This window comes from Scomber japonicus, chromosome 13 (assembly GCF_027409825.1).
Source record: "Scomber japonicus isolate fScoJap1 chromosome 13, fScoJap1.pri, whole genome shotgun sequence".
NCBI classification, from domain to species: Eukaryota; Metazoa; Chordata; class Actinopteri; order Scombriformes; family Scombridae; genus Scomber; species Scomber japonicus.
Window position 1 is genome coordinate 15,738,760 of NC_070590.1, and position 60,948 is coordinate 15,799,707.

At 40.6% G+C, this 60,948-nt stretch overlaps 2 protein-coding genes across 2 annotated transcripts in view; both read right to left on the reverse strand.

Moving 5' to 3' along the window:
- The window catches only part of LOC128371646 (voltage-gated potassium channel subunit beta-3-like), a 13,256-nt gene extending 2,179 nt beyond the window's left edge, over positions 1 to 11,077 (reverse strand). Inside the window, exons 1-7 of the mRNA XM_053332011.1 lie at positions 10,806 to 11,077; positions 2,435 to 2,478; positions 2,303 to 2,340; positions 1,947 to 2,026; positions 1,647 to 1,691; positions 981 to 1,025; positions 836 to 879 (exon numbers count right to left, since the gene is read on the reverse strand). Coding sequence (XP_053187986.1) covers positions 836 to 879; positions 981 to 1,025; positions 1,647 to 1,691; positions 1,947 to 2,026; positions 2,303 to 2,340; positions 2,435 to 2,478; positions 10,806 to 11,077 — 568 coding nt within the window. The remainder of the gene's footprint in view (positions 1 to 835; positions 880 to 980; positions 1,026 to 1,646; positions 1,692 to 1,946; positions 2,027 to 2,302; positions 2,341 to 2,434; positions 2,479 to 10,805) is intronic.
- A 15,971-nt stretch (positions 11,078 to 27,048) lies between these two features.
- On the reverse strand, positions 27,049 to 60,471 carry ephb4a (eph receptor B4a). The gene is made up of 17 exons (XM_053332006.1): positions 59,543 to 60,471; positions 41,989 to 42,059; positions 39,398 to 39,679; positions 38,288 to 38,678; positions 35,137 to 35,289; positions 33,230 to 33,565; positions 33,020 to 33,144; positions 32,169 to 32,334; positions 31,721 to 31,820; positions 30,444 to 30,508; positions 30,173 to 30,286; positions 29,522 to 29,769; positions 29,194 to 29,409; positions 28,623 to 28,772; positions 28,198 to 28,391; positions 27,592 to 27,750; positions 27,049 to 27,290 (listed from the first exon to the last, which is right to left on the reverse strand). The coding sequence occupies exons 1-17, from the start codon at positions 59,619 to 59,621 to the stop codon at positions 27,182 to 27,184; spliced, it is 2,958 nt and encodes a 985-aa protein (XP_053187981.1). The 5' UTR covers positions 59,622 to 60,471; the 3' UTR covers positions 27,049 to 27,181.
- Between the last annotated feature and the right edge of the window lie 477 nt (positions 60,472 to 60,948).

Genomic DNA, 60,948 nt, shown 5'->3' on the forward strand with positions numbered 1-60,948 from the left:
ATGTCAATGTTGGTCAAACAGCACATTCAGCTCCTTGTTAAATGGTCACCCTGAGGCCATGCCACTTATAAACAAACAAAGTAGACGAGCATACAAGGCCAAGAGCCTCTTAGCTTTCTTTAGGGTCAGATTTGGGAAAGCAAGCTGCTTAAGTGGCTGGAAAAACATTAGCCCTGAGATCAAATTTGCACTGAACATCTTGCGGACATCCATTGAAACATTCATTTTCATCCTGTATTTCCATTTTCATCCTCATCTTCGAATAAAATCTCATCTCTACCAGAAAATAGTGTCACAGCCATAAACTACTGCGGAGGAGTATGCTTGAGCTTTCTTTAGCCGTTACGAAACATAGCAATTTATTTGATTTTAAGGAACATTGATGTGTTAAATGTGACACAGAACACAGAGTTTTTTTAACTGAGCGAGGCACACAGCACTCAGACTCCAAGATTAAGTCATCAAATGATTCATCACAACTAACAGCCTGTTTAGAGTTTGAACTAATGCACTCAGAGAAACATTTCATACACAGCACAAGAACCCCAAAATCCAATATAATATAGATTTATTAGATTAGATTTATATTTCCTACAGTTCATTTGACCTGTTTTCTATAGACCAGAATCATTTTTTCTCTAAACACACACTCTCAGTGACTGTTAATATCAATTTAGTAATAAACCTCAACTCTGAAATAATCCCTTTCTTGATTTTAACCCAGTGTTTCACTTTCTGATTTAACCTGTAGGATTACATGCATTTAGACAAGAAGCATCTTAAATCATCTTATTGTTGGTTATGATTCTTTACAAATGAATTCCTGGTACTCTACCTTCAATAATGTGCTTTCTGGAGAGTCCTCTCTCTGTCTCTGCTCTGTAAAGTAATGAAAATACACATTATTGCTATGCTTTGGACAGGGAAACAAAGACTTCAAAGGAAAAGGCTGAGCACATAGTCTTTTATGATTTACTTACTGGCCTCCCCAATAGATCTTTGTTGTAATTACAAAACTTGAACGCCTGGCAAGAAAAAAACGAGTGTTAGGAGCACAGTCTTATTAGAGAATCAGTTTATAGTATATAGAGTTTTTTAAATTTCTAATTTCTACATGTAATACTTAACACAATGCTTTTTTCTTGGATTATGTTATGTATATTTTCTCTGTTTTTCATCATCCTTGCTTATAATCAGTGGTACACATTAAAATATATGTGGACCAGTATTGTATTTCTTTAAAGATCCACACATTTTATTGTATTTACACATATACCAAAAGACAGAAAACACTGTCTCAATTTAAAGTTTGACTTTATGAACTGACATTTCCCCAGATTAAAAATATCCAGACAAATTCCCACACCAATGTGTATTTTGCAGGGGTGCAAGTCAGCTATCAAGCTTATAAACTGGGAGTATTTTCACAAGGTTGCATTTTTGTCCTTTTATAGTCTTTCAGAGACTAAAGCTCTACACTTGTTTTGAAATAAGAATTCCCCTTGAGATAATTTAATGGTGCGCCTGTTCCAACAATAATAAAAACGTGGAAATGCAGCACTTTCAAAAAAGATATTCCTGATATAACAGAGTTAGAGAGTTTTTCATATGCATGTGAGTCAGTTTGGATAAATGAGTAATATCACCTCCATCCTTTCTTCTTTATAATGTTCCCTAGAGTGATTTCCGCTCTGTGGAGAAGCACATGATTAATTGTGATAGGTCGATGCTAACTTCACATCAGTGCACAGCAATATTAAATCATGCAGTAAATCAACAAACACGTCATATGTTAAAAACACCTGAAAACAGGCAGAAGAATTAGTTGTTCATGCAGCTCAACAGTATGTTTTATCAGAGGAGTTGAAGCAGAGATTTTGATTTAAAAAAGGAATGAAGAAAAAGTCAAAGTTATATTTGGTGCTTGGAGTGAAGTGAAGTCTGACCTTCCAGAGGCATACACCTCCGCCGTGTCAAACAGGTTCACTCCTGCCTCATAAGCTATGGTCATCAGGTTCTCAGCCATCTGGGGGAGCACAAAAATTGAGATTGACACAATGGACAGATTCCAATTACTCAGAGGTCATTTGTGAAGGACTCTATGCAGGGAGGATTATACAGTGTAGATACAGACAACATCTCACCAAGCCAGTACAGTTTCAAGGCAACAGGTCTGAAGGATTTTATAAAAAGAACTAAAAACACTGAGATTTGTGCCCACAGTACCATCGTTTTCCACAAAAGCGTAAAGGTGCTCAGGAGTTCACTTTTCACACAAACTGAAAGATGACAGAGCTCTCACCTCATCAGGGATCTGTGATCCAAAAGTCACCCAGGTGCCTGAACGAGAGGAGAGACAGAGGTGTTTGGTTGTTTTTTTTGAGGGGTTGAAAATGAATGAGATGAATCTTTTCCTGCCTTCAAACTTACTCACCTAACCCGAGGCAGGATACACGTAGGCCTGACTTCCCGAGGTTCCTGTGAATAAAGACAGAAAAAATGAACTGTGGAAAAAGACTACATGACATTTATATACATACATACAAATAAAATATATATACATACATTTTTGTATTTTTATTTATTTATATATGTGTATATATATCCATAGATATGGATATAGATATAACTATGCACTGTGTCTTAAAAGATGGTTATATGTTTTGTATGTAAAATTTGCCTATATACATATGCTTATATAGAGAGAGATATATATACGTATACATATACATATATATGCAGATTTTGCATACAAAACATATAACCAGCTTTTAAGATTTGGTGCATAGTTATATATTATACTACCCAACAGCTTATGATGATAAAATTGCTCCATCCATGCAGCAGCACAAATTGTCTAATAACACAATATATAAATATAAATATAAATATAGTATCTAACTCTACTCAACTTGAATACATTTTCCAGTTAAAATCGTACTTAGTTTTGAAGTATTTTTACATTGTGGTAGTTCAGTTAGTTTAGATAGTTTGGTTTGGTTTTATTGTGTCATAAAACAATAAACACACTAATAAACAAAAACATAAAACACAGACTCAATCTTGGATGAACTGAAAATGGACATGACAGACAAAAATTTAAATGAATTACAATAAAAGAAATAGTCTGTAACTCAAATGGATGCATGAGACAGGACACTAAATGTTAATATAACCTATTACCACAGTGTTCCTGGATCTGCTTCCACCACCGCTGCGACTTAGTGGAAGTCTTTTTCTGCCTGTGGTTAAATGACTGCCTGCGTCTAATTAATTCTGAACAATTGACCTTTTATCCTTCATATGTTAACAGTTCACTGTATTACACTGGGTCAGTGAAATAGCTGGAGGCAACAGAGCTCAGCACGGATAGAGTCCGAGCGAAAAAGCTCAGGTCTGCACAGTAAATAGCCCAAAATCAAAATGTTCCATAAGCTACAGAGGAGTCCATTACCCAACATGCCACATCTGATTATCCAGACAGCTGAATTTTGAAGGGCAAGCTGTGAGAAGCAGAAAGCTGCATTTTTGACCATAGGGGCATGTACAGCTGAAAACGATGTGGGCTTCATGCTCACTCTCCTCCTCCATGCATGCTCTCCTCCATTCTAATTAGCCGGGGAGCCAGCTGGAGAGGCAGCAGAACTGCAGTGCAACTAGCTCGTCTTTTCATCTCCAGCGCCTCTCCCCTCTCTGCCTGTCTGCCCGCCTGCATCTGCCACAAATAACCAAATGCAGAAAGACAGACTGTCAGAGCATTTACACTCAGCCCAATGAGTCCTGCTTTTATTTTCTCTGGTCTATTTTTAATGCCTGACCCAAAGCTATTTTTAGATTCCTGCATATGTAAGCATTTGAGTCCCGCTGTGTGTGGGTTTGCTGTGTGTGTGTTGGGGGGGGGGGGGGTGTCAGTGTTCATGTAGGTGCTGCATGTGGGTGTGAAACGCATTGTTTGTGTCATTACTTTCAACTCTGTCAAAATAGCACACAGGTGGAGGGCTGCGTGTACTATAAAGAGGGAAAAAGGTGTTAGTGCGGTTTGATGCAGTTGATTCCTCGTATGGTAATCTGGCTCTCAACCACCGTTTGAAAACCAATGACAGCCCTGCCTGCTCTGAGACAATCACACACTGACAGTCACTTTGAACACTGAGAGGAAATATAAATGAGGCACATGGGAGAAAACACACTTCAGACACTTTTTCTGGAAGCTGTTTTTCCAAATAAGTTATTTAAATGTTTTTTCATTTGTTTTGTTGTGTTGTTTTGTGACATCCATCAAATTATGCCCCTTTACCCTACATTCAGTTAAAGGAAGTGAACGAAAAATCTTTGTCTAACCATATTTGACAAGGTTGTACTGATAACACCATCCTAAAAATATTACTAGCTAGTTCATACAGCTGTACTCAGATTCATATTTGTAACAAAGTGTTTGAAATTCATAAAAAATAGCAGCATTTAAGTCTCAGTGTCACCTGGCAGACCTGCACGCTGAGTGCATTTAAATTACATGGTTGACATTTCTATCTGTCTCAAAGTGCAAGTGGGATGATAAAATAAGCAGTGTGGCTTTTTTTTTATCATCTACATTTTCTTAACTTTTAGGGAACTTTAGGAAAAAATATTGACATCTTTATCATTATGTATGATAAACCTGCTATTTGAATGAACATCAATGTTTTATCATACGTTCAAGAAGCCTATCCAACTGTATTTAATTACTCAACAGACCACCTTGTTTCCATAGTTTTATTTTCAAATCATACAGTGGTGAAGAAGCAAGTGTGTTTGTATGACAAATGCAAAAATGCCACCACAAAACATGAGTCAACATTAGGAGACTGTCAAGCATTTAGTATCAACCACAACCGCAAGACAAACGCTTCTGTTTCTGTTTCAGCATGCTTATACCCATGATGCTTTTAGAGAATGGGAAAATAAGTGCACACAAAGCTGACAGACTAACATCTACGCTTAACATGTTTAAGTGCATCATGACAAGAGCAAATGAGAAAACCGACACACATTAGTGGGAGAATTTCATGACTGTCATGCCACATGCAGTAAAAATACAGAAAACAATACAATGTTGTTTCTGGGCAATGGAGGATGTCATTGTTTCTCTGTGTGACAACTGGCCGCCCCCTCCCTGCTCTCAACTCCACCGCTCTCTGCAGTGCTGCAGTCTGCTAAATTACTATCAGTGAGTCTGGAGAGACACATGCTTGCTCTTTCCTCTCACTATCTGCTTCATGACAGTCTCTCCCACTCTCTCTCTCTCTCTCTCGCTCTCTCTCACTCTCTCTCTCTCTCTTTCTCTCTCTCTCTCTCTCTCTCTCTCTCTCTCTCACTCTCTCTCTTCCTCACACACGCGCGTATGCATGTACGCAGACATGGCTCGGCCTATATTACGTCTGACGTGGATTTGGTTATGTGAAAACAGATGAGAGCTACACTGTGCACGCATCAGAAGCTGGTCGATGCTTTCACGTGAATATTCATGCTTGATGGGAATTACACTGGAACGCAGGCACAGATCTACATATGGTCACACATGAATGCACTGTGAGCCAGGGCACACAGAAACACAGATGCTTCTCTGTAGCCCTTTATAAGCAGGCCTTTCCTGTGTTTTCTTGTCTGTTCATTTCTCTCACCATAAATCACCTACTCCAAACAACGTGATTATAGGGACTGGGTTGTTCCATACATTATTAATGGTGGAGAGAAAGGAGGCGCTCAGGTGCTCCGTCATAGTGTAGTCAGCATTTTAACCTGTGCTGACATTTACAGTTCGTTCTCACCCAAGACAGAAGGAAGACACCATGTACAGATGGTTAGCTGCAAATGATGGATTTTTTTCCTCCTGCAGTTGTCATAAAACGCCACACACATGCTGAGCAGGCTCTTCTCCAGAGGGAAGCATACCTAGATATTAATAACACTCACGTCAATATGTGTGTGCGTGTGCTTATACATGCATTTTCTGAGCACGTACTGTGGGAATATGGTGGACTTTCTGCTCTCTTTTAATAACGCTGTATGCACAGATTCTGGGTTTTAAAGGTACAGTTCACCGAAAACATAAAGAACATACAGTATTTTCTCACTTACTTCTAGTTGTATTCAGCCATGCACAGATTTCTGCCACAGTACAATTGAGGTGAATTACTTTTTATTGGTGCCCACAGCATTGACAATTATATATTAACTGCTAACACTTTATTAGTGGTCATGACTCTCCTATTAGCTGAAATTGAATGTAATGAAGTGGCACGGCCGAGAGATCACACCAGCTGATATTTAAATTGTGAAACACTTTATAGTTCTGTCAGTTGTTCCAAACTATGCAAAGTTTGATGGATTGCCATAAGAATATATGTAGCACTGCCTGTCCTTGGTAATGCAGTGTAGATGAGATGAAACAATACTAAAATGTCTCTGTAGTTTGAATTTTGACTCGTACCGATGTGTTCAAAAGGAGTTTAATAATGAGATTCAGTGTTTGAAAAGGTCACTGTGCTGTTCTGCCGACCTCTTTTATGTCTGTTGAGTGAGGGATGAAGCTGAATATCAGAATAATATGTCAGTTTCCCCGTCCGCTGCATCATAAAAACAGAGTTTGACAGTTCAGTGAATTTAAAATGATGAAATGCAGTTGCTAAGATGTTTTTGAGGATAAAAGGAATAGGTTTGAATATTTTGTCATCTTATTGCAACTAACTCAAATCATTCAGTGAAACAATACAACCTCTGACATTGGTTTATTTTACAGCTGCGAAAATCATTTTAATTTAAACATATATCTAATACCAGAGTAGACAAATTAAGAGCTGTTATAAATTTAAAATAAGTGTAAAATGTGAAACCTTTATGACTTTTTGAGCCTTTTTCAGGACCTTTTCACACTGCCTTTCATTAGGCTGCTATTTGCTCTTATGTAATGACATGCAATGACTTTGTCTCTGCTGGGGAGACAATATCAGACATTGACCAGGCAGCTTATTCAAAGGACGTGACATTGTTTTTTCTGGTTCTGATTATGATGCTCACAGTTTCAAACAAGCCAAGATTGCTGCTCCATAGTTTGGATAAATCTTGGTTACGAGCCACAAGTGAAGGTAAAGTGTGATGTTTCAACTGAAAAATCAACAAAAATCCAGCGAGAGGAGAGTTTAAGGTCAAGGTTGTAGCAGCGTGCTGTCCTGTTCTCCTCCCTGCTTCCAAAACCACTTGAGCCCAGTAATTATTATCAATCATGATAGCAATGCAGCCAAAGTACTTAATTATCACCTAATTATCATTCATCATTACTCAACAGGACTTTATATTTACGATCAAGTTTTATAAAAAAAAAAACAACTCTGCTTTTTAATAGTTTTATTTTGGAGGCGACTCTAAACCCACATGACTTAAATAAGTATTGAAGACTGAAGCTGTGAGGTCACTGTGCCCGCAGATTGTACAAAAGGTTAAGATTACAACTTGACTGTAAAAAGGGGCTTACTGTGAGAGCAATAAGACTGGCTCAGTGTCTCATGGTTCTAAATGACCACAATATATCTATACAGCTTGACAGGGTTGTTCATCAGCACCAAACGACTCAATCATTACTTCATCAGCTGCTGAGAGTTCAGGCTTTCAAATCCCCGCGTTCAAGTGTTCTCTGTTATAGAATAAAAACTCTCAGCATCAATTAATGTCACCACACTTCAAATGCAAATAAGCCTTGTTCTCCAGCCACACATGAATATTCAGTATTATTATGACAGTATTTTACATTATGGTATATCTGTTGCCTGTGATTTCTATTTTTTATCTGCTCTAACTGCTTCATTTACTCATCTTTTGAAAACGTAACTTCAGGTTAGACATCAATGTGAGCACAGCAAGTCCTAAATGTTTAGTGGTAGAGATTTAGATATTATATTATTATTTAAGAACATCATTACAACTCATGGTCCAACTGGTTCCTGAGCTTTCAGTCATCATCAAAGCCAATAAGTGGACCTTAGGTTCTGTAGACATCACTGGTGTCCAAACCTGTGAAAAATCATTGCAGCTCAGTTTTACAGTGTTACGTTTGTAAGCTTTGTTCAGTCAATCTAAGACCATTGAACTGTTCAAGGAATAGTTTTTGTCTTTTGAGAAATACAATCATCTTTCTTAAAGTCAGATGAGATGATTGATACCACACTCATGTGTACGGTAAATATGAAAAATAGTGGATACTTTAAATTCACAGTACAGGCAAGAAATTGTACAAGCGTGTTTATCAAAATGTCAGACTATTCCTTTAACCATTTGTGGATACTTTAAATTCACAGTACACAACCAAACTGTTACAAAAGTTCAGTTAGTCTCCCTGCAGAGTGTCATTTATGTGTCGTCATCCCTGAACTCCATCCTGTCTCACCTGCTGTCCTTTACACTGTCGTAACGCTCAATTATTACAATTAGTGTTTGACACTAAAATGTTTCACTCTCTTCACTGTGTCATACTGTACAATGTTTTATGTAAAAGGGCTTTCCCACTCACATGAAACTTCAAAATGAAAGTAGCAGTCATGCTCCTTTCCTCACTTGTGCATTAAGACTGTTGCATCCTGCTACCTACCACTGGCATGGTTACCATAGAAACGGTCAATTTACTGAGTGACAGTCACCTCCTCAACTGTCACTCCTCACAGTTACCTCTACAAGTCTCAAAAGACTTTAACATTTATAAAATATCTTAAAATATCCAACAGTCATATAAACACTGTTTTTGTTCATTTGGGTGTAAGCTTATCTAGGTTTGAGATTTGATGATGAAGTACATGCAAGTCAATAACATCAGAAATGTATGTGGTGTAATGATACAACATGTTAAAGATTGAAATTATGTTAAAATGTTGAATTATTAACAATTATTCTTGAAAAGATGAAGTTGTTTTTTAAGAAAGATAAATATCTGTTAATATAGCCACAATATCCCTGACATTAAATGATTTAAACTCTCATTCTATGTTAATGTATTAAAGTTTAATGCACTTTTTTAACCATTATCTTTCCAATACCTTTGTCATAATCTTAAAACCTACACACATGCATGCCCAAACACCTTTTCAACTTTACAAACAATTGAAAGAGAATATTTTAACAACAATTAGTCAGAAATTGCACAACTTAGATCAAAGAAAGAGAGTTGGGACAGGGGATGTCGGCAGGGGCTCATGGGAGTGATAACTGACAGCAGGTGCCATCGTCATTGAACTGCTCGTGAGTGATGGATACTCAGGTTAATGAGATAGCATGGGGGATTAGAAAACATGCGCAAATAGTGGTAACATTAGTTGCCATCTGGAAAAAGCAATACAGATCTCATCTGTATCACTTGTACTTTGGCTCTGTAGTGGTCTCAACACACCAACTAATTCCAACTATATGCAGTGAGTTTTAAGAGCAAATTATTCCTTTTTCCTCCTGACCTCAGTCTGGTTATGACAACTGTGTAAAATGGAGAATGTGCGATCACTGTGTTGCCACAAACAGACACTGCGGTCGGGTGGTGTGGCTTCGAACGGACTGTGTTGCAGAAGGGACTGATAAGCAACAGCAATGCTGGCTGATTGGGAAGTAAGACAGACAAAAACTAAAGGCAATGCCTGGGGTGTTGCCACTGGCAACTGGAGCTGGCCATATGCTGTATAGACTTATTGTGCTGCTGCACTCCTTATTTGTGACACTTTTCCAGAGACGACAGAGCAGCTACAATAATCCAATCCAAGAAGTACATATATGCAATCATTCTCTGGGAAAGGAAACGAGAAAACAGCCTCATTCCCTTTTTAAACATCCTCTTAAATGAAAACTAAATTGACTCAAGAGAATGGCAGCAATTCAATCAACCTGATTAACAGGAAAACAGGTCATTAAAACGCTCCTCCTAGTTATTGAATTTTACAGTCTAAATGAAGGAAACACATATGATATGTGGCATTCTCTGATAGATAATGAATGGTATAATGTTAAGTGTTTTAAATACACATTTATTTTCACTTCTCAGTGAGTGGAATTTGTCCTTGCCAAGCTGAAGCTCTAATCCATCAAGGTGAACTGAAACTGATTTGGTGACAAATAATATAAATAAGAGAAAGGAAAAAAACACACAAATGACATTTTTTCTTGTTGTTGGGCCGTTCTGTTCTGTTTCCTACATCATGACTCAGACCTGGTATGTGCATCAGTGGTTGTCAGCATACTGTCCTGCAACACTATTTTATGGAAATGAAATGCATTTCAAAACCTTCTGGGGTGTATTTAGAAGAGCTGTTATTGGAGACAGGCTTTTCATTCATCTGTGTTGAAGAGCAAAAGGCTCCATAAAATATCAAAGCTTATGGCAAATGCTCCTATATGCATACTGTCTGTTATACTGTGATAACATTATGGCCGTCTGGTATGGATTAAATAAGCGTTTTCACATGCATGTGCGTAAGCGTTTTTAAAGGGTAAATGTCATGTTTTTTTTATAATGTCAAAGCTCTCACTGAGGCGCTTTTCATCTTTGCTAATGGACATGTAGGCAGCCTGCACGATATATGGCAGGCTGTATGTTGGTGACAGTTCAAGCTCACTTTAAATTCACCTCACATCTCGACAAAGAGATTGACAGAAATAGAACTAAAGAAGACTTTATGATGATAGGAGGCTTGATAGTCTAGCACCTGTAAAATAATCTGGAGGTCCATAATCAAAACTCACACCCTCCGCCCCTGAAGCTCCAGCTCCTCCTCTCCTCACCTAGGGCCCATACTCACCTGTACTTCATAGTGGTGTGGCGCCCAATGGCCTCCTTCATGTGGGCATGGCCATGTGGAACCTGACGGGACCCGGACCCTTCCCTGGTCTTGACCGAGTTGCCATTGCTCCCTTGTCCACTACCTCCTCCACCTCCTCCTCCACTACCACCACCTCCACTCCCTGCTCCTCCACTGCTTCCTCCAGGAGGTGGAGCGGTGCGAAGGCCACAGAGCCTGTCTTCACTGCGACTCTTGAGGTTGTGCTCAGTGCAGGCGAAAGACACCTGCATCCTGACCCTGGATGTGTCCGCTGTCTCTTATTTTGGATGAATGGGTAAAACCTTCTTTTTTCCCCCTAGGAGCTTACACAACCAATAACGTCTGAAAATGTGTTGGTGCTGCTTTTTAAACTGTTGTGCTGCTGTGTTAAAGCAGTGACGCCCATACAAAAGGGCTCAGACAGGGCAGGTCAGAGATTTTTGGCTGAGAGTTGGAGGGAGCAGGCAAGAGTCCAGCCTCTAACATGACACACACTGAGTGACCGTCTGCTCCGTCTCCTGTCTGGTGGTGCAAACCTGGCAAAATGCTCTTTGAGTGTTCACACTCACAAGATGCATCAGGGCTGCCCTCCAAAAATCATCAGGAAGCTTGTAAACTCACAGCAGTCCTCAGACAGATTTGGGGATGGGATCCTCAGTGATGTAGATTCCTCTCTTGAGAGTGTCAGCCGCTCGGCCTTTCCCCCTCATACATACATGCACAGGCTCGTATGGCTTATGTTGGGTGGTGAAGCACTTGCCAGCTTGCTGTCTTCTCTTCAGCTGATGATAGTTGTGTCTGTCTTGAGCCGAGGAGCTCCAGAGTGTGCCGCAGCAATGACACAATCACAGCTACAGGCATCCTCTCACCTCGCGTCGAAATAAGGCATTTTCCCCCGTTTTGTCGCAAGGTGGGTCAGAGAAGGAAAAAAAACTGTGTTGATTGCTCGATTTTACATTTCCGAGTCCGCGCAGGGTAAACACACTTGATATGATGCGAATTCACACAGTCAAACCCCACCGATGCATCATCGCTCAGCAGCCTCACGCAGCATCAATTTGATGCAAGAGGAAAAAGATAAAGAGAGAGATGGAGAGGGGAGAAAAAGAAAATATCGAGAGCAAATATCGAGCCGGTTTTTATTACCTTCACTGTGTGGAGTCGTGCACATACCGGCAGCAGCAGCAATATCTATGCAGGTCTCTTATTATTCGACAAAAAAACGCCGGCATACTGGCCCCAAAATCAGCTGCAGCAGACATTTCAAACAGGCGATGCCACCTCTCTGCTCTCATCCAGCATCATTTTACCTGTCACTTCAAAATCCGACTTTTTTCTTTTCTTTTTTCTTCTCCTGCTTCTCCTTCTTCCCTTTTTTTCCCAGAGGCTCCAAAAATTGTTCACGACTTGCACAAGCAGTGTGGGGGTTTGCAAGATACTCTCTCTCCCTCTCTCTCTCTCTCTCTCCCTCTTTCTCTCTCCCTCTCGCTCTCGCTCTCTCTCTCGGGTGTGATCTCTACATTTTTCATTACACTGTGTACACATTTCATCACATCGTCACATTATGTCAGTGAAGCTTACACACAATATTGAGCGAAGAGAAAATGACAAAAAAAAACAACACACACAAACGATATTACATTATTATTATATGCACACACATTTTCACTTCACAGCAGATGCAAGCTCCTCATTTTTCAAGATGTGGCTCTCCATTCTCCATTTCTATTCACAGGCATCTCAGTCTTTCTACCACACCCATGTTTGCATATGCATAACAGGCCTTTTTCAGCCTTATGTGCTGTGTATGGATATAACTATCCACCAAAATTATGCAGAAACACTGTGTCATCATCATGTCTGAGTCAAATCACATCATAGCATGACTTATCATATCTCATCACGTCATATTCAAATACAACTGTTGTGTCATTTGGTGGCCAGGCAATGATAATAGTTCTTTTGAGTCTGTGTTTACAATCTAAACTATGCTGCCATATCCTTAGAGAAGACTGTCAATCCACAAAGCTCTCAATCAGGGCTATGTAATGTCTGCTTCACCCAGCAGGACAATCTGCACAGCAGTCAGCTGCCAGCAGAGTGTAACTCTGAGTATACGCTGGCAATCAGCTCTTTTTACAGAGCCATTCAGTAAGAGCTGAAACGAAGACAGTTTCCAGCCGTATAGGCAGAAAGAAAATGTGAATGCCACCGACTGTGACATTTTAAAATATAAGGGGGTTTAATGATTTCCTACACAGACAAGCAGGGTGGGTGAAAAAGGGATCCCTCAATGTGTCAAGTCAAGTGTGCACCTCACATCAACAGCCATTTTTCCAAGAATCATCTCATTTTGTATTCTAGACCTGGAAAATACACTTTTAGCTGAATCTTAATCTACATATGGAGGCTTCACCATCACTCCAAATGCTGTTAGTCATCATCAGTTTAAACAGCAACAGCACTAACAGTGACTCAGCCTGCTCAACAGTTCAGAAACTATTGCACTAATTGATGGTGGCGCTTCCCTTCACTGTCACAGAGCACCAGCTGCTCCATCTTGAAGTTCTATGACAACACGCAACAGAAATGATTGCATTTTTGAACACGTTTTTGCAAATATAGCTGTATAAAGTTGAGGATATCGATGACCACTTCTTTTATGCTTGACTGTGGAAGTGCATTATACAACATATTGTATAATGAGAATGTCCTTGAAAGGATATAAGCATCAGTACCAAAGCTCATTATAAGACATGTCTCTCAGTGATCCTCTATAAACCATCAAGCCTCCATCCTAAATAAAATGCTCAAGCTGATTTACAAAATGTTGTCATGTTGTAGATCCATTCATTTATCATAGGTGAATTCCTGTCTGCTTTCTACTTGATAACAAACTAATGTCATGTCTTTATTTAAAAACAGTTTGCATTAACACAAATGTGTTCCATGCATAAATGTTGCCGAGTGAGATAATCCGCACAGATGGAGCAAAGAATCACCTCTCCCACAGTGGCACACTGCTGTTGGCAGGCTTCCTCTGCTAGCTGTGGCGATGCTAACAGCTGGTTTTGGCTTCCTTGGACTAAAGCAAGAATAAAGAATGCTGAGAGTTGTTTGTGGTGTGCCTCTGCATGAAATGTGCATGTAGTTTAGTAAAGCTAAGGGCATTTATGATCCAACAAGAATGATCCAACAAGAGGATGGTTACTGAATGCTTTTCCTAGAATTGCTTTGACTCAATTCATCACCATCTGACAAACTGTAATATGTTTAAATACTTCTGAGCAATATTTCATCAAAAGACAAGATTATACATTCTTGCCTTCATAATCAGTTTGTCAAAAATTCAAGTTTCTGTGTCACTTTCCCAAATTTGCTCTGCACTCAGGATGTGGAAATGGTTGCCTCCTGCAAAACCAGCACAATAGAGACAACGCTGAGGTAGATGCTGTGTTGACTACAAATAATCACTTTTAATCATGAAAGAGTCTGATGCTTTATTATGCAAATTAACCAAGGCCAGATTATCACACATAGAGGCTTCATAAACTATTAAAAAGAGTGAGTTCCAGTGTGCTGTCAGAGGTGGAAGAATCAACTCAGCTGAATAATTGTCAAATGTAGAGAATCATCAGATCTAGATTTGAGAGTAAATGAGACATATTTTTCTGAAACTGCAGGTGTCACATATTCATATATATATGATGTTCTTTAAGCAAAAGATTTTCTTGTGCTCTGGTTGTGAGTCATTATGCCACAGGGCTGACTTGTCCTTCCATCAAGGTGACACTGCCACCTAGAGGCAACATTACTGGAGCCTTAGTGACTGTGTGACTTTGGGGTACAGTGCAGCAAGTAAAATGCCATGCCGTATCATGAGAACTCTGTTATCTGTACTGCAACGTGAATTACACTCACAAATAAGCCACTACTTATCTAACATGCACATAACAAAACAGGCAACAAGACGCTGCAGGCCTCTATCTTCTATGATGATGCTGGTATGTCTTAATGTTAGATGTAAAACAAGAAACAGAGAATTTGAGTGAAAAAAAACCTCCCACAGCAGCCCTTTCATCCCAAAATAGCTCATCTGAACTCTTTCAACTGAGAGGCGTAAGCAGTGTGACAACCAACTGTCCCCTGCTGTCACATCATGCATCATTAACCCTTGACCCTGTCAAGCGGTGTGTTGGAGGTTGAAATTAGTTGATGTAGTGGTCCCATGTAAGCCACTATATCTGGCATTAACATTACTGATGCTGAACCCCCAGATGTTTCTGCAGTCCAGCCGCATTTATTCATCACCGCTCTGCTTCGAAATCTCATCAAACGCTTGATATTTGTTTCTAGGTCACTGGTAAGAAAAAAAACTGCAAATATATTTTTTTTCTGCCTGTGAATGATGTCTCCACTCACTGCCTCCAATTGCAGCCCTCCTAAAACACTCTACTGCATTCATGCATTAGTAATATATGTGAAAAGTATTAATCACAATATTTAAATGGATCATCCACAGATGGCTGAGTTTTCAGAATGATCTGCCAGTTTCTCTCTGATATGTTAAGTTGGTCCTGTGTCTATTCAGAGGCAGCTAAAAATAAAACTCCTTGTAAAATGTAATTTGAGCTCAATATGCATGTTGAGACATTGTAAGTTGAAAGAATGAGTACAAATGTAAGTGAATGGATTAATTTGAAGGTGTGATGCCACTATTTAGTTGCTGCTGACGGCTGCTTTTACTCTCAAAAATCAAGTTGCTTCACGATTTCATATCATATATTTGCTGTACTTGCAGTTTATATAACATTGGAGAGCAAACCTCTCCACACATCTCTGCCTTCTTCCCACTCACCTGTACATCATTGCAGAGCGCTCAGCATCACAGTCGGCCAGGGAGAGGCCACATTCTCTCAGGTAGAGTTCTAGTCGGCGGCGCTCCACCAGCCTGTGTGCCGCCTCCAGGATCTGAGAAGCCAGGGCCTCTGACTCAGTCCTCTGGTCTGGGGTCTTGCTGCTCCGGGCTCCAGATTTGGCCACGATACTCCCAGAGGAGGATGATGCCTTGGGCTTCTTACTGAAGCCATAGAGGTCTTCCACAGAGTATTTCCCCCCTTTCCCCCCTCCACTTCCACCACGGCTTGCAAACATTGTTACCCGGAGTCAAATGCTGCAGCAGATGAAAATCCGTTTTCCCTTCAGCTCAGTTTTACCTGCTACATCTACTTTAGGCAAAAGCAGCTTCTGATTTAGAAACAAAACAACAAGGCAGAGCTATTTTGATAGAGATTCATGAAGATTTGAAACATCCGGCCCGAGGATGTCAGGCATCAAACTGCTGGAAAGAAGAACTTGAAGCACTTGTAAAATATCAAAAAGTCCTGAATGCTCCTTTGTGGAGTCTGAAACCAAAATAAAACAAAGCCAGTCCTAATATGTCAGAAGCAACACTCAGTCACAAACAATGACTCCTGCTGATGTGTGGTGCTTCTTTGAGTCAAAATGTAGAGGGAAAGCAATCAGCATTTTTTTTCTCTTTTTATCTCTTAAAGGAGGGAAAGTGAGGGATTTGTGTTGAAGCCCCAGCAGCTTACATTTGTTCAGATTAAGAGAGCGCCCGGATGCAGCATCTCTACTCCCATGGCTGCCTTATAATCTGAAACAGTGGAGGCTGTGAGAGTTCAGCTCTTTGACCTTTACTTCAGGCACAGAGTGGTGGCAAATCTCTCAACAAACATGGACAATTGATCAGTTAATCTGCAGGAGCAATAACTAACACTCACTGCCTTCCAGCTCCTGTTGGCTCGCACAAAGAGAGGGTGGCATCCTCCCAAAGCCTGGTGCAGGCTTCAGGCCAGTGGTGAGTATTATTATTGTCTGGGTCTTGGTTAATGTGCAAGCCAAACCCCCAGTGCCTGATTTTCACACAAACCATAAAGAAGCACAGAAAGTGTGAACCTCTTCTCACTTGGGCTCAAGTGCAGCCACTGAGGACATCCTCTGAGTGCTTATCCTTCTACTAGACTAACATGAAAGAATATGAAAGAAAATTAAAATACAAATAGAGTGACACAAATAATATGGAAACAGTAGGGGTTGCAGTTTAAAACCTGATGATGCTGATGGAGAGGATTACTTATCTTCTCAGCACTATATGCAAAGAAATCCACCTTGTAATCCCTTAGATGCATATGTAGATGTTAAATCCCAGTTTAAATATCAATACCGGAGAGAAAAATGTATTTGTATCTTACCTAAATATAATAAATACCATCCACTTATCCATCAGATTATTCACTCTCACCTGCTATGACACAACTGCAAAATATTGGTCTGATTTCTCAAAGGTAGATGTCATTATCATTTCAGAAGAGAAAATCTGATGAGCCACTGTTATTATGAAGTTAGTGAAAATGCTTCCTTGAATATATGAGATGCTGACCAGTAGGTTAAAGGTGGCATGCATATGATTTAAAGGAACTATCAATGACTTCATGCATGAATGAAAGGGCATCTGCACACTAAAGTCAAGCTCATTGACCGTCTGAGGATCCATTCATGCATCTGCAGGCTCGCTTTTTTCCCAAAATGCAGCTTTCTGTCTTTGCAGCAGTGGCTTTCAGAAACAGAGATCATCTGGGATTAAGCTGCTATAATCGCCCTTTCGATTGACCACAGCCACGCAGGCAGCCGGGGGTCAGTCTTGATCTTCTCCATGTAAATTATAACCCTCAGTGTTCCCAGGCCAGAGAGAGTGGACAGCAGCCACCGCCGATTCTAGGTAGTGGGATTATTGTGATGCATGGATGGAGTAAACACTCAAATAAGAAGTACTGTAGTTTGGATTTGTGTGAGTGATCTTGATCTCTGCATTGTGTAACTATCTGATATCAGGGTTAGAACAGAGGAGTTTGTTTTTAGACATCTGTTGTATAACTGTGCAAATATCTTAGTTTTGGTCTGTGTGACAAAATAGTAACTCAGAGATATAGAGCATAAAAAACTATGATGCAGTCAAGCTATTTTTTCCACAGTGCACAAACTGTACAGAGATGATAGGGGCCCGAGCTCAATTGTTTAGTGAGAAGTGGGTGTACTGCAGATGGAGGCATTTCTCCTCACATGAGTTGCAGAAAAACACAAATTTTAATCAGGAATCATGTGACTGCTTTTCAGGATCCTTGCCAGGCTCCAGCGTCGCTCACCCACTAGCAACTTAATGTTGTGATGAAGGTTGTCAGATTCGTTTTACTGTGAGTGTGGGAGTGAAGGGGCAGGGACAGTCTTTAAAAGTCACTAAAAACACACGATAGCCTGAATGCCCATCTGTTTCCCGCTCTCACTGGTAGAAAGATGGAAACAAAATCGAAAATGTTACTCGGGGCATTGTGGAGTTATTTGCTTTTTTTCTCTAAAATGTTTTTTTTATTACAAAGGATAAATGTTTATTGCTTCTCTGTAATCATTGTTTTGTGTGTTTAAAGTCTCTGTAACCGAACATTTTTTTCTTCTTGTTACTACAGTTGAATGTTTGAGCTTCACTGTGTAAAATGATGCTCAGAGTTTCATACTTGAAGACTGTTTTCACATTGTTCTGCTGAATGTCGAAAGTTTCTCTGTGCTCGCTGAAAATCAGATTAATATGATGGCAGCCAATCCTGGTCAAGTATTTAATTGACACAAGTGTGATGTAGAAAACTGAAACACAAAAATTTAACTTAACAGTCAAGTAGGAGACACCTTGTGTCATACAGTTCAACTTCTTAAATAAAGAATATTTATTCATTTATTTATTTATTTATTTATATTTAGTTCTGAGGGAGGTAAGCATTTTAAAGTGGTAATTATATTATTATTGTTTTGTGAAGAAAAAACAGACACACATTGTTGTTTCAAGTAGTATGTTAAAATATGAATTTGTTACACCCTTATCTAAATACACACAGGATCATTTTATGTATAAAACAGAATAATGAAAATTATTGATCATAATATTATGAAGATGATGATGCATTGAACCTCTTCTCCAAAGAGCAAACATTCAAGAATAATATTCACATGTACAACTGCAGATTATATTTATACATACACATGAGCGTCAAACAGCTTTCATTATGACAAGTACAACAATTAGTTGATTAATCGATTAGTTTATCATCAGAAAATGTTTCTGCAACCATTATGATAATCAGCTAATTGTTTCTGTAATTTTTCAAACAAAATATCACATATTTGATCTTGCAGCTTCTTAAATCTTAAGATTAGTTGTCTTTACTTTTTCGCACATTACATTTAGCTACATACATATCGTACATTAAAGACATCCCTGAGAAGTCTGAATGCCATTTTTTTCAAATAAAAATGTAACATTTTGCAGACTTAATATGCATATGAATCTATAATAATTGTTAGTTGTAGCCATAATAAAGATGTGTCTGTGCTTGTGAACAAGAGATAATCGCCACATGCTTGTTAAATGTCGAGCATGTAAAAAACAGCTGAGTGTGTTTGACAGAAGGATATTTGTGGATGGATTCATCTTTGCTGCAGCATGACAGAGCCCTATATCCTCTCAGACCTCCACCTGAGGTCGACCAAGCGAAACATGACTCTGCTTTTCCCCCAGGGTGCCATAACTCATATCACCACCAGAGGGAGACAGAGCAGCGCAGCTCATACATACAGCATCTCCAGATGTTCAGTAGAAGTTACCGGGAGGGGATCTTAAAAAGGGTACATTTCATGACACGGTTACGACACATTTGTGATTACACAAAGATTATCAGCAATAAGTGACCATTAGACTATAGATGATTGATTATGGATTATAACATCTTTTATAAACATTATTAGAGATGCAACGTGAGCGGGGTTAATTGTTTATTTGACGTGACTTGAAAATACTGCAGTTGAGAAGTTCATGAACACACACACACACACACACACACACACACACACACACACACACAGACACAGACACACACCCAGACACACACACACACACACACACACAAACACCTGACCTCCTGATCATTCGCACATGATGATCTCTGCTCTCTATGCGTCTCCGTCCGATTTCGTCAATCCAGACATCTGGAGGTAATGTCGCAGGCTCTCCACCGTGCAGTATCTTTGTAGAGCACTACTGTGCACACACTGACACCGAGGCAAATAGAAAATAATCGTGCACTAAAACGCATTTGTGCAGACGTGACATTGCAGGGTTAATGGCGTTTTCTGGTGGTGTGAAGTTGGACTGATGTCTCAGATCAAAAATTCGACTCCACACAGACACTCAGCCTTCATGCATTTCTGTTTGGGGTGTATTTCGTATTTCAACCTTAACCTAACTTTATTTTTGTTAAACACCGGTAACCCTGGACTCATGAGTCGATATTATCATGAAGGGAAGCAATTATTATTTCATCTCAGTATTATAAAAAACAGAGATTAGACTTTCTGCACACTAGAGGGAGCTCATAACACAGTATATAATATCCAGCTTCTTTTTTGTTTGTTCTTTTTTCCTGCAAATTCTTTTATTCTATTATTCTATTCTGGGTATGTTGTGTATTTGAATTAGAGTGGTGGTCATTTCTGTTGCTGAGGAGGGTGCCCACTTACTTTATTTCTGTAATCTGATTACATTCAATACATGCACACATTCACTCTCTCTCTTTCATGCACGCACACTATATACTTCTTGTTATATTGCGTCCAGATGCTGGTAAATTATAACCATATGCTCCTTCCTCAAATTTCTAAGTGGACTCTGCACATAGTGAACAAAGATGCAGAGACATCGAGAGAAACCTCCACACACACACACACACACCCTGCAGACTGTCACAATGTGAGCCCAAAACACACAGTTTGTTCATGGGGTCAGTGATAAACGTGAGTGGTCATGTTTTTACAGTATAATCAACACTTGTGATGGACTGTCGTTTATCCAAAGCAGGCTGAAACAGTGGGTGTAGGTATGGGGGCCACAGGGGAACAGAAGGGGGGTGTGCTTAATCTGTTGGCCTGCTGTGCAGGGAGCTGCATTCATGCAACCCAAAAACTGACTGAATGAGGTTCAGACTACATGTAAGAAAAAAATCTGTTCTCAGAGCAGGAGCTTGTGTGTGTGTGTGTGTGTGTGTGTGTGTGTGTGTGTGTGTGTGTGTGTGTGTGTGTGTGTGTGTGTGTGTGACTGTTTAATCGAATGTCCAGTGTTTATTCATTCCTTTTCTTGGTAAATGTGGATGAAAATAGTTCATTTAGGTGATTTGCTGCTGCACTGTCATTTAAATGTAGAAAAAGAAAAGGCGAAATCCAGTTAGAGTAAACAACTTAGACCACAGTACGAATATGAGGCCCAGACTTTGCTGTAATCATGAAAAACAGAAAAAGCAGACAGAGCTGAGGTCTTTACTGCTGCAAAGAAAACTGAGTTTAGATATTTCAAACTGATGCTGTACTCCAAACTGTGACTGATGCTACTAAAACCAAACAATATGTGGAACTGAGTATACAAATTCAGTGCTTCTTAGTTTTTAAAGCGGTAACATTCAAGAGATTCACATTTTTCTGCTAATGGTTAAGATTTACAGTTTTTGGGCTCAGAGGTGAGGAGACTGATTTAGGACATCAAGGTCAAGCATGTGTGAGAGGTTAAGCACAACGCTGAGAAGTAAACTCATCAATCTGAACTCAAGGAGGTGAGTTTAAACAGAATATCAATCACACTGATCAGAAACATCTTTAACATGAGTTTTCACACACACACATAACCCTCTCTTCACACAGAGACTCACTGCTTCTGCTTCTTCAGACTTTTAGAGCAATTTGATAGTTTCCTCTACTTTTAATTCCCCAGTAGCGTAGTGGTCCTTGAAGCAGAGCATGTGGATTGAGTTTCAGAATATGGGGCGATTCGCATGGAGAGGATAAGAAGCAGGGAAGGTCACACTTCTTTCATTTCCTCACAGAAGGCAACGAGCACATCTTAGCGCAGTGGAAAACAAAAGGGCGCCACAGGGGAGACGGATGGCTGCTGTGTGTGCACTGAAAGCTGAGACAGAGCAGGAACCTGAAAACACCTTTCGGGGGCGGGGGGCACTCGCTCATCCTGAACGTGTTAATGCTCATATTCGCATTCTTCATCTCACAAACAACTCCATCGAACATGTGATCTGGTCTTTGAAGTCTGGTGAAGGAGAAGCAGATACCAGAATGTGATTAATGGCTGTTTTGGAGTCATAATGTTCATTGAAAAACCATTTGGCTTTATGAATAATCAATGTTTATGAGCAAACACGTACAGAAAGAAGCAGGCTGGACATTTTGTCATTCAGAAATAAAATAAAAACTGAGATTACATAAAAGTACATTTCTTCTGAGGGTGACGGCCTGGAAGAAAATAATATCACAATAAAAGAATATGAAGCTACTACAAATAACAATAATAGCACTAAGGTGACAGCAGGGGTCTGTCATTAAAAGATTTACATTGATTAGCTGGATAAGGTGCATAATGGAAAGTACAATGCTAATTCCACATAAAACTCTGCTGCAGCATCAACGTATAATTCAATTCTTACAACCTTTATTTGACCAGATGGGTCAGCTAAGAACAAATTCTTATTTACAGTGATGGTCTGGAACAGGCTGCTGCAAAGTCAACAGACATGCTGTTGAACAGCGTGCAGCGACAACTTTCCCAGTGTTCAGATTTAATACAAAACAGAGTGGAAGCTCTCTGCTTAGCCATGTGCCTCCCATCTTTCACCACGATGCATACATAGGTGAAAACTAATCTTAGCTGGCTGCTGGTGGATTTGCTCAGAAACATTAGCCATTTTGATCAAATTGTCTGCAAGTCATCGCAGGGAGAAAATCTGGCACCTGAGGCGAGAGAAGAGTGGCACAGGAATTACAATCTGAAATCTACGTTTCCATTTTAAAGCATCTGCTGTTGAGGAAAATCAAAGTCATATTTTGTACATCCAAAGAGAAGACTAATGGAAAATGAAATTTGTCTGCCGCTTCCAGACATGGATCTAGTTTCACATGCAAATGATATACATTTGATGCAAGATCACACTTTGATTCTGTGTGCTGTTTACTACACCAGGCCTAGTGAAACCATTTCAGTGTCTACTCTCCTGTCTCTCCCTCTCTCTCTCCCTCCCCCCATCCCCCTTTTCTTTTCAAACACACATGTACCTGTCCCACTGGCTAACCCTCACCCACCACCATCCACCCACCCACACACATACACCCGCACACACACTCCACACTTGAATGCACACAGGAATGCGAGGGGAATGACACAATCCACCAAATGCTAAAACCTTGTGGGCCTGGTCCGCTCTCTGCTCAACAGCAGCCCTAATGAATGGCCATTCAGATCCACAGACAAAGCTGAGGCTAGATTTGTACTATACACTGGGGTCAAAGGTCACGCAAAGCACTGACAGAAGTAGAAACCAGAGATGAATGCCCCTCTCTCTTTTTAACGCTGAATCACTCCGGCGCAGAGACTCACTGACACCAAAATACACTCTGGAGTTAAAAAAACCCCCATCTTTGTTATTTATCTCCGCTACATGGAAGCTTCACTAATGCAGGTCTGTGTTTTGTGGGCCACACAAGAGTAATAGAACAAGAAGAATGAGTCAGTAAAACAGAGATAATCAAAGTACATTAATCAATGAAACTAAACACCTCTCAAAGCCCCGCCAGCTTATGCTGGTTATGGTAGCTTGTGGAGATAGAAGGAAAAAAATGTCTGTGTGTGTGTGTGTGTGTGTGTGTGTATGAGACAGAGTTTAAGCTTATGCTGTGCTATAAGCTGCTCTCAGCCCGAGGCACAGGAGAAGAAAAGAACATCTCTTCATGATTAAAAGGGCTGAGGACCAGGAAGGGAAACATCGGAGAGGACAAGCTTCGAGGCCCTCGGGGCTAAAGGCTCTCTGGAGAAACAGAAGCCAAAGAGGAAAGGAGGAAACGTAAGTGGAGTGAGACTCGATTCTCGCCCTCGCAGTCTCCTGCTTCTCTCTCATTATTAAAAAACAGGGGCGACGGGGTAGATGAGAGGCATGTTTGCAACACGAGCCACAAAGAAGACAGGAAAAACACCCCGTCAGCCATTTTACGTAAACATTTTTTGCTATGATCTTAAGACAGTTCAGGCGAGATATTATCCAACTAAAGATGAAAACAAGAGAACCAAGAACAATTTATTTAGCTCACATCTAATAGCATTGAAATAAAACTCAATTAGAGATTAGAGGTTGAAAAGAATCCAGACATATCACTGTTTTGGCAAAGGTAGAGCGGCTTGTTATTTCCGATCAGACAGGGACTTCCTATGACATACAATAAATTACATTCACATATATTCATACAGTTTTCATGCTTCACTTGAAGTAAGAACGACTAGACTGAGTATCTACAGAGGCCATCTGAGGTGTTAATAAGGAGAAAAATGAGCCCTTGATGGTAAACACTGCTGTGTATCTTTATTATGAATACTGAATACAGATTAGCCTACACACAGGACGGTAATCAAAACATACTTTATCTATTCATCATTTCAAAGTTGACTTTATTAAGATCTTCAATATGAAGACCACGTTTCCCATAATCTTTGAAGGAATGTCTCAGAGTCTTGCGTGACAATACCAGTGTTTCTGACCATGGCCAGTCAAGTTTTGAATGCATGTTAGAAAAGAGGATGAACGCACACTAAGGTCCAATGATTTTATGGTGTCACCAATGTTTCCAACGCACTCTGTCTTTTTCATGTGTTGCCATATAATGGTTGACCGTTTCCAGCACTTAATTCTTGGTGTGCATTAACCAGACAACTCATGCTGGCTCTTGAATCTCTGTTAATCATCACCTCAGAGTGGGTTTTGTTTGAGAGGAAATTGCACCGTAAACCTCTTGAAACCCTCAAAAATGATCACAGATGATAGAAGTGCAAAGTTCAAAGAGTCTGTCCTAAAACTATAGTCATGTTCCCAAATGAACATTCAAACATTGGTTTTCCTCGCTGTAGTCATTCCTATTGTTCATAGTGGCCATTAGAGGATCCCCTCCAAATGTGCTTTCAATGGAAGTGATGGAGGACAAAAACCCACAGTCCTTGTTTCAAAGAAAAAAATGTATTTAAAAGTTTAACTGAAGATAATATGAGGCTTCAGCTGTCTGAGTGAGTGAAATAGAGTGGATATCTTCCACAGCTGTCTTTATATAAAACGGTTCCGTCTTTGTGTCGCCACTGACAGTGTTTTCCTCTCCAGCTGCAATAGTAGTAACAAAAAGAGAGAATCTGGTACCAAAAAGACTAACTCTGAAAGATATTGACTTGATTTGACAAGTTTGGATGAGTGAAGCATCGTATTAGCTTCAGTTAAACTTTTAAATACATTTCTGCACAGAAGGAGGACTGGATTTTCTCCCACGTCACTAACATGTGAAGTTCATTATGAAGGGATCTTTTAATAGCCAAGAATGAACAGGAGGAATGATTACAGTAATTAAAACCTGTGTTCAATTGGGCCCCTGACTATTATTTTAAGACAGGCTTGAAATATTATGAACCTATCCTTTAACGACTGTGCTATGAGAAAATATCTGCTGAGGGGAAACTGAATTCCCTCACTTATTACTAGGAAAGTTGTCTTTTGTCATGCAAAATAAACGGAACAGATAAAAAAGATTAACACACAAGGTATAAAAAAAATGACTTCTCAAAAGTGCACTATGGCACAAGGGGAAAACCATTTAGAAAAGTAATACAATGCATTTCGAATTTAACATTTTTGTTCAAGTGTGTTTAGAGGATGTTTAAGCTCCATTTTACTGATGTACTGCAGGTGGGGAAAATTATACAGGCCTTAAATTTCAAAAAGACTGGAATTATCCTTCAAGTCTTAGAGCAATACTTCGACACTTTGAACTAGAGTCTGTTATTCTTCTTCAACAATCACTTGTAATAACGTGGTTAACGCTGTGCTGCTAATCAAACAGTGGCTCAGCAGCGTGGTTAGCATTCCACCCTGAAACCAATGGATACTGCTGACTGCGGGCAAGCCTGTTAGCTGCTGTGCATTGTGTGTGTGTGTGTGTGTGTGTGTGTGTGTGGCGCTTTGGAGGCAAAAAGCACAGACCATTTTTGGAAATCTGATAAAGGAACTAATACACTTAACTTCAAAATGTCAAAGTAATCCTTTAAGGTACATTTAAATGAGACAAGATTGAATCACTCGAGAGATTTCTCCTTTATAAAATTGGCATTTAAATCCACAAAGACGACTGAATGGCACTGAAAGATGATGAATAAGAACAGAATAAGCAAATAAAAAATGTATCAGTTACATCAGCAAAAACAACTTCGAGGCCAGATAGCTTCCTTAGTCAATTTCTTCAAAGAAAACCAATTCTACAGTGTTCTCTGGTCTCTGAGTCCACTTGGTCCTTGTTCAGTCTGAGTATAATAAAAATGGAGCTGCCAGCAGAAGCACGGGCAGTAGAAATAACTGACTGGCACTCCAAAACACATGGAGTCACTGAAGATTACAATTCACTGTGAAACGACAAAAGTGCTGATATGTCTCTGTGTCTCGCTGCTCCTCATACGGTGCTGCGCTGGTGAAGAGGGGCTAGGGGAGGAGGGAGCAGACTGAGGAAGATGAAAGAGTCTGATTAGGAGGAGTCTCCAAAGTCTGCATTACACATCACACCTGAGTAAAGAGGAGGTAATGTTGAAATCAAATGAAAAAAAATAAAATCCAACACAGTTTAAATCTTCAGTCTTGGTGTGAAAGGTGTCTTTGTAGGGATGTAATCCAGATGTATTAATGCAAGACACCCAGAGTGAGAACAGTTCTCATTCATAATTACATAATGATATGATAACTCAAATCCTGGCATCTGTTTTTGCTGTTTGTTGAAAAGGTGAAAGTGATTTTTTTTTTTTAGAACAACAAACCAGTCAACTACCAGTTTCCATAATGAAACAAACCACCACGACTAGCATCTCCTCTTGGTTTAGTACATTAATTGAATCCTAAACTTGCGTAGATATAAAAACATTGAGCGCTAACTGTAAGAAGGAGGCAGAGTCAGTTCACTGTCGGGTCACTGCGGGTGATTCACCAGTTTCTGGTTGACTCTCCCATGCTGAATGGAAACTCATCTTTAATCACTGATTTTTAAAAAGAAATTCCCTGGCCACTAATCATTTCTGTCAATCTCTCTTGGGAGTCCATGTTGAAACAGAGGATCCAGAGTGCTGTCGGTACATAGCTGCACCCACGTGCTGGTGTTCATCACCAGTTTAGGAGGCAGGTGAGCTAGAAGGTCACAGTTGTAGTGCTCTTGTTCCGAAAAGTCATCATCTGGATGCTGGAGAGGATTTTTCTCTGATGCCCGGCCAGTGTCACGCCCATGTGCAGCAGCTCCCTGAACACAGACAGAAAAAGAACAAATTACTTATTAGACAGGAAGAACAGAAAGATGGGAATATGTAGATTTGATTGAAATATTAAAATGATATTTCAACAAATGTTTGATTTTTTTTTTAGTTTTTCATACTTTCTGATTAAAATTGCATTTCAGAAAATTGCAGTCATTAATTTTCAGGAGGGAATTTAAACATAGCAATCGTCACTAGTTGCAGACAGGAGGAGTATACTGAATAGTGAAAATGTTCCTCTAAAGATAAGTAGATGTTTAGATAAGAAATACGAAGACAGGAACTGACTGTGTGGTGATCTGGGCCAGCTGATCCACTGAGGTGAAGCCGGCCTGCAGGAAGCTGTCTTCGTAGCGCTCCATCTTGATGGCCCTCAACCATTCCCCCACTGAAGCGCATGACGAGAGGGCTATAGGTGCACGCTGGTCCAGCAGGGGGTAAGATGGCCTGGGGGGACAGAGGGGAGAGACAAAGGGACAACTTACACGCACTGTCATCAAAACAGCAGTGAGCAGCTTATATATATATATCCCTCAGCAACATTCCCGTTGTAAAGTAGAGGTATAATCTGAAGCTGAATGACTGACAGGGACAAACAATGGGATCTGTCAGAAGGGGGGGTCCTCTGTTGTATGTGTCCCAGTGACAGGCAGAATGTGGAGGAAGGGAAATGGACACAGCAAGTGGCTGACAGGTCACAGCAGGACATTAGGGTGGTTCATGAGATCGGACAGTAGGAGGGTAATCTCTGTCTTGTGACTGCCACAGCTGTAAATAGACACTTAAAGGGAAGACAGACATGCTTCCTTTTTTCTCCTCCTGCATATTTACTGCCATTGTGGCTGTAATTGGCAGGTTTTCCTGTCAATCACCCAAACACATCTGTGCTCTCACCCTGCTCCTTCTTGAGCCACTATTTTCAGTGATGCGGGATTTCGGATCAGCTTGTCCAGAGCGCTGACGAGGTCTGCGAAGCGAGGACGCGCTGAGCGGTCCTTCTGCCAGCAGTCCAACATCAGCTGGTGCAGGTGGGTGGGACAGTCAGGGGGCGGGGGCAGCCGGTAGTCCTGCTCTATGGCATTGATTACCTGAAAGGAAGAAAAAAGATTTCACAACTCAGACCAACATAATCACTGAATATTATTAAAATCAATACCGAGTTGCTTTGAGGGCAAAGAAATGTTGCAAAGATACAAACAGGAAGGAAGGAAGGAAACAATCTCATGACACCTAAAATGATTATTTGTAAAGTTCAAACTATTGTTGGGTTTTTTTTCAATGCTTTCTGCTGTGCCTACTGGCTTTTTGTTTAAACTTACATCCTGGTTGCTCATGTCCCAGTACGGTCTCTCTCCAAAAGACATGACCTCCCACATGACAATGCCATAGCTCCACACATCAGAGGCTGAGGTAAACTTTCTGAAGGCTATCGCCTCCGGTGCTGTCCAGCGGATTGGGATCTTACCTCCCTGCATTAAAAAAAAACAAAAAAAACAAACTGTCAACACTGCAAACATAAATATGGGCAGATCCAGCTCTTTGCTGGAGCAAAACTAAAGGAAGTTAAATGGTTAATGAACTTTTCCAATATTATATTTTAATTAATGTAAAGCATGTGAGTGAATAAAATCATGAATCATTCATACAATATGTGCATTACTGTTTTTAATTAAAATTAAATTACACAAGCAATATTTTACTACGTGATGAAATCTAATTGAAAAAGACATAAAATTAAATAAGAAAATAAAGCATACTGACTGATACATTTTAAATTCCAAAGACTTTTTGTTTAGGCTTCAAACTGTATACAATAACAAGAACATATGCTGTAGATGAATTTAATGAACAGAATTCTTGGGAATTAACTGAGGAAGGCTGTCGTCTCACCAGAGAGCTGGTGTAAGTCGGGTCAGAGGAGTTCTCCTGCAAGAAGCGTGACAAGCCAAAGTCGGACACCTTGCACACCAGGTTGCTGTTGATCAAGATGTTGCGGGCAGCCAGGTCCCGGTGGACGTAGCTCATCTCTGCCAGGTACTTCATGCCTGAGGCGATGCCGCGCAGCATTCCCACCAGCTGGATGGGCGTGAACTGGCTGTCGTTCAGCTGCAGTGGAGAGAAACAGTTTTTTTGTGGAATGGGTGAGGTGACAGAGTGTTTCAGTGTGATAGTGTGGTGACAGTGCGTGTCAGTGTGTATCTCAGAGTGCCACACTGACCCGTAGAAAAGAATCCAGAGCTCCGTTCTCCATAAACTCTGTGAGTATCATGACTGGACAGCTGGCTGTGATGATCCCCTCCAAGTGGATGATGTTGGGGTGCTGGAACTGGCCCATGATGGACGCCTCGGACAGGAAGTCTCGCCTTTGCTTGTCCGTGTAGCCGCCCTTTAATGTCTTTATTGCTACGTAGTTTTCTTTTTTCCCCGGGACCCTCAGCCGTCCTCGACACACCTCCCCGAACTCTCCTGCAGACACATAAACACGCAATATGGGCTATTTCTTTTAGCTGGTGTTTATCACATTAGGAGGATGATGGTCGTCTTCAGAAAATTAAAGCTTGCTTGCAGCTACTGGTGCCCTTTGGTTTGAATATAGACTGCTAATATTGCTAACACATTTATCAGTTAATTGCTTTATTTACGCAGCAATATTGAATTCTGCCTGATAAAGAAGAATAACAGACCATTGTTTTAAATGTCACTGAATCAATTTAACTTAGTAAATTAGATATATTGTAATAATGTAACTTCCAAACAGGATAATCTGCTGGACAGGAAAAAACAAACCAGTCACAGTCTGTGAGTCTACAGAAACAGTGACCAGTGCAAATTTTACATTTAATAGGAAAAGCATACAGCAGGGGCTTACCAGCTCCGATAACCTCCTCAATCTTGACAAAGGAAACATCGATTTCCTTGGCAAATTCGCGCACCGCCTCATTAGGGTCCTCATAGGTGAAAGGGTCGATATACACCTTGACCCCTGTGAGGGAAAGACAAAGAGAGCCGTGGGAAAGGAAAGAAAAGAAAAGTTGAGATAACTGTGAGCAGTCCAGTCTCATTAAAAAAATGATTTTCTTGATGTGAATAAGTTGTAAATCACAGCTGTGGTTGTGGCGTGCGTGTCCTTGATCGGTTACCTTGGCCAACAAGGTACTGGCTGTTTTTGTCACTCAGCTCTGGATCCTTTATTCGGCTGTGTCTGCTGCTGGCAGAAAGAGATCGGAATAAAAAAAATAAGATAAGACCAGACCAGTTATCTGACAATAAAAATAAATACAAATATGCGTCACTGTGTAAAATACAGACTCTGAAAGGTAAAATGAGCCAAAAATCAAACATTATATGACTATTTGGTTTGATTTGATGTTATGAAAACAGCTATCATAGCAAAAATATGATAACATATTGATCCCCCTGGGGATTTCTCAGCTTACTTGGCCCCAAACACAGAGGTAGGTTTCAGCTACAGACTAATACCCTCTATTCAACAGAGATGCAGTACCTTGAAGGACACTCTCAGCTCAGAAACACAACTGAGGTTTTCTTTTTTGTTGTTGTGAAAAAGCCTTTGTTAGCCTTAAACAATTCTCTGCGATCTCCCTCCATCTCAACACACAACACACGATGGCTTGTGGTTACGGTGAATACCTGAGCCAACCCCTGTGGTTCTGCTCTTTGACACAAGCGGTTCCATTATAATTCTGCTGGCGCAAACCCATCCCTGCAAGACTGTAACAACCCTGTAGCTACTGGATCCTAGCCTTCCTCCATTTCTCTCCCTCTCCCACCTCATAAGCCTAAAATAGCAATAATGCACCACCCTCAGTTACTGGCGGATCTGGGCCTCAGCTACTGGTTTGTATGTGTGTGTTTGTGTGTGTGTGTGTGTGTGTGTGCCACAAGGTCACAGCTATTGTTCTCCTGTCCTGTGGAAACAGGGTTGGGACGCCTGCATCCTGTCTCTCCCTGCCCTCTACCTCTATCGTCATTTCTCTAGATCTCACACACACACACACACACACACACACACACACACACACACACACACACACACACACACACACACACACTCTTGCTTTCTCCCTCTGATGACATCCAGAGCACTATTTACTCAAACAATGAAGCCTAAGGAAAATGTTCTAATGAGCAGGATAACTTTTAGCTGTGCAAGCAAAAGACATCATGAGCATTACTTTGTGTCTGAACCACCTCGCACAGGGAAAAAAAACTGGTGTGGGTAACGGAGTGCAAATTCACAGTTGATAAGATAGGATTTATATAAACAAAAGAACAAAGTGGTGCAAACTATAAAATTGGGGTCATAGGTGTTTTTGGTTCTCAGCCCTTTGCCATTTCCTGTTATTTCTTCCAAATCAATCTTTTGCTCCCCTTTTTCCCTTTCCCTTGTTCTCACCGTATGCAGTAAGCGGCCACAAAGACAAAAGTGACAAGTAGCAACATCCCAACAGCGATAAGGATGCCAGGTATCAAGAACTGGGAGGAAGAATCGAGTCCTGGGAGAGAAGACAGAGAAGAAAGAAAAGGAGACAGACAGACAGACAGACAGACAGTTAAAGTAACCACACAACTCATCACAGGAGGTTTACATTGGTTGAAAGGATGTGTGTGAGAAACGCAGGAAATAAAAAGAGGCAAAGAGAGAACATGACAGGAATTTATAATGTTATAGAAGCTCAATACAAGTACACTAACTCAATATAAGGACACAAGCAATAAATTCATAACAAGAGACCGAGCAGGAAAGAATCTGAAAAACCTTCCCCATGGAAAAAAAAAAGTATGAAAGGGAATTTAAAAGGAATATGTGAGCCTTTTTTAAAGCAAGCAGGAACTTTTCTTACCATCAGGCAGGGTACGGAAGAAGGCTGCAGGACTGAAGCTGCCATAACCGGCCATGGTACGCACCCGCACCTGCACTTCATATTGAGTGGCCCTACGAAGGTCTGTCAGCACAGCCTCGTTTATGTCACTCTCTGTGTAGAGGCACTGATCCTCGCTACGCCGCTCCTACGGAGTGAAAACAGAGTTAGTTGGACTGGAAATGAGAGTCAATAGGGAGCGAGTGAGGAGATGAAAGAGATCACAAACCCAGAAAGGGTGCCGAAAAACACTACACTGAAAACAAACACAAAACAGTATATTCTTGAGTGCGAGTTGCTCTTGCGTGCTGCAGTTTTCTGTTGCATCTGTTGAGGTTTATTCAAGGCAATTACAGTTAAGTAAAACATAATTACACAATCACAATCAGAGGCAAATTAACTAATATGTTGGAGGTTTACATGTGTTTTCTGATTGATTTCGCTGACACAAAAGCATCTGCGTCTCAGCTGTATGATTGTGTGTCAGGTTCTTTCTTCCTGCTTGTTTTGCTCAGTGCGAGAACACACACCAAGCCACAGAAATGTGAAAATACACACCCATGTGTACTGTATACTGCCACAGCAACAACAACATTTTACTCTCAGAGATTAGATGACTGCACTACAATGTATCATTTACACTGTCAAATTTGAAGCATGTATCTAAAGGTTACAGGCGATTTTGTTTTTTTAATTCTACTTAGACACTGTGCTATTCCTGGGAGAGTTTTCTATTCCTGGGCTACAGTATACCTGAAGACAACATCATGAAATCTGAATAGTAAGTGACCTTTAAGCCAGACAGTTGAGAGATGTTGTCGGGGAGCTCTTACCTTCTCGCAGTAGCGTAGCTGATACTTCTGGATGGTGTAGTGTGGCTGGGCAGGGACTGACCAGTGAAGTGTCAGGCTGCTCTCTGTGGAGTCCCTCTTCCGAATCACTGACACCAGTGATGGCACTGCGCAGTTGGCATAAAGAATTATAAATACCACACTGAATTTTGACTATTTATACCTTTTTAGCTCTTTCTATAAACCTCTTACCGTCATGACTTGTGGTGATGTTGACACTTTCACTGGCAGGGTCCTTGCCACTGAGCTGAGACACCCCGTTGATCGCCTGGATGGTAAAGGTGTATGTGGTGTGAGGCAGCAGGCCCCACACCTCAACCCTGCGACCCAGCAGGTCGTCCTGCGAGGGGCGGTAGCTGACGCTGTCTCCACAGGACAGGCAAGGTCCTTTGGGTGACCTACACACAAAGCATCTGACAGCGTAGCTCAGGTCTACTCTGTTGCCGTTGTCCAGCGGCTCGTTCCACTCTAGACTGAGCGTGGTGTCGTTGATCTGGGTGACAATACTGCGTGGGGCTGAAGGAGGTCCTACGGTGACAGACAATTGTATTATTCAATCAGGCGTTCCCTTTATAATTAATAGCTGAAGAAGTGAATAGAATACTTCCAAGCTCTTACCAAAGGAAAACAACATTAAAATTATGATATAAATTTTCATTCTTCTGCCCAAGATGGCAGCATTAGTATCAAGCAGGGTGAAATTAACAAAAAATTGGTCATCATGGCAACATGACATTGGATCATTTTTGTCTGTCTAAATACAGTAACTGTAGTCATCACTCAAATACTGTTGTATCCATTATTTGGCTAATCATGCCATCATATTTAATTTTTTAGGTACTGCTTGTCCCTGATGCAATAACAGTGTGTAAAATTTCTCTATGAAATCAAATTATTATCTCTGCTGTGTGCCATTTTACTGCTGCTTTCTCTTTCCATGACCCACCCACTGTCCACTGTATGATGCTTTTGTTGATTCTGAAGATGGTTTATTCAGTTTGCATATACAGTCACGAAGCAGAACAATGCTCCTGCAGTGTGTTGCAGAAATAAAGTCGTGCAATTACGTGTCTAAAGCTGGATGATAATGATCACCGTCTGAAAATTGTAAGAAGATAGCTATTGCCTCATGCCAAGCATAACTAAACAGCAATACCACTCAGCTGCTGTGAATGAGTTTCTGTTCCTGCTAAGTAGACAGAGCTTTGTCACGGAGCCTGCAGCTACCTTAAGTGCTAATAGTGTTCTCAGTGGAAACCCAAGTGGGGCAACATTGCAGACAATCTGGGTGCATAGAAATTCAACATATGGAAAGAGGAGTTTTTAGAGGTTATACATTTTATGACTTAACAAACAGAAGAGACTTTCATTAAAATCACAGAGGCTTTTACAGTCAGGTGAATCACTTATTTCCACAGGAAAATGTCTTGGTGATACACAGATGGCATGGCTGGTTTGCAATTTTGCATACAAATTGAAAATAAACGTGTTGTGCAGAATTGCACAGGCAACACGCTACAAAAACAGAATAGAGAATGAGAATGGCCTAATTAGGTGATAAATAATTAAGATAAAGCCTTTGTAATTAAAGCTATCAGTAATGATAAAAATGGTGGATGTATATTCTCGTTGGCATTGATGTCACACCTGCAGAGAGCAGAAACTGTCAACATCCTGACGGCGAGTTTCACTTTGTATCACATCCTCTGTATGGTCATTCCAACAGAGTGCACCTAATTAAAAAGTCCCTCCCTTTCACACATCCAACATGTGGCTGAATTGAAATTCCTGAATCTGCATAGAGGTGTCACTTAAGACCATCAATGCTTACTTCACTTCTGAGAGGAAGCCCTTCCCCCAACAACCTGTCACAAAAGACATGCATCTCAATGCCTGGCCGTAGGACAAAAGACACAAAGCAGATTAGAGGAGTCTGGCTAAATGACCCTGGAGGAGAAGAGAAACAGCACCAGGGATAGTAAAAACAAAAGAGAAGAAGAACAGGGGAAAGGTAAAGACTGAGAAGAAGTTAGTAGATGCTTAGCACCTCTATACTTGTGTGTGAAGTCGTACGTTAGTGCAAATGTATGCATACTTACTAGTGCATGAAGCGTCGGGAGTGTCAGATTTTGCACGTAGGTATCCAGGTCGACACACACACACTGATGCCCCCGTGGTGGGGGCGTGGCTGAATCCTGGACAGCCTGTGCATTGTCCCTCTGCACCTGACTTGAACTGACCCAAAGTGCAGGCTGAGGAAAACAGGAGGGGAGAACAATCACCATGAGCTCAGATACTTAATCAGCACACATTTTCAGCGTTGAGCAGGTGCCAGATGGTTGCAGACTGACTGACAGCACCATATAGTGATGGATAAAAACTGAATAAAGTGAATTACAGTAATTAAGCTGATAGTCAGTAGTCAATTTAGAGAATACAACCATTGTATTCATTCATTGAAAAACTGCTCATCAGTGAATTTACCTGACCCGTCCTCTGTAATGAGACAATAATCACCAAACATGTGGGAGTCTTTACAAAGAACTGCCTTTGCTAACTGATCAAAATATTTTTAAAAGTCTCCTCATTAAAACCAAAAACAGGACTGTAGCAACTCAAGATGTAAAGGCACGGTGAACTGAGTCTGAACTAGTGCTTGGGGGTGGGGGGGGGGGGGGGGGGGGGGTTAGCTTATTAATTAATTAGTTGATTGACATAAATTAACTGACAACAGCTATGCTAATCTGTTTTTCGCTTAAGAAATGTATGAAGAAAACATTTTCTGGTTACAGCTTCTCTAATGTGAAGATTTGCTGTTTTTCTCTGTTTTAAAGGGGCAGTCTGTAGAATTTAGTGGCATCTAGCTGAACAGACTTGGCTTAAATGGAATATAATATTCATAAATATGTTTAAATTACTGTATAATCGCCCGAAAATAAGAAATGAATCATTGCATTCTTGTTTCCTTGTTGCACTGCCATGTTTCTACAGTAGCTCAGAATGGACAAACCAAACTCTGGCTCAAGAGAGGGCCTTACATGTTTTTTCGAATTTTGTGACCACTGTAGGTTCTTCTACACACAGTAGCAGTCTGCAACCTCACAGTCACTAAATCCTACACACTGAAACTTTAATATATCATTAAAAATGGAATAGTTTGGGTTTCAGACTGCTGGTCAGACAAAACAAACTATCTCAGGGCATTTACTGCTATCTGATATTTTAAAGACTAAATGTTCAACAGTAGAGAATACTCGATAGATTTATCAGGATTAACAAATATTGGTAGCAGCTTTCAAACCGCAGCACTTGTCCTACAGAGAGCTGTTGCCTGGTCGTGCTGCATATTGTCACCAAAATTTGCAGTGTTTACATTCTGTGTTCAGTGTGGCGGATGAAATGCCACTCCAGCTGCTGAGTGAGAGGAATAAAACAATAAACATTCACACCAAATAGAGCACGAACTGACTTGTTTTGCAGGGTCAACACACTCTGGCAGATCCTTCCCAACTAACATTTTTCTGCGCAAATTTCCCACATCAATAGTGTTGGTGATCTGTGTGTGTGTGTGTGTGTGTGTGTGTGTGTGTGTGTGTGTGTGTGTGTGTGCTGTTGACTCCAAATCTCATGACTCCAACAACTCACTCTCACTTCCTCAAAGTGTATGAATCACATGCCAATGACTATGATAAAACAGGATTATGAAACTAATGAGAGTGCTTTTGAGCCCTTTTTTGTCTTATTACTCTTTCTGATTTACAACAGCCTGTTACTAGTGATCAATACACCGTGTTTTTATATTCCAATGAATTCAGCTGTAAGAATGATTGACACTTGCAGCTGTCAGTGCTCGTGTAAGTCATAATTTTGTGCCATTATTCAGGGCTCTGGACCTTTTTCCTGACTAAAAACAACCCACAAGCTGGATATAAATAACAATAATAAAAATAACATCAAAATCCTTATCAAACTTGTCAGTTTGGCCTTGATGGAGTTTGATACTGATTGTTTCTGGAGTTTTCTACCAGCTGTTTTAACTAAATCCTCTCTCCTCTCATTATACTGTCATCTTGTTTTTTTTTGTATTATTTAACATTGGTAACCATATAACGGACCATGGGGAAATAACCCCTGCCCATGAAGTTGTATTTATAGCTTGCTAGAGCTTTACTTCAAAGACGCTGTTTAAATATTCTAATCAAGCTCATCTAACACACTAAATCATCTTGACAGTATTCATAAATTTTACGTTGGAGGGTTGTGTTTGACCCAGAAAATCTATGTATTGTCTATGGGAGATAATGGCATTACAGCTAAATTAATTTCATTTTAAACCTAGATGTCAATTTCATTTTCTGAAATGACCGGCCCTACGAAGCAAATTAACTGCTCAATCTTCCTATAAAGGCAATTTCCTTTTATGGTCTGCTGAGTGTTTTTTCCTCGCAGCTCTCTTCAGTGACAGAATGCTGGAAATGCTAACCCCACTTCACCAGAAGCAAAATGTCAGAAATGATTTTTTTGTCATGAAAAGTCATTATACCTCCCACCAAGATCAAAATGAGTCCCTCCTTCAAACACAGACGGATGCACCCACACGCTTTCTTGAGTAAATGTAACATCTCGTCTTGTGTTTCTTTGTTTTTAGTGTATTCTATTCGATATTTATACGTGCCTGTGTGATGTGATGGGTTATGTGTGTGTGTGTGTGTGTGTGTGTGTGTGTGTGTGTTTTAGTGTGCGCACGGGGGGTGTTCAAGCAGCAGGCTTGTTAATTGGACTCTTTAGATAGAGCTGCTGCAGAGCTCCTGAGAGAATCATCCTGTTTCTTCCTTCTTTTTTTTGTCTGCTTTGCTTTGATGTTCTTAAAGTGATATGATCTTTACCCCAAGCCTCACCCCCCTCTCGCTCCCTTCACTCCTCCAGTCCTTCTGTGCTCCTTCTATCTTAGCTGAACCAAGAGTTGTCTCAGCAGTAAGCCCCTGACCCTGCTCTTCCCTTCTGAGATAAGTGCTGCTCCACCTGACCTCTCCCCCCGTCCCCTCTTTGTCACAGCCGTTCCCTTGCCTCATTAACTTCCTCGCTCTCTCATTTCCTCTCCAATGCTTTGACCCTCAGTGAGCCCCACCCTCATCTAACCATTGTTTTCTTGTTTAGACTGCCTGCTCTGCTGCCTATGTGGGTGCAGTCTATATATACATACAATACATATACGCTTGCACATGTGGCCTCACGTTGCCTCCTTCTTACCTGTGCATCGTGTGTTTCCTTCAGCAGGTTCATATCCCGGTAGGCAGGCACAGGAGGTTGTTGCCTGGCCCACCCACTGGCCATCTTCCCCGCAGAAGAGTTTAGGTGGCCAAGGTCGGGGCCCTTGCAGGGAGGCGTACTCCACACACACACCCTCAGCCTCTTGAACTAGAGTGCGGGGGACAGTCTCAGGGAAAGAGGAAAGAGCATTAATCAAGGGAGGACACTTCTTGAAGAAAACCCTGACGGACAGCAGGGCCATGCAGGCGCCCTGAGCCTGAAAAGCCAAGTAGAGGCCTCTCTTAGATAAAGGGCCGAGCCTTAAGGTCTTCAAATTGAATTTCTGCTCCCCACCCTTCCTCAGTAGAAAGTCCGCAGCCACTGTGTCGACCTAGGACAGGAAGAAAAAGAAAAGATCTTTACTTCTTATGTAATGGCCAGATTCCAACACACAGCCTCAGTCCTAAAAAAGGACCAGATGGCGGTTTTGCATGTTTTAACCATTTCAGGCTATTAAGTACACATCTACACATATACTTTACATTACTGAACATTTTCCAAGGCATACCACAAGGATTTAGATTGATTTACTACCTTCCTGGCAGCCATTGTTTCCCATTTGTTACAGCTCACTTTGAAATTTGCAGGGAATTGAAACTTGCTTGAGAGAAAGGTAATTCATCACAGCAAACATTTCATCACTTTTATTTTTCTGTCAAAGTTACATTATTAAGTGGTAATGAAGTCGAGGAACAGGCGCTATTCTGAAAACGCTGTTTGGAGAAGTGTTCAAGGGCGCTATGACACAAGAGGTTTTGAATACATAAGCTATGAGTGTTTGGAAAATGAAACCCAGAAGACTAAAAATACGCAAACTTTCACCTTGTGAAACAAATCGAATGCAGCAACACAGACAGTTCAAAAACATCACTAGGATGTAAAATAAACATGACCAAATGTTAACTGTGATAAATAACATTACTAAAGAAACTTTTGTCTGTACAAGCTGATGTTGAGGTTATGATGAAACTATTACAAGCCAACTGCTAATTGAATAGTTTGGACAATGAACACACAACTAATTTGCATCAGAGTGGGAATGGGGTTTACCTTGACGTAAGGATTCTCCATCCACGGAGGGTAAGTAGCCGTGGCCTCGTTCGAGTCTGCCTGGTAGTAATAGAGATTGAAGGTCTCCTTACAGCTGCGGTGGTGGGTGCTCCTGGAGGAACACTCCATCATGGTGAATCGAAGCTCCACATAGACGTGAGATGCACTTCTTCGCTGGATGAAGCCACTGCGCAGCCAGTGGCTGGACGAGCTGTCAGTCTGGCAGATCTCATAGGTCCTCACACTGTTGTTCTCCTCATCCAAACCACTAACTTCCTCCCACTGAGGCCAAAGAGGAGAACACAGGGTTGTCAAATAAGTTAAAGAGGACATCTTACCCAGAAAACTTGTGAATACTTTGTTAGCTCTGAGTATATTTAACTCTCCTGTAAACACTTTTACTGGTTTCTTTGCATTAAAAGTCCTATTCATCATAATGTTGCTGTTCTTTGCTGGCTCACTGCTGTACTGCACCTGTCAGAGTCCTGTGGGACAAATCTGGCCTGCTGTGGATTTTGATCCAGCCCAAATTTCAATCTGAGTTGTTAAATCATTCCTCCTACTGAGCTGCAGCCCAGCTAGTGGGAATACAAGTCTCACTTGTCAAACAGTGCACACTGCTGCATACAGCATCCGAGACAGACACAGCTTTCACCCCTAAAACACACTTTTAGACTAAAACACATGAATACAGAGGGGGTAGCACAAATATGTATGAAGTGAGAACTCACTACAGAAATCTACATTTGTTGGGGAGCCAAATGCAACAGAAAAATGCTTTAATGTTTGACTTTGGAGTGAACAGCAAACATGTTCACCACCACTATGTTCCCAAGAGTGAGAAACAAGCAAGAAATTAACATACTCGGGGCAAAATTTAGCGGATTTGCTGAACTTGAGGCTCAGAAATTCAGTTATGTAAATATGTAAATCTTTAAAAATCCATTTGCAGATGATGTGTTGAGTGAGGCAGAATACTGGTCTGAATGAATTACAGAACAGCAGAGCACTGAGAGTCAGGTTTGAATGTTTTGAAGGGAGAATTTCCCTTTTTAATCCCAAATGAAATACTATAGACTTTGGCAGCACGCATTTCTGTGAACTAATGTTTTCTGTGATGGAGATGCACAAAATATCCCACGGGGCTCATCTGGATTTGACAAAATGATTTAAGGAAATTGTAACAGGAGAATCTACACATGTTTGATTTCACACAATGTTTAATGTGACACAGATATGGTTATATGGGCCATAAAAGCTCTTGTTTCATTTATTTGCCTTGTTAAGGATTTAGGTTTTTGGAGGCTACATACTTAATTTGAGATTGGAGATAAACTACACTAATTTCACACACAGACTCAATGATTAATGCAGAATGAGTGACATAAATTCAATCTATGTTAAAGATCCAGTGTTTAAGATTTAGTGGCATATTGACAGAAATATAATATAATTATCCCTTTATATCTACACAGAGAAGAGCTCTTCCAAGGAGCCCATCATATTATGCCGCCGTGTTTTATACAGAAGCCCAGAACAGAAAAACACTGGTTCTTGAGACGGACTTTTGTGCTTTTAGTTTCTCTTACAAACTTGGGAGGGGAGGGTGAGAGAATGTACAACCTCAAGACCGCTAGATGCCCCTAAATTCTACACTCTGGTCCTGAATATAATGGGGTCAATCCCTGCATGTTCACATGAGTGGAAGAAGAGTCTGCAACTGTAGCTTGATACACATCACTTACTGTGTATTTGCAAAACAAATGTGTCTAGCTCCTCATTTCATTCAAATACTGTATGTTGGTTTTATTTTTACTAAACTGGAGGTTTAATGATTTATGGTCTTTATTTGGTCTCTTTATGAAAAGTTAATGCAACAATAAACATTTAACTATCATGTATAGTGTCTTTGAATTTTTATCTGAGAAGGCAGAGTCGCCACTAATGTCTATTATGAAGGCATCATAAACCTATGATACTAAAAGTAACTCTACAGTACATGTATTAACCCTTTTATATCTGTAACTGATGCAGACAGCTCTTGGCGTCCCTCCACTGTTGCCTGTCATCACTGAGAATAGCTCTGTTTGGAAATGACAATTTTTGACAACGTGAAGCTTTTGATAGTGATCATAGCTGTGCAAAATATTTAGAAACTGTTTTGATTTGCATCTCAATTGAAAAAAACATTTGTCGAGCGTCCAGTCCCAGAAATCTCAGCCATTTTCCTTCTGAGACATCAGCAAGTTGAGCAGTTTTGGTCGCTGACGCTGCTGGCAAAAATACCCTAGCAACCACTCCTCAGTTGATCAAATTACAAATATGCCCTTTCTCAGGCTGCAGAACTCAAAACTATGGGCTGCCAGTGACTTCAGCTCCAAGGTTGATGGTATATATCAAAGCATCTGCTTTCAATATACTTTGAATCCCACATTCGCTCTGGCCTTCCCTTTATTCTGTCAGTTACCTGCCATATAATGAACCCTTTTATAGCCAAAGTAACAAAGGAACAGCTGGAAGCCAAAAATCCCCACTCACCATGAGGTCTGTGTTAGGAATACAGATAACACGGTGAAGCTGGGGTTACATACCTCGGTTTTGGCACGCGAGAAGATGGTCCATTTGAGATCAGAAGTCTCTGCCTTCGTGTTCATCAGCACCTCTGTAGAAAAGATAAAAGAAATATAGTATTGCTCACAGCAGGAAATATAAAAATGACACTTATAAGACTCAATTACAATCATAAAAACACACGTCACAGAATGAACATATATCGAGTCTCAACTGAGCTCTCTGCCAAGTGTCAGTCATAGCTTATACTGGGATTAGGAGAGAAGATGGAGTTTCACCAGCCAATTACATCTATAGGAACATTCCCACTACCCTAAAATTGTCTTCCCTCATATTTATTTTATTTTCCTCTGTGTCCCCTCTGTTCCCAGCGACACATTATGCCTGTGGTCACACTAAACCTGGTGAAAAGAGTCCACTTTTGTCTAGAGAGAGGAGGGACAAGGAGTGGAAACAAGAGTATCGACCGGACTTACATAGATACACACTCACAAACACACAGGGACACACATATATAAAGATTTAAGCCCTTCCAGTCACAATCTGTGATTACAATAGAATTGATTTTTTGTAATCTTTTGAGGGGCAGGCTGCCGGTTCGCAAACAATCTTGAGCAGTTCTGCTATGATTCAGGATCCCATAAAAATCTGAACTTGAAGCACAGTTAGGTTTTGGGTGAGAGGACATCTTTTTCTTTCACGCCCAGCCGTCTTAGGAGATTGTCTCTGCTGAATTGCAACTCGTATTTATACTGATGGGATGAGGTTTTGGTCACAGACCGGCTTTTAGAGCCCTACGTGTTTCCCGCAGAAGCTGCTCTCAGGGGTCAGGCAGTTTGATTTTTACCAATAAACAGGATTTAAAGCAGCTCTGTTGTGTGTCCCGATCAAGGAGAGCTCTTGCATGGAAATGGAAGTTGGAGGAAATTGGGGTTTCAGTGTGAGTTTATCATCGAGGTTAGTAAGATGTTTTGTTGAATTAGTATGGCATTCCATATCTTCACTAACACACACACACACACACACACACACACACACACACACACACACACACACTAGTATGGCTGCCTTTTTTTTCATATTACATGTTGTTTGCTTTTAAAAATAATGCTTCACATAAAGAATCACATCCTTCTTGGTAGTATTGATGCCGGTTCATTTAACTGTAAGAAACACTGCACAATACATCATTCTCACATTCATAAAAAAAAGAAAAAATCTGAATTCTGGAAGAGAACAGAGTGTTTTTAGATGTGTTGTTTTCACTTCCTACTTGCTTCAACATGTTGCTTTGTTGTCCACATCTGCTCTGCATAGACGTGTGTCAAAATCTCGCATCCAGTTTTAAACACAGATTCAGTGATTACATCTGTATTTACCCCACTGTGGATATTGGTTTAATAGCAGCTTCTGCCATGTTGTTAGTTCCACTAATGCTGGTCTGTAATTTCAGAGATAAAATCATCAATTATCATCTCAGGTTATCTCCGTGCTGAAAATTGACGCTCTGTTTAAAATACTTTTTCTTTAGCAGGAAACAGAAGTCTCCTCATTGACTGGAACGTCAATTCACAGAAGCAGCAGAGAAAAATATCTACATCGAACATAATTTGTCACCAAACTCACAGTAGTTTGATGACTACCAGGTCACATGTGATACACTGTGATGAATATTAATCCTATGACTAATGACTACACAGCATAATCATAACTTTCATTGTTTGTTCAATAACATAAATCCTGATGATGACAGTGAGTTTCCAGAGGATATGCACACAAAATAAGTATTTGGATTTTTTTTTTTTTTTTTTTTTTTACACAGATAGTTGTGAAGATTAGAAGGCTGTCAGGGACTCCTCGTGCTCTATGAATATATTTTGCGCAACACTGATCATCACCAACACTTGTAGTATTTTACAAAAATAACTGCGACGCCTACAGTTATTAATCTCTGTGATCCTGTGTGAAGCGAGAGGCAATCACATTTACCACTTACCAGCCCACATTCCAATGAAATACACACGAAGGCATAAAAAAACCACTCAGCGATAAGGCAGAATTTTTCTCAGGCTTCCTATTGAGACAAATGTTACGGCTGTAGCTGTCCAGACAGATACAGATGCCACTAATGAACGTTAAACTGTCCGTTACAGATCAGATACTACAGACAGTGTGGACTATAAACTGGGTGTCTTTAGTCCTATCATAGCCGTGCCCAACACTTCAAATAAAGGGATGTTTGGATATTCAAAGTCTACATTCTCTACTCATACTTTCATACTCTATTTTTATTTCCCTTCGCTGTATTAATGAATTATCCTACAACCCACATTCTACTAGGAAACATCAATAATACAAAAAAAAATACAGGCTACATTCTGCAGATTGCTCTGATAAATGAATCACTAAATTAATTACATATATCATCTTCTGGCCAGCTGTTATCCCTCCTTTATACAAAAAAAACGTGCAAAACATCCACACTTTAATACAACATAACAAACATTTTAAGTGGACAATATCAAGTCTTCCTCATCCTCATTTTCCCATAAACATTTCAATGATCATTCAATCACGCCTGCTGCTAAGCACATCCTAGCTCCTGCTAATTTAATACATTTTCTCGATGCACACACACACACAAACACACACACACACACACACACACAGTACAGAACGCATCGCCTTCTCAACCCCACTCTCACTCTCTTGCAGCCAAATTGCTTAAATCTCTCTTATTGCATTCCACCTCAGTGTCATTTTCTTGTTGGCATCGTCTGGACGGCCTGTCTCATGCGCAGCATATGAAAGCGACGAGGCTTCAGTAATCATCAGGGTTGCATATGCAGCAGGTTCGTCATTATATCACACTGAGAGGAAAATAGTAAATGTGACTTTAATCAATGGCTTTCCCTCTGTATTACCAGTTTTTTTTACAATCACTTCGCTCTCCTCTTAAAGACACACAAACAGGGATGACTCGTGTCCTCTTTCTCTTCAAAAAACCACAATCCACCGGCTTTATAACAACAATCTGAGGCAACAAAGAGGAAGAAATGAGAGACTGCAAAGTACAGGGAAAAAGAGGAGAGAGGTGGATGAAGAGGATAATTGGGTGACAAAGTTCAGGCTGGTACTTTCCCCACATTTAGTCTACCTCGAGTTCACTTCAACATAATAAAAAAAACCCTCAAAAAACACCTTCATAATACTCAACCTGCAGTGTGAGACTGCCCCATCTCCACCTTTAATATGCACACCTGCCTCTGTTTCATATGGTGATTTGAAGGAGTGGAAAAGAAACACCCCCCGCCCCTCCAAGCATGATAATCACTGTTTACCTCTGCTCTATCATTAAGGTTTATGAGACAGGATGCGTGAGCGTGAGTGTTTCTATGAGATGGTGAGTGTTTCTATTATGTACATGCACGGCCTTGCCTTTCACTGAAGTAGATTCAGACTTAAGCCCTGTTAGAGGAAGCCGACGTTTCCCCCCTACATTCTTCCAGCAGTGGTGGCCACCCACCGCCGGAAAATTGCCCCAAGTGCTAGAAAAATGTTGAAACAATGAACATTCGTCATCTGGCCATATTTAAAACCCAAAACAAACAACTTTACAGTAATTACAGTACAATTGCCCACGTTAGCCGACACTGGAGAAGTCTAAACTGATACTGGCGCGGACAGGAGGACTAAGCAGAGGAATTACAACTACGAATTAAAAAAAAAAAAGAAAAAAAAAAGATGAATAGAAATGGTTATTTGATTTTTGTTTCAAGTAAAGACTCTGAGAGGCATAGTAGTTGACACTGAAGTAGGTGGCTTGATCTTGACTTGGCCTACAGCGAGATATCAGCAGTAACATGGCAGAGCTTTTGTTTTCATCATCAAATCATGTCAGAAAAACACACAGGTATGGGGAAGGTATTATGTTTTCTGTATGAAAGGGAGACAGCAATAGAGGGTGTTGTACTCAGTTTTCTTTTGAAATGCAAAACCTGACACTATAGTTTTGACAAAAGGGGGGGCGGGTGGGGGAGGTCAGGGAGGGGGGGGTATATTGTATATTGTATATTGCATCCTCATTTTCTATACAGCTGTCTTCAGGCTTTAGATAACTGACCTCAATTTGAGAGCAGGACCCATTTGATCTAAATCCTTTCTTTATAAAATGTTAAATTCTCCACTTTTGTGTTAATTCCATTTTTGCGTGCACTTCCTCTCCATATCTTTTACATTCTCCTTGACTCCGGAGTATGATAGGGAAATTATAGGCCTATGAACATTTGCCCTGCTTCAGCTACAATTTGACCTCATTTTAATTAAAGACACAGAGTGCCAATTACCCTTATACACCTACAGAAATAGAGACAGAAGGACAGAAAAAAGCGAAAATGGAAAAAAATGTAGAGGAGAGATGTCAGAGGGTTTGGGATTTACAGATGACAAATGTATAAAACTAGGTGGATTTATCAGTGTGTTTGATAGGATTACTGCTATGATCATCAGACCTCTTACTGTCAGTGTCTAAAACATTTTTTTCCAGAAGCGTCTGACCAACACAAGGCCATCAGTCTGATAACATCTTGGTGTCATTATACTGTATTCCTGTACGCTCAATACATTTTCCCGTACGCATTACATGATCAATCATACATCTGATCTGCCCTACAACAATACCATTTCCATGTACCACATAAAAACAAACACTGACAATACTTTTGTGTCAGGGAAAGAAATGAACTATTTATGTTATTTTATTACATATGTTATTAAATACAAAAGTTAACAAGAGTAGAGAAAGAAATTAAGATAAATAAATGACATGTAGTATGTGAACACCAATGTAAATTGCACAAATCCTTCACCACATAAAAATAAGGTGAATAAATGAAATATAGTATGTAAAACTTTTTTTTTTTTTGCATTTTATTTATTTATGTATTGCATTTTCACATAACCCAATAACTTACATGTAGCTATAACGGGTCTGTATTAATTTTATAAATGTATTACTATCTATTTGGAAGCAGCAGTTTGTGCTGTGTGGCCTGGGATCATAATCATCACAGGTCAGTCTACCCCCCCCCCCCCCTTGCTTTTCCTCTGAGAGTGAGACTCACACACAACATGCTCACAGCCTCTGCAGTCGCAAGTTGACCCCCCCTTTGCCTTATCTTCTGACACACACAACCTGTATACATGACTCTCAGCAGCAAGTTGATGTGATAGTAGGGGCACCTCATCGCCCACTGCACCAACTTGATGTAGAAATGAGCGGTATTAGTCTAGAAAACTTTTTTTTTGAGGACGCACTTTTTTTTTTTTTTTTTTTTGACAGCGCTTGTGCGCCCCCAAGTAGATTGCGCCCTGGGCGGTTGCCCACATTACCCATAGCAAAAACCCCCACTGACTCAGACAATTGGATGTTTCACATTTGTAATTAAAAGAATAGTTCAACATTTCAGGGAAATATAATTGTTTCCTGTTGAGTTAAATGAGAGGATACTGATCCCATATAGGTACGGTTAGCTTAGGTAATGAACAAAGACTGGAAACTGGGGGGAAGTAGTTAGCCTGGGTCTATTCAAAGATAAAAATAAATTAAAAATACATAAAGCTTACTGATTAATATAGTGGATCTTGTTTGTTAAATCTATACACAGAAAATTGTTTTATCTTTCAGACAAAGTGAGGTTACTTGTGTTCCTCATTTCCAGTCTTTGTGCTAAATTAAGCTAACTGGCTGCTAGCGGTAGCTTCATATTTATCATACAGTCATGAGAATGATATCCTTTAACTTCTCTATCTCTTGGTTAGAAAGAAATTAAGTGTTTCCCCTAAAATGTAGAGGTATTCCTTTAAAATTTCTTAAATTTTGGTCACTTTCTTTACTATATTAATATTAGCAAATCATTTGGAGTGAGACTATATTCACACTGTGCTGGCTACACGTAAAATGTAGGCTATCTGTCTATATTAAAGAACCAATATGAAATATATTTAATGTACTAACTCATAAATTGACCATGATGTGTTATCAGAGATTAAGAAATCATGCCAAGTTGAAATACTGGTTTCTCCAGCTACAATACTACAGCCAGTTTGCTCTCCTTTGAATTTCCCAACGTGTGTGCAGTGTCTGTTTTTGTTACAGCCTGTGCGATTCCGCCCACAGCCCATTCAACCTGATCACGGTGTTGGCACGTCATTTCAACACGTTACATGCCACCAACACATAATGCAATGTTAAAAGGTCGTGGTCATTTCACGTATTTCTGTGATATCAGGTTGAAGCCCATTTCGACCCTCCAGACTGCCACACATGAAACATTGACACACAAACACAGCACGCTGCAGCTGGAAGCAAACAAACTGGATCATCTGAGAAAAATTCCACCCGACCTAAAAACCTGCGTGAGCCTTGAGTCTGGGGAGCAAAGGGGGGGGGGCAACTCTCTCCAATACTTTGAAATTGGACTGCAGTACCCATTTTAAACGCTTGCCGTCAGTGTTACATATTTCTTCTTTAACATTAGTTTGACTCATTTTGATTTTGAGAGTCTTGTTTGTTAGATTACCAAAATTGTACCTCTGCAGAAGATTTTCACACTTGCATATTGTGCTAGGAGAGGTATTATTAATCACGTTACAAAGAATATCGCTAGTTAATCTTTAAAAATGCTCATTTTGGATGTCGTTGGCACTCATGTTATCTACCACAGTGCACATTTTCCTGAATGTTTCACCTTCCCAGCCCTGTTTTTGCACGTGTTGGCGTGTGTGCGCGAAGAAATGTATGCACTGAATGTGTGTGTGTGAGAGAAACATGTTTGTGTGTCTTTGACAGAGTTGTGTCTAGTGAGATTAAACCTCAGCTTCCTGTGGTTCCTGTCCCCTTCCTGTCTCCTGTCCTGGTGGGGGCCAGCCAGCAACACGCGCACCATTCACATGCACGGCAACCGAGCGGGACACTGTTTAACTACTCGCCTACTGTATAACAATAGCCTCCTGTGGCACGTGTGGATGGGCTCAGCTTTTTTAACTACGTGTGACTGCATGAAATGGATGGAATGGAGAGATGAAAAGAGAGCGATGCTGACATGAGAGGAAGGTGTTAATGTTTTACACTTTTTTTCTTTCTTGTCTACAGGGACGCATATCAATAAGTGCTGTGGTTGTAGTCCAGTCCCAGGACAGGATGTGACCCAGTTAGGGAGGGAAGCTCCATACTGGACAGAAACCAAACATGCAACCAGAGAGAATCAACACTGCTGTGAATCAACATGACTGGAGCACTGAGGATTAAGTGCAGGTCTATGATACCTGACCTTTGAATATTTTGGCCTGTGTCTGCACTGTAATCAGAGAGTCAATGGACAGAAAGGTTACATTAATTTCTCTTCCCATTGTTTCTGAGAGCCCAGCTGAGCGTGTGTGTCAAAGTTTACAGTGGAGAGGTTTAATGAGAGTTCAGATTACTTTTCTTCCTTTAAAAAGTCACCACAATACTGAAATTGCTTTGATTTCTAACCACCTTTTTTTTATGTTTCCAAATTTTTGCCCAGTGTTAAATATGAATAAATCTGTGTGTCAAAACAGAGGAAAGCATTCAACAAAAATGTGTCTGGTATTGGAACAAAAAACAAACGCTCATTAATACAGGTAGGCGCAACCAAAGGTGCATCTTCATTGCTATTCCATTTGAAATTAATTGTAGTAAAGTGGAAGGAAAAACTGTTGAATTATTCAAGTCACACAAGTTCAAAGTGAATATTTACTTTAATCACAGTGGCATAAAAAGTTCAGGCCCTCACATAAAACGAGAGGTTAACAGAAAGTTAAGAGGATATGAGACATCGACTCGGTTCTGTGCCTTTTATATCACCGCCTACAAGTAATGAGTTTTGACCCATGGTGTCAAGTGCTGAACAGTACTTGTGCATCTTGGACTCAAGCTGCCTTTTTTCCCCTTAGACAAACACAATTCTCACAGCTCTGGAGCCAAAGATACTCCCGCGGAGAGTGCTGCACTTTATGAACAATTTAAATTATCTACAGATCTATCTATGGCTGCTTGAAAATATATTAATATTATGATAGGAGATGTTTGCTGGTGGACATTTGTGTACAATAGGCGCTGACTAATATTGGCAAGGAGAAGTGAAAGCAATAGATTTGAACATTTAATTATCAACATGATGCAAAGAAGGAAAAATGTTTCGCTTCTTTATTTTCTGGTCAAATTGTTAATTCAGGTCAAATGGGGACAACTGAAAACTTCAAGCTTTAAATGCATAATTCCCTCTTCTAGTCTTAAATTGCCTTGCTTTTCAGCATATTTCTCTGTCTTTGGAATATTGATCTGCCACTGAGTGAATTCACCTCCTGCTGCTTCCAATTATGGGCAACACTTTCTCAAGCCCTCTTCAAAAATAACCCGAACTCTGTGAAAAACTGAAAGGCTCCTTGAGAACATTGTTGCAGGCTACACCAACTCCCTGGTGGCTTCCTGATACAGAATCATATACGAGGAAGAATGAATTACAAAGGAAAAGTTAAAAAGCTCATTTTAAAAAAAAGGATCCTTATATTTTGAGAGGGTATGCTGCGCTTTTCAAAGCCTGCTACATTTCCTCAAGCCATGCCACTTTTAAAATAAAGAATAATGTACAATAAAAAAAGAGGCAACACTTGAGATGACATCCAAATTAGAAAGTAGACCCACAATTGGTGTTTGAACTATTGATTTGGGGACAGACAATCAGATTTTTCATTTCTACTGTAACCTGAAGACTCCACATTTTTCCCCCGTCTAAACCAGACTCTCCTCTACCACAGATATCTTCTCTGTGTATCTAATCTTCCTTTTCTTTTTGTTTATAATCACTGTTTACCTTCCCTCCTTTTCCAATATTTCTTTACCTCAATTATAATCTTCATCAAAAGCCACATGCTTCTACCTCTACTGTTAAAGTGATGGCACGTTATTGTCAATGGCAGAGAGCAGGACTGTCTGATGTACAATGCCCCTTTTGTGCATGGATCAATTCAAATGCATTTCCAGCAAAACAGGATTTAAACAGGGAGATTTTGAACATTATTGGTGGTCATGTGAGAACAATCACATTCTGTCAAAACAACCTTAGGCTGCTATATGTGAACATGACACGTGTAGAAAGGAATTTTACATTGACAATCATTTTCTCTTAGATTATTTCTGGCATGTTTGATAGCTCAACATGCAGACAGACAGGAAACAGGAGCAGAGGGTATGACATGCAACAAATGTCGGCATCCTGACTCTAACCTCAAATGCTGCAGTGCGTTTTAAACAGTGGACTACCGGTGGTGGGCGCCTGATTTTAGGTATTTCTGAACCAATCTAAATATAAAATGAAATAAATACGAAGATATAAAGGTTTCTACACCAATTTTACCATGTCATTGTATTTCTGTATCAAATGCAATGCCTTATACAAACCCTGTCTGCTGCTGTAGATAGGAGGAGGAAAGTTCCTTGAAATGTGGGTCACTTGTATTGATTAGTGTAGAAGGCACATTTTTATTAATCATTAGGTACATAGTGATATTGCTGGAGCTTCACTGAATTGAGGATATATTACCACAACATGACTTCACATTATTTAATTGGCAAAAAAAACATGCAGTTGTTGAAAGACACAAAAGACCTTGTTCTTGTGATAATGACACATCTTTTAATCTTTAAAATCTTTCATGCTGTAACCACCTCTGAGCTTAAAAAATGTTCTTTTCAAAGACCTTGACACTTCAGGGTTGAAAGGCAAGTGCCTTAGTAAATAGATATGTGCTGCACCAGTACATTTAAGCACTTCAGTCTTTTAAAAGACCATTTCTGTGATGACGGTCTTTACAGGCATGCTTTTGGTAAAAAGGTTTCAACTGGTTAGATGCTGTCAAAGGTGACAGCTTGTACAACAGTGGAGTAAAGAGAAACTGAGCTTAACGAGACTCAAAGCTGTATTCATCGACTTGATAAAGGGTTTATGCTTGGGAAATGACACTCTGCTCATTGATTCATCATCTAGGTGATTTACCAGTCAGCACTCAGCATTAGAGCAGGCAGTCTGAATTCAGAGAGAGAGATTAGAGTTGGCAGAAGAAAGCAGCACAGTCTAATGCTCCACTGCGGAAAAATGTATTAATTTTCTGTTTGTTATATAACAGAAAAATTAAAAGCTTATCTATCAATTTCAGAGCTGCCAATCAGTGGTTTGTGTTTTGGTTTTGTTTTTGTTTTTTTCACCATACACTGTCTCCAAAGCACAACTTCAAACTTCACTGCTTTATGCCTGTGAGCCATCACACATCATCACACTAGGATCAAAACAGCTCTCTCTAAAACAACTGGCTTAAAGTTGGTAACATCTTTACAGTCAGCTTGAAGGCAGTGGATCATCTAGGAAGCTAGGTGTCATTGTTGTGAGAGCACCATGAAGGGCAGGATTTGTGCTTGTTTCCAAACACTTTCTCAATCCCTCAAGAAGATATTTATCCTCTTGAGGCCTGTGGTCAGGGTCAGTTATACTGAAAGACTGAACCCCCCCGCAGGGCAGACACTTGGGAGTCACACAGTGCTGAAATCTGGGATGATCTTCCTTAACCAGCAGGAGACTCTGCCACCTCCGTATGTTGAGTCTTACAATAATTAGACTAGATGATCAATTATCAGCATGTATGTCTTGTGTCATTCAATCATGAACACACAACACTGGGATCCTTTTAAAAATGTTTTCATGTGTGCATTTCCCTACAGGGCTCAGATGACTTATTATCCTCTGGAGCAAATTTAACTCCCATTTGAGATTTTTTTTTTAAATGGGAAAATGAACTTTTATGAAATAATATAAAACAGGTGACCTATCTATTTCAAATCTGGCTGGATGAAGGACCCACATAGCTCCATCTGCTGCTCTGATTTATCTAACAAACTCCATGAGCCCAAAAATGTCTCCTACTTAACAGAGTTTTTCATCAAAGCATTTACTAAAGTAGAATGTAAAATTAATTTTGGGAGAGAGAAAAAAAAATCAGAAGAAAACGAGCACACACAGAGACAGACACGCACATAGCTTCCAGTGACTAATCTGCTGTGGGAGGTGGACAGCTTGAAGCTAACAGTGCAGACTCCAGCTAAATAAACCATCTAAGGATTGACACATCTAAGTAGAGATACAAGAGAACAGACTCTCTGTGAGAATTCTCTCCTTTATTCTGACACGTCACACTTTTTCATATTCAAACAACAACAGACACACTGAGAGCGAGCTCTCTTCATCATGTCTATGGAGTTGCTCCTACCAGCCAGCGACTGGGAGTTTGTGTGGCGGTGACCGATATCTAGGATAAAGATAGACTCAGCTTTGGATACAAAGCCATTTGTTAGAGTACAAGGAGCATCATTCTCCTCCCTCATTCAGCCATATTATGTCTTCCACAGGGGGTGAATTCAGTACTTTAAAAACTGTTTGAATTTCAAATCCACACTTTTGTCCAATCTTAGAAAAATGGACTAAGCTTAATATTACAAAGACTTCCTAATGACTGGATAGGATTCAGCAGCGATATCAATCACTTATCACTGAAGCAAAAGTCATGTAAGAATATAAGTGAAGGCTTAAAGTGAATTTTGTGTGCAGCACTCCTTATGAAAAGCAGATACCAAGCAGCCAAAAAAAGGTGTTTAATACTTCTATAACTGAACTGACCCACTCCTTTTTGGAGCACGACTCCATCTTAAAGCCCTTAGCTGTGTGCAAGCTGTAGGAGGGCAGCTAGCGCACAGGAATGTCTCTGTTATGCCGTATATAGCAGAGCCCACTTGGTTCAGTGTGGTATATGAAAGCAGGCCCTGGGAGACACACTGAGGTACAGTGTGCATGCCATGAAGGTGGAAGCAAAACATGCACATGTTCTCAAGGCTGACGTTGAACCAAGTGAATTGCATTTCACCTTAAAATGAGCGTATCAAACACCAGATGTAGGTCAACCTGTGACGCAGGGTGGAAAATATCCCAGACTCAAATCAAATCAAGTCTACTGATGGCGTACGCTTCAAGCAGAGACGTTTTTTTACATCAAGGTTGCTTTTTTTAATCAATTCTTGCACATCCTGCCTCAGATGTCGCACCAGCCTAGTGTTCCCTTTTTCCCCCCCTTCAAGATTTAATTCTATTTTTGAATGCCACGGCAAAAACATCACAAGGCATAACACAACAATGGCGTACAAAGGCGCCTCACAAAAGGATGTCTCTAGTACAATGCTCAGTATACATCAAATTACAGCTGTGATGAGGCAAATGAGAAAGACAGACATGAGATAAACAGCTCCTTCTCAGCTGCTGTCATGTAATTAAATACCCTTTGAATCTCTTTGATAAAATCACATATTCAGCCCATCATATAGATCTCACATATGGCCCCAGGTGTGTGTGTGTGATTACAGAATGCAAATTGGCAATATACATACTTTGCCCACTATCTAGCGCACAGGCGTGCACATGCTTGCACCTTCCTTGCCCTCACTGCACTTGCTCTTTCTATTTCGTTGACTCATGCCGGTCTTCCCATCTCTCCTTGACTCACTTCAAAGAGAACCCTGATCCCTCTAAAAGTGCCATTCTCCTTGGTGCTTATGGCTGATAGGCTGTGGCCTCATTCCCTCTCTGCTGCAGCCTGTCCCCATTGTGTCCTGCTCTCAGAGAGTAGCGTGTGGGTGGAGGACAGACTGGCTCTCGAAAAGTGAATGCCTGACATGGATGCATGGGCTGGGGGTGTATCTGTCTCTCTCTCTCTCTCTCTCTCTCTCTCTCTCTCTCTCTCTCTCTCTCTCTCTCATCCACCTGCAATTCCCGGCTGCCATATGCATCCTTTTTCGCAGAGGGGAAAACGGGAGAGAGACACGGACTGAGAGTACTTGTGGCACTCGGATGCCTATTTAACTCTTGAGGAAGCTAATCATCGGATTGAGGTACTGAGGATGATGGGCTACAGGCTTTCAGAGAGGGGGGGAGGTTGCTTTAAATGCAAATCCCTTTCTTATAAAAATCAGTTCCGTTTAAAAGGATTTCTGGGAAACGATCCACATTTCCACGGCAGGGGAGACAGTCAGCAAGAGAAAACAGCATAGCACCAGTCAAACATCAAGGAGACAGAGGACGTGGAAAGAGTAGCAAAAGAAAAGGCTACATGTCTGTGAAAGAAGGGATTGAGGCTCAAGTAAGGCCTCTCGGATAAAAAAACCCATCCTTCCTGCATTTACTGACTCAAGACACTAAGTGAGTTTAAGTTTAGATTGTGAGGCATTATGCTATTAATCATACTGTATACAAAAGGCGAGAATGTCTTCTTTATTTGATTGTTTTCAGGGGATTGATGTCAATCCTGCCTTCCACCTAAAAGCAGTCGACTATAAGCAGATTACATTAATTACTGCTTTGTTTAATTCCATATAAAAAAGCCTGTTATATGTCATTAATCTGACTGGATGTGAGCAACTGGTGTTACAGCATTTGTTTTCTCATATTCAGTTGGTTGCAATCTGCAACCTCACTGCTAGATGCCACTAAATTCTACACACTGGTCCTTTAACTGTCATATGAAAAGGAAATACAACAAATCTGCACATCTGAGAAGCTAGAGCCACTAAATATTTGACAACGCTCTTAGAAAATAACAGAAACTATTTGTCATTTATCAAAATAGTAGCCGATTAATTTCCTAATGATTCGAGTAATTGATAGTCAACTAATCATTAACCCTAACCCTCACAATGTGTTTTCAATCACAGATCACATCATGAAAACTGTAACTAACTCCTAAATCATCTCCCACTTTATCTCACATAGTTTCAGAGCTCCTGATTCAGAATGGAGGCTGCAACTTTATCACTAAGTGCCAAACAAAAGATGTGAATCTCACCTCCTCCTTGGTATAAGGATTACTCTGGTTTGAGATAGCGTGATATGAAACAAACCAGCGCTGCTCTGTGTAAAGTTTGCACCAGGCTGGATGACACTTCAACAACATGAGCTCAAAAAGTGCTATCAAGATTTTTCACCCCAACAACGAGGCTGGCCCCCGCTAAACAAATTGCACCGGCAGCTGCACTCTCTTGTTACAAACTAAGTGAAAAGATTACTTAAACGGAGGTAACAGCTGCAGTAACATACCATATTGCAGAAGATACACTCCCCATCGCTAGTGTAAAGAGAGATGGATTTGCGAAGCTATTATAAACAACAAGCGCTAAGCACAAGCCTCACAGCCAAGAGTAAACAATTTTTGCTGAAGAGAAAATGTCTTAACTTGACAGCAATGTTCAAGAGACAATCACACATCGACTCCCATTCCTCCACTACAGCTGAGCTACAGTCAGGTCGCGTGTAGACACAAATACACGCACACACACACACAAACACAAACACACAGCCTTATGTCGCCTTTCACTGAGATTAGCATTTCCTGTATACAAATCTGTTACACCTCACATGATCGCACAGGTCGAAATTCCTTCAAGCAAACACGACTAGACGGAACAGAATAAAACACAGCGCAACTTTTTATCATGTGCCTGTATGAGAAATTGTCTTATTTGTCTAGACGAGCTGTGACACATTTGCATTACTTCTGAGAACAGAGCTGATATCATTAAAGCTGTGGACCCAAACCGGTGGATGAGACTGCAGTGCTTTTGTGACTGGCTGCATCTTGAGAGAAATAGTATGCGCGAGGCATAAAAAGGGAGCAGGGAGGAAAACATAATGGGTATTTTATAGGCTGAGTCTGTATGTGGGCGGATAAGAAACATTTATAGCAATTTATAAAGTCGTATATATTTTTAAAATCATCATCGTCTATATTAGCGAGACTTATTAAATCCTATTTATATAGCGCAGGTCTTTTCAGTTTAAGGCCTTACTTTTATGCACATTTATCATGCACAAGTTGAGGTAAGGATAGTTGTTTTTCTCAGTATGCCTGTATCCTTGTTACTAATTTCAAACCAAAGCTTCATATTAATTTCTAGCCAAAGTAATTATCTGATCAAGGGGCCTTTGTTTTAATCTTCGCCCAGACAGAAGGAAGAGCGATCCACACGCAGAACGAGCAAGTGGTGTGTGTAAGTGAGTCATTTATCCTTTAGTTACAGAAGGAGGAGAGATTTGGCAGCAGTGAGCTTCATCTGCCCTCCCATCAGTTCATTACAGAATTCCCTACTATGTGCAGAACAAGGTGGAGGATGATCCAGAGTGTGCTGGCAGAGGAGCGGACCATTACACAAGACATGAAAACCAGACATCTTGTTCACACTTGGCAACACACAGATGCTCCGGAGTCGGTCGACAAAGTGCCACAACCCCTTGGCTGCCGTTTACATCCCCGTCTTCTGCACTGAGCCTGAGCTGCACCTGTTTGGAACGGGCGCTTCATAAACATCAGCGTGGAGGGAACCCCAGCCAGGTCAACGCAGACTATTCTTGATTTCCTTAGGGGCATGTTTAAAAAATTCTGCCACCACAAATCCTGCTTGACATCACTTCCCACGTTGCTTTGAGCCTCCTATGTCTCCTACCAGAGAAAAAGACTAACTAAAACTCAAGAGTTAAGTCCTAGTTCAAGTCCCTGCTTGATTAGTTTAGTCCAGCTATGGAAACCTGCAGTTCCAGCTACAGAATAAGCTACAGTTCCTCTAATGGCCTGATCCCTGACTCCCAGAAAGACCAAAATTAAGTGCCTGGGAAAATCCCAGACTTCTCTCTTGCAATGCAAAAGTCAACAACATTTTTCCAGCAAGAATTCAAACTCTCAGTATCTGCGGTAATTTAACATTTTTTAATGTTTGTGTAAGCAGCAAATCCAAGCTGTAAAACACCCAGAAAATATGGGTGACGCCACATATAGATCATCCATGAGTTTCTACAGTCTATAGTAGAAGCTGTGACTCTCCACGCCTCTAAGAAAGGACAATTAGTACCAGCGGATACAAAGCAACCAGCCTCAAACCAAAGGCTACTGACAGATTTGTGTTCCTGCCAAAGAATATGTGAAGTCATGCATGTTCATGGTGTTCTGGTTTACAAAAAATATTGATCGGAATGAACATACTTGGGGAAATGTCTTATTGTTTGAGCTCTGATTGTTTATAAAAGCCCTCCTAATGCAGCAGTCACTGCTGGCAATTATCCAGAGAATTAGCTGTTGTCTCAATGTTTTCTTTAATGACACATGACCCATTACATTTAAGCAGATCTTGATGATATATGTCCATTTTTCTTCATTTGTCAATCTACCTGAAGCTAAGTGATGAAACCACTGTGTGTTTTAACCAAGAAACAGTACCAGCCAGAAAGGTGTGATGGAAAATAAAGAGTAGTCCTCCCAGAAGCACAACACCATGCAGCCTAAAGAAAAAACCCTCCAGTTCAACAGCTCTTACTGAAACCCAGTTGTGATCCTTTGATCCTCAGTAAACACAAACCCATTATTTCCAAAGACCATTTTCTATCAAAGCTTTTCACCAAAACTTGTCTCAGCAGCATTCTCCACAAATTCAACTCAGCTTTCTTTTCACTCCACAGCACTGAAACATCCCTATTAATGTCACAAAAAAGACAGAGACGTGGCAGGAGATTAAAAGCTAAATAAACACCATGAGCACCACTCTCCCACTCCTACAAATTATCCAGACACTGGCCCTGTTGTTATGCAGATGATGCCGAGCTATAATTTGAAACCATCATTCTCTTTAACATTATGACAGATCATTTGAGGAGGTCTGTCTAATTTGTCCCTTCTGGCTTCACAAAACTGATCACTGGACAATTTGCCCGTTAATGTCAAGTCTGCTCTAAGAAACCAATTTAAATTATGATCCAGATTATATATTTGCTGCAGAGCTTTTTCTTCAAGCTAAATGTAAAAAACTAGAACGTCTAATGTAGATGTCAACTAGCAGAAAGCACATCAGCTCTATGTGTGTGTGTGAATGTTTTAGTATTGATTTTAGGGTGAGCTGGTTAATGATGCCTAGGGAAACTGCCTTTGGAACCTTTTGATGACTTGAAACTGAGCACATCAAGGTGGAGGTCTTAGAAATGGCCTTCCTGATGATATCACCAGGGGTAAAACTGATGATTTTGATTCTTCCTTTGGCAACCTTGTGAGAAAAAACTCTTCCAAGATAAACCCAACAGTCCAGTGCCAGAGGTAAAGGGAGGAAAAATCACATTTTAAAAAGAACATTTCCACAGAGACCTTCTTCTTTTATGCCTGTAACATACAATACTTCTAATTAGTGAAATTGAAGTCACATCCTGCTGTAATATTTCTATGATTATTCCTCTGAGATCTAAAGTTCTTGAGTGGTGTTTGAATAGCATCCTTATAAAAATGTCTTGTGGTTATACACTACTGCATTTTCTAAAAGAAAGGATGTCATAGAAATTGGATCTTTAATTGAGCCCCAGTACACACACACACACACACACACACACACACACACACACACACAGTAACTCCTCATGGACTCACCTTCCTCTGCAGAAGCCAGTGGAGCCCAATCCAGGAAGATGCACCCCAGCAGGACAACGCTGATGTATGTCAGCTCCATAGTGTGGTCAGAAAATTGTCAAAAATGAACCGACTTATGTCTCGCCTTAAATTAAAGATCAAGTGGCACCGGCGGAGGCTCGGCTGTGCACTCACTGACCGCAGACCAGTCCGCATTTAAAGTGGACTTCAGTACAGAGAGCCTCACTCTGTGGTCAAAAGGCTGGAGTAGAAAAATACACATAGACTAAGTGCGGTTATCAAATAAAAACCACAACACATACAGTCAGTAGTGAATATAAGGCGTTGGCCAAATACAGCACCTCCATTAACAAGTGTTATGGCTGGTTGCAGAGTGGGAACTTCTCCCAGATTGTCCAACTTTGCGTAATGGTGGAAAGTCTGCACAGAAAGCAACAGAAACCCACCACAGTGCTCCCACCTTCAGTCCTCTGTCAGCACACGAGGAGCATGCTTCAAACTTGTTAAATCCTCGGCTTTAAAATCAGCTCTTTGTGCTCCACACGACTTCTCCCAATTTCTCCCCCTCAGCTCGATGACTGGAGCAGGCTGGATCCACAAACCAGGGCACCTCACTGCATGTCTGTTAGTTATACACACAGATAATCCTCCTCATCATCATACCTTCCACCACATCTTCTCCTGATGTTCGGCTAACAATCCGCCAAAGTGTATTTTTGTTTTCCCCCTTTTCTCCTGTCCATGCACCAGACTATTTGGCTGCTGGGGGAAAACAAGAAGAGGGGAGAAAATCCACGAAAGGTGGTGGTGGGGATACTGCTCGACAGGTCTAGCCTGGCCTGTTTTTACAGGGAAAAATGAGACTGAAACTGAGGGTAAAATGTCTGGTTAGTTCTCCGGTGAAGTCAGCAGGTTAAAAACACTGCGGATATTAAAAGTTGTGCGCTGTAGTATCTCTGAGAGCTGACTACACTAAGCTGGTCACCGAGGACTTCATCACCGCAGCAAACCCGGAGTCCAATGGCAGGAGCAAGCTCCGCCCACTCCCGTTTCCATAACAGCAGAGTCAAGAGCAGGCGACAACATGCAAGACTTCCGGAGACCGCCATCAAAATAAAACCCCATACCGAACATTGAGGGAATCAGTAAAAGTCAAACCTCTGTACCTCGTCCTTATAGACAAGGACGAGGTACAGATGATGCAATTAATGGCGTCACTCACCTAACTCTGAAACACCTTGAAAACCCAAAGGCCTATGCCCATCTTTTGTTTATTGATTTTAGTTCTGCTTTTAACACCCTACAGCCTCACCTGCTGATTAAGATCCATTGCAACACATCCCTGTCTGTTTTGGACATTCGTTATATATGCATATCTATATACTATACACTTATACTATGCTATA

What these genes read in the sequence shown, in the direction of transcription:
- ephb4a (XM_053332006.1), bottom strand. Translation starts at nt 59,621, where the DNA reads ATGGAGCTGACATACATCAGCGTTGTCCTGCTGGGGTGCATCTTCCTG. An exon ending in CTTCCGTACCCTGCCTGATG is followed by an intron (nt 31,821 to 32,168) that starts GTAAGAAAAGTT and finishes CTTCTCTCCCAG; the next exon opens with GACTCGATTCTTCCTCCCAG. An exon ending in GGGACATGAGCAACCAGGAT is followed by an intron (nt 28,392 to 28,622) that starts GTAAGTTTAAAC and finishes TCTTCCTTTCAG; the next exon opens with GTAATCAATGCCATAGAGCA.